The sequence below is a fragment of the Oncorhynchus clarkii genome, chromosome 16 (genome assembly GCF_045791955.1).
Source record: "Oncorhynchus clarkii lewisi isolate Uvic-CL-2024 chromosome 16, UVic_Ocla_1.0, whole genome shotgun sequence".
NCBI classification, from domain to species: domain Eukaryota; kingdom Metazoa; phylum Chordata; class Actinopteri; order Salmoniformes; family Salmonidae; genus Oncorhynchus; species Oncorhynchus clarkii.
The window spans coordinates 22,755,265-22,827,353 of record NC_092162.1 but is presented as its reverse complement, the minus strand read 5'-3'; the positions used below and the strand labels follow the sequence as shown (position 1 = coordinate 22,827,353).

Below are 72,089 nucleotides of genomic sequence, written 5' to 3'. Positions count from 1 at the left end.
GTGCGTGCGTGTGTGGTTGGCGTGTGTGTGAGACAAAGAGATCTTAGACCGTCTCAGTGCCGATGAGATTGGAAAGGGAAGCAGGTGTGATTTATTGCTTTAAATGCATTTATTGCACGTTTATTCAAATACTGTAACAGTAATTCATAAATTGCAACATTTACGAGCCTTTGAATTTTACTACCTAGCAACATACGTTTGTAATATGTCACATGCGTTCATATTAGCATTTTTTTTTAAAGCTTTAGAATGGCAGTGTACAAGCGTTCCACCTTTACTGGCGTCATACAACAGAAAACTTCAACTGGAACACTCTTAGTAACTAGTGCACAAAAAAACTATTTGCAAACTACGCCACCAAATTTGAATTAACCCCGACCGATACAAGTGAGTGGAACAGCATAAAATACTTTCCCCCATTGGGACGATGCTATTCTACCCGCACACGCATGGTCCAATGAGGGCCCCATAACCGTTGAACCAGCATGGACTAGCCCGTGTTTGGCTTGGTGTGGACTAGCCTGTGATGAGCTAGCTCATGTTGGGCTGGTGTGGGCTTGGTGTGGACTAGCCTGTGATGAGCTAGCTCATGTTGGGCTGGTGTGGGCTTGGTGTGGGCTAGCCTGTGATGAGCTAGCCCGTGTTGGGCTGGTGTGGGCTTGGTGTGGGCTAGCCTGTGATGAGCTAGCCCGTGTTGGGCTGGTGTGGGCTTGGTGTGGGCTAGCCTGTGATGAGCTAGCCCGTGTTGGGTTGGTGTGGGCTTGGTGTGGGCTAGCCTGTGATGAGCTAGCCCGTGTTGGGCTGGTGTGGGCTTGGTGTGGGCTAGCATGTGATGAGCTAGCCCGTGTTGGGCTGGTGTGGGCTTGGTGTGGACTAGCCTGTGATGAGCTAGCCCGTGTTGGGCTGGTGTGGGCTTGGTGTGGGCTAGCCTGTGATGAGCTAGCCCGTGTTGGGCTGGTGTTGGCTTGGTGTGGGCTTGGTGTGGGCTAGCCTGTGATGAGCTAGCCCGTGTTGAGCTGGTGTGGGCTTGGTATGGGCTAGCCTGTGATGAGCTAGCCCATTTTGGGCTGGTGTGGGCTTCCATGAGATCACAGTAATGATCGTTTTAACCATATTTTGAGGCTGTATATGTTATGTTTACAATCCTCTTCTTTGTAAACAATGAATAAAACCTTCTATTTTGGGTTATGATAAAGATAGACGGTTAAACTAAGCTCATGAGTTGAGTTACAGTATATCCTTCAAAATATAAATGGGCAAATATCAAGGATGATTGAACAGCTTCCCAAAACCCAGACCGTAGCTTTATTGTGATGTAGTTATTGGATGGGACTGGGATTGTGTTATGAGGGTTTGGACCTTTAAAACCAATTATCTTTTTGCAGGACCTTATCATCCCCTCTCTCATAATGACTGACCAAGCTCTACAGTGTGTAGAATAAAAGGAAGCCTTTACCGTAGCCTTGCTATCACCAAATACCAAATGCACCACATCATTTTATAGCCAAGGACACCGCCATATTTGACATAGATTACTTCAATGTAGATTTTTCACCATTGATATTTCAAAAACGTTGAACAAAATTAGCAGAATAATGTCAATGAAGCTGCAATGGTAGATTGTAAAATAAATACTACTGTTTTTTTTAACCTTTAAGAAAAAAGACTTTATTCATCCACTGTATTTTCCTTACAGTTCTTCTTTATCCTAACCCTTTCGAAATACTTACACACACACACACACACACAGACACAGGTATCCTGGAGGTTATAGTGTTTGGCTAGTAACTGAAAGGTTGCTGGATCGAATCCCCGAGCTGACAGGAAACAACTCTGTTGTTTTGCCCCTGAGCAAGGCAGTTAACCCACTGTTCCAACGGGCGCCGAAGACGTGGATGTCGATTATGGCAGCCTCCCGCACCTCTCTGATTCAGAGGAAAACCCATTTCTATCATGTATTTAGCCCTCATACCCCCAGAGGTAGTGTGTTTATTCAATTCTTACATTTTTTCATGACTTTTTCAATCGACTTGTTCTTAATTAAATCAAATCAAATCAAAATGTATTTGTCAAATGCACCAAATGATAAAAGTCAAAAGGATACACTTTGAAGCCTGTGGAAATGTGAAATTGATGTAGGAGAATATAACACATTAGATCTGGTAAAAGATAATACCATCATCTTTGAAATGCAAGAGAAAGGACATAATGCATTTTTACAGCCCAGGCGCAATTTAGTTTTTGGCCACTAGATGGCAGCAGTGTATGTGCAAAGTTTTAGACTGATCCAATGAACCATTGCATATCTGTTCAAAATGTTGTATCAAGACTGCCCAAATGTGCCTAATTGGTTTATTAATACATTTTGAAGTTCATAATTGTGCACTCTCCTCAAACAATAGAATGGCATTATTTCACTGTAATAACTACTGTAAATTGGACAGTGCAGTTAGATTAACACGAATTTAAGCTTTCTGCCCATATCAAATATGTATTTGTTTTGTTACTTACAACCTCATGCTAATCACATTAGCCTGCGTTAGCTCAACCATGCCATGGGGGGTGGGTGGGGGGGGACACCGATCCCGTAGAGGTTAAAGTGACTATGCATAGATTATAAACAGAGAATAGCAGCAGGGTAAAAGGGGGGTGGGGGGCAATGCAAACAGTCTGGGTAGCCATTTGATTAGCTGTTCAGGAGTCCTATGGCTTGGGGGTAGAAGCTGTTGAGAAGCCCTTTGGACCTAGACTTGGTGCTCAGGTATCGCTTGCGGATGCGGTAGCAGAGAGAACAGTCTATGACTAGGGTGGCTGGAGTCTTTGACAATTTTTAGGGCCTTCCTCTGACACCGCTTGGTATAGAGGTCCTGGATGGCAGGAAGCTTGGCCCCAGTGATGTACTGGGCCATACGCACCACCCTTTGTAGTGCCTTGCGGTCGGAGGCCAAACAGTTGCCATAACAGGCAGTGATGCAAACAATCACCTTTGGGGTAATTTTGCGCCTAGCACTTAATTTCTCCCAACATGTAATTGAGCCCATAATGATTTGATAGAAAGGTGCAGTTCTCTATTCCTTCCAAGACCAGGTAGACAGATAATCTGCAGAGATATAACAAGTGGTAGAAAAATGACTCAATATCATACTTGAGTGACAGTAAAGATACCTTAAAAGAAAATGACTCAAGTAAAATGAAAGTCACCCAGTAAAATACTACTTGAGTAAAAGTCAAATAGTATTTGGTTTTAAATATATTTAAGTATCAAAAGTAAACATAATTGCTCAAATATACTTAAGTATCAAAAGTAAAAGTATAAATCATTTCAAATTCCTCATATAAGTAAACCAGACAGCACGATTTTCTTGTTATTTTTAGTTTTTACGGATAGCCAGCAGCACACTCCAACACTTAGACAATAATTTACCAACGAAGCATGTGTGTTGAGTGAGCCCGCCAGATCAGAGGCAGTAGGAATGATCAGGGATGTTCTCTTGATAAGTGCGTGAATTGGACCATTTTCCTGTCCAGCTAAGCATTCAAAATATAACAAGTACTTTTAGATGTCAGGGAAAATGTATGGTGTAAAAAAAATATATATATATTTTTAGGACTGTAGTGGAGTAAAAGTAAAAGTTGCAAAAAATAGATAAATAGTAAAGTAAATTACAGATTCCCCCAAAAAGACAACTTAAGTAGCACTTTCTAAAGTATTTTACTTAAATACTGTCCACCACTGGATATAGCTCCCCATGTACTCACCTACGATTGTACTTTTTCTATAGCACATATCACATGACAGTGTACAAAACCAAAACTACATCATTTTTTGGCATATACAAATTTGCCAATGGTATACAAACTCTGCAAAGGGTATAATTACTAGATAGAACTGCAATACAGAACTCAGATGCACTGCAAATCTACAGTGCTGTGAAAAAGTATTTCTCCCTTTTTCAAATTTTCCCTGTTTTTGCATATTTTTGATACTGAATATTGTCAGATCTTCAACCAAAACCTAATATTAGACAAAGGGAACATGAGAGATGCTTTGCTGACTCAGGATCTGGACGACTTGCCTTAGTAGGAATCATGAATTCTGCTCTGTTTTAGAGAATTTCTACAGGAGAATGTCAGGCAACCCATCTGTGAGCTGAAGCTGAAGCACAGCTGGGTCATGCAGCAAGACAACGATCCAAAAAAAACTATCAAGTCTACATGAAAAAAGGTTAAAAAGCAACACATTTGAAGTTTTGGAATGGCCTTGTCAAAGTCCAGACCTCAATTTATTTTTTATTTTTATTTTTTATTTTTATCTTTATTTAACTAGGCAAGTCCCAATTGAGATGTTATGGACAGACTTGAAACAAGCAGTTCATGATTGAAAACCCACATCTGTTGCTTATTAAAGCAGTTCTGCATGCAAGAGTGAGCCAAAATTCCTCCACAGCGATGTGAGATTCATCAACAACTACAGGAAGCATTATACCAGCTACCCTGGTATATGCACACATAGTGCTGTGTTGGTGTTTATTCTCCTATAATATCCTTAAAAATTCTATATATGCGTATTTTTATGGTATTTGGGTTGCTATACCATTTGGTTTGAAGTGTTTTTTGAGGATAGGTCCCGCCCTACCATTCCCATTGTTTCACTAGCAGCGATGCTAATGCTGGCTGTGGGGTAAGTAAATAAACAAAACAAAGACATATTTTTGGTCATTGTCTCTCAGGATCAACAGATGAATTACTTTTTGTCAGTAAAATGATGTATATTTCAAAATTTGATGTACCTCCCCTTTATATGGCAGTCGTTTTTAATACAGAAATATTAAATATTGAAAATGTACTTGATACTGCATACTACTGATAATGATACTACAACAAATTATGGTAAATCAGCTTTTTAGTACTAATGTGGACTGTACTTTGAAAAAAGCTGCACATTATTTAAGGGAAACATTTATAACTTTGTTTTATGGAATATGCAAATCTTTTGGGGTATTTGTTTTTATTTCAGATTACATTAATTACATGAATATTTATGTTTTGATAAGAATTAAGTTAATATTTTGCTATGATTGTTGCTTTTTCTAATAGTTTCTTCTTGGTAATCAATGTCTGTAAAATATGTTGGTAGGATGAGGGTTAAATGGACACAACATTTCTCTACACATTTTTCATTTGAGTTGTCGAAGTCTTAAGTGACATTTCTTACCTCATCCATACAACAATCCTTGCCTTCCACTTCAATATCTCTCCAAACAGCCCAACTTTCCTCTCGGTCTCCCCCTGTACAGCAAAACAAAATGGCCATCTGACTGATAATTCACAGTGATTAAACCTCTATGTTTGTTTTTTGCCTGAGAGCTCTTTTTTACGATGGGGGAGATAAGAGAGTCTATAAGAGCAGGGATTGCTGGCCTTGAAGTGCTTGTGTGGGCAGCCATTAGTGGATTTCCTTGGGGAGAAAGCCCTCTGTATGATGGTATCAGTACCCCGTGCTAGGAGAAGTGGAATAGTGGATGGCCCAAAGGTATCAGGTGGTCACACCGTCCGAGAAAGAGGCAGAGGGGATCGCTATCTCGTCTGATAAGAAAGAAAGAGATAGAGAGAGAGAGAGAGAGACTACCCCAAAGCATAGGAACACAGTCAGACATAGACAAAGCACACGCACAGACTGACCACACACACACAACACGACACACACAGGTATTAATACTGGGGGAGACAGAGACCGTTTTCCACCCACCTTCCCTGACCCACTGATAGAAAGGCAGAAAAGGGAGAACAGGAAAGGAGTGGCACGAGTGGGAAAGAGGGGTTCTGATAGAGAGAAAAAGGCATGGACAGGGAGGCAAAAAATGAAAAAGAAGAGAACGACAGAGAGAGAGAGAAGGGGGTGGCGGCGATGGTAGCTTGTTACCAAGGCTTTGATCCAGCAGCCTATCTACAGTATAACTACATGCCACCGCGGGCGGACTTTGACCGGCAAGACAGCATCGTACCCTGGAAACTAGGATGTCTGCACAGAGCTTTTACCGAGGGTGAGTGAGAGTGTGTGTGTCTAACGGGATCAGTGTGCTGATAACAGCTTTTTTATTTGAGTTTATTTCACCTTTATTTAACCAGGTGTCCTAGTTGAGAACAAGTTCTCATTTGCAAATGCGACCTGGCCAAGAGAAGCAAAGCAGTTCGACACATACAACAGCACACAGAGTTACACATGGAATAAACAAACATGCGGTCAATAACACAGTAGAAAAAGTCTATAATCAGCGTGTGCAAATGAGGTAGGATAAGGAGGTAAGGCAATAAATAGGCCGTGGTGGCGAAGTGATTACAATCTAGCAGTTAAACACTGGAATGGTAGATATGCAGAAGATGAATGTGCAAGTAGAGATACTGGGGTGCAAAGGAGCAAGATAAATAAATAAATACAGTATGGGGATGAGGTAGTTGGATGGGCTATTTACAGATGGGCTATGTACAGGTGCAGTGATCTGTGAGCTGCTCTGACAGCTGGTGCTTAAAGTTAGTGAGGGAGATATGAGTCTCCAGCTTCAGTGATTTTTGCAGTTCTTTCCAGCCATTGGCAGCAGAGAACTGGAAGGAAAGGCAGGCAAAGTAAGAATTGGCTTTGGGGTTGACCAGTGAGATATACCTGCTGGAGCGCGTGCTACGGGTGGGTGCTGCTATGGTGACCAGTGAGCTGAGATAAGGCGGGGCTTTGCCTAGCAGAGACTTGTAGATGACCTGGAGCCAGTGGGTAAGCTTAGCTTACTCTACTGTCTGACTGCCCCATACTGGGCTCGAATCAGTGATCCTCTTCTTCACAAACACACTTGGCCGCCCTCCTTGTCAACGTTCCAAAGGCTTGAGCCACAGAAAAAGAATCTATCTCGATAGCTCGATCCGCGACATTTCAAGCTTGATGTGGTACGTTCTTAACTCCGTTACACTCACCCCTTCTTAACTCGCCACACAGTGAGCTACTCCAGCCGTTGAATTGAGCCCAACTGCCAAGCCATGCCACGGTACCACTGTCTGTACCAGGGTTCAGTCAGCATGTTGCTAACAGCTTCCTACATGTTCCAACTGCCCCATACTGGGCTCAAACCAGTGAGCCTCTGCTTCACAAACACACGTGACCGCTCTCCTTGACAACGTGGCAACGGTTTGAGCTGTCGGAAAAAATATCTAATTGGATAGCTCCTCGACATTTTAAGCTTACACGTGCTTGTTTGCGTCATTGTGTGTGTGGAAGAAAACTGTTTCAGTCAGTTTTATTCCATTTGGTGCCGATACAATTTGAGGTGTTAAACTCAACTCCCGTGTGTGTGTGTGTGTGTGTGTGTGTGTGTGTGTGTGTGTGTGTGTGTGTGTGTGTGTGTGTGTGTGTGTGTGTGTGTGTGTGTGCATGTGCTTGCGTTTGTGTGCATCAGTCTGTCTGTCTATGAGCGACTGTATGAATAACATTTTTCAGGGTGGGTGTGATATTTGAAATACGTACAATATCTGTGTTTTTGTGTATGTACAGTAGATTTGTAAATGGGAAGGGTGAGTATGTTTAATGTTTTATCACTTCTCTCTCTACTCCTCTGTCTGTCGACTCCTTCGGTCATCTCCCTCTCTCCCCCCATTACTTCCCTGTCCTCTCCCTCTCTCTCCCACCCTTACTCTCTCTATTTCCTCCCCTACTCTCCTTTCCCTCTCTCTCCCACCCTCTTATCTCTACCCTCCTCTACCCCCCTTCCCTGCCTCTCCCTCCCTTTCTATCTCCCCCTCCTCTACCTCCCTTTCTCCGCCTCCTTCTCTCTACCCCCCCTTCCCTCAATCCTCAATCTCTTTTCCTCTTCCCCCTCACTTCCCCGCCCTCTCTGTCAGGTGACGTGGGAGGTGACGTGTTGGTGGACGTGGGTTCAGGGCCCACTCTATACCAGGTGTTGAGCGGCTGTGAGGTGTTCGACACTGTGTTTCTCACAGACTTCCTGGAGGTGAACAGGCAGGAGCTGAGGCGTTGGCTGCAGGGTGAGGGCTACAGCAGCCTGGACTGGACCCCCTACCTGCAGCATGTCTGCAAGCTGGAGGGCCGACGGTGGGTGCTAATGTTAGTGTTAGACCAGGGTCGTACTCATTAGTGCGTACCGTCGCAAAACGTTTTGCAACGGAAAACAAAGACAAGCGTTTCATATTGGACAAGTTAAACAGGTTGAACAGGTTGCCCCTTCCTGTTTCAGTCAGTTTTCTTCCATTTGGTGCCTAATGAATATGATTTGAGGAGTTAAACTCAACTCCTTGAGGGGCGCATCCACAGAGTCTGCTGCTTTTCACTCTTGCCTATAAACTTTCTAACAGATTTAGACCTGGGGAACCAGGTGCGGGGACTGACTTCCTAGCATATATTGATTGGTCAAGTAAGTGCTGGCTTTTGAGGACAGAGATTAAATAATGTATGTTAATTGTTTTTAATTGTTTGTATTGTTTGTTGTTTTATTGTCCTGATCAGCCCTTCAGCGTGGACCGAGAAAGCCGCGCGCCTGCGTTCTGTTGTCTCTGACATTCTCCCCATCGACGTGCATCTCCCCCGCCCCCTGCACCCTGACTCCCAGCTCCCCACTGCCGGCGCCGACTGCCTGGTGTCCTGCTTCTGCCTGGAAAGCGTCAGTCCTGACCTGGCCTCCTTCACCCGGGCCCTGGGCCACATCAGGGGCCTTCTCCGGCCCGGGGGCCACCTGCTCCTCATCGGGGCCCTGGGTGAGAGCTATTACATGGGGGGGCCCGGTGTGCGCATCCCTGTGGTGCCCCTGGATGAGGCCCAGGTGTGTGCCAGCGTGAGGGCCAGTGGGTACACGTTGGTGAGGCTGGAGGTGTACACGCTGCCCCAGGGCATGATGGTGGGGGTGGACGACGTGACGGGCGTGTTCTTTGTGAAGGCCAGGAAGCCATAGAGGAGAAGGAGGAGGAAAGGAGAGGAGGAGGAAGGTGGGTGAAGGTGGGAGGGGAGGGAGAGTAGTGGAAGTAGGAGGAGGAGGAGGATGTGAGAGGTTGGAAGAGACTAGGATGAGTAGAAGTCTAAAAGAGATGAGGTCAGAAAGTAAACAATAGATGATGAGGAAGATACGGAGTTCAAAAAGAGAGAGAGAGGTAGAGGATGTTGGAATAGTGAGCAGGCAAACTGTATTTAAAAAGAGGAGAAGGAGAGAGGGGAAAGATTGGATCAGAACAGTGAGGAAGTAAACAATAATATGAGATTAAAAACACATAAAGAAGTGAAAGGGAGAAAGAGTAGGAGAGGAAGATTGCTAACAATTCCCACAATAAATTACATTTATGGCCCTTCACTGACATTTGACTTAAAGAATAAAAGGTCTACTTCTGCCCCCTACTGTTGAAATGAACTCACTGACGCGTCATGATCTTAGTCTTGATCCCACTGGTTGCATTTACATAGGCAGTCCAATTCTGATCTTTTGCCCAATTATTCGCAAAAGAGCTGATCTTATTGGTCAAAAGAATTGGACTGCCTGTGTAAATGCAGCCACTGAGTATTTGGGTGTGCGCCCAACGCATTCAAAGGCAATTACTTCATAGAGCCTGAATTGGACTAGCTTGGTAGAAGACCCAAGTATGTTTTCATACTTGAACTTCGACCCGAGAAGTCATGTAAATCTAACAGTGAAGTTATTTTCTATCAGGATTATGGTTAGCCTTTTAGGGTTACTCAGTGATTGGCCATGTTGTTAGCTGTTTAAAAAAAAAAGTTAGTTTGTCACGGAAAGGACTAAATAGGCTTTTAATCATAAATTGAGTTAGATTTTATTTTATTTTTTACATCAAAGTTCTATGCTCTCAAAACCATTAACAAATCCTTTTGTATGTTTAAAATATATTTTTATTGTTGTCTCTTATTGTGTTATGTGTTATTTTCTCTGGCTACTTTTGGCTTGTTGGTCAATGTTAACTTGGCTTGTGGCTTCACTGACTTTGCCTGAAGTGAAATAAAAACGTTGAACTGTTTGTTACCTGTTTCTGACTGTCCCATTTCATTCCAGTCTGTTCTCAACTACTGCAAAGAACTTGTATATTCCACTTAATTTATACTCCAGAGCAGTGGTTCCAAAACTGTGGGTTCGGGGCCACACGTGGGTAGCAGCAGAGGTCCAGGTAGATACAGGGGATGAAATGTGTTGTGGGTTGTAACAAAAAATGTGCTCAAAACACTCAAATCTACATTCAGTTGGATGTTTTGAATAAGAGGGTTCATTATTTGTATGATTTTTTTGGTCTTCGTTTGTGTTTTCACCGCTCAACCCTTACGGTGGGTCACGACTACATAGAGACCTAAATTGGTTGGGTCACGAAGCAAAACAGTTTAGGAAACCCTGCACTAGAGAGCGCCGCTATATGTTGGGTCATGGGTCACTGGTCACATAAAGGCACACAAGTGACAAAGAAGTGAAAATGCACAGGTATGGAGAGCATAATTAACTAAACGAATACTACACAATAACAAAAAAGAGTTGTTGGGATTCCTTATTTTATTGGAGAACTACAGGTGTTTCTGTAGATTAGAGGAACTGCTGAATACTGTTGGCTTTGACGTTTCTGGATACAATACTGCCTCCTAGTAGTACTGCCTCTTATTGGAGCTGTCGCCGATTCCGAGGCAGAGGTCATCTTTTGAACGACAGGTGGTCTAGCGGTCGGTCTGACATTGGTCTATAGCAGTCACCGCCGAAGCCCACAGCACATCTATGTCTGTTTTGGCGTGCTCTCGAATCCCAGCACCATCGCTCACCCGCGCTGTCCAGCTCCTCCTGCCTGCCTGTCTGTCCTGTCTGTCTGCTCAATCAAAAAGAGTGGTAATTTCCAGACAGACCCAGGTCCCTTGGTGCATCACACCACAGATCGCTTCACGTAGCCAGCCAGTACAGTGCCTTTGAGCCGGTGCTTGGTGGAGTCATAGACCCCCCGTCTAGAGCAATTGGAGGAGAGCTTGGCACAGATCTCGCTGTGTTTCTCCAGGCGACTAGGATCAAAGCACCGGCCACAGTGCTCACACTGCTTCAGCTTGGAGTTGGCTGCACTCATCCTCAGTCTAGGTTTTGTGTCCACCTGAATGAAGGAATTCATTTGTTTATATATGTGGCAAATTGAAAAATTTAGTTGCTTCAGCCATTGTGAATACAACACTACTCAAATGAAAATTCTCAAGGACAAAAAACACAAAGTCAAAAGACATTTCTGTTGTGGTACTCCTCGTTATCAGATGGACACATGATTGCACAGCTCATGCCAGATGGTATATTGGGCACTCTAAAGGCACTTTACATACAATTAAATTGGAAAAATACATACAATATACAGTATGTAATACAAATAAGCCTAAAACATGATCACAACACTGAACTAGATCAGCAGTGCACTAATTTACCTCTCCGTCCTTCATTGTCTCATCCTCCTCTTTCACACTCTTCTCGACTTGGACCCTGTCCTTGCTCACGTGTCTCCTGGCTGCTTCGGCTTACTTGCTATGCTGCCCTCTTCCCCTCCATTTTCCATCACCTCTTTCTTCCTCTCTTCCTCCTCTTCGTTATCTCTTATCATCTCCCATAGGTCAGAATCCACCTTCATCAGGCAGTTCTCCTGGATGAACTTCTTCACCTTGAACTGCTCCTTTGCTTTCCTCTCCTCCAAAGCCTGAGCATCCATCTTGGCCCCACCTTTGATCAGGTTTAATTCCTGGGTGACACAGATATTCCATCACCTGCTCAGCCTCCAAGTTGAAGACAACCCATACCATCTTATCAGGGCATGGCGATAGATCCTGTACAGTTAGGGTCTGAGTCTTGAACTGGACGTGTTTCTTCACAACCTGCCTTCTGAACTTTGAAGCAGGACGAGGGCTTCCCTCTGGTCTGACAGTCCGTAATGACTCCTTCTTGGCATCATTGTTTGGCACAGTGACTCTGACTCTAATGGGAGGCAATGGCATCTTGGTGACCATATTGGCTCCATGGACTGCCTTCAATGGCTTGGCACTATGGAGGTAGATGTCTTTCACCACGCAGGTTTGATCCCTCTTGGTCCGGATGGGTTGCAGTGGCTTCCGGATGGGAGGAACAGTAGCCTTCCCTGGCTTCTGAGATGTTGGAGCTACATGCAGTCCTTGACTCTTCCATTGCAGATGGCCCTCTCCTTCTGCAGTACTGGGATTCTGGAGGGAGGATGGGGCCTATTTTCCTCAGTCTCAACCTTTTCCACAGGCTCCAAACTGGATGGGCCATATCATAAAGTAGCTTCATAATCAACACCTTATCATACTGACTCAATGTGACCATGTCAGCAGAATTAACTGATGACTGTGTTCACTATGGGATATTGTTCTGACTGTAAACTTGTTTAACTAGATAGCGCTCTGTTATACTAGGATGATTTGTAGCAACACTGTCTGTAATAACTTTACAATATTAGTTGACTTGAGTAAACCAAAGAAAATTCACATTTTAGAGTCATACAGTCAGTCAGTGACTCACACCATCTCCAACTTCAAAGCCAACCATTTAAAACCTAGCTAACTTAGTATCAAGTTACTCCATATGTTTCATACATGTATTGTAATCGTATTTAATAACTTTATTTAATATAACAAGACATAATAATAGCTATTATTTTATTATAGCTATGATATAGGACTAATACAAATATTCAACATATTCAATACAAAAACTTTTTTTAAAGCTTAAACATGAAAACATAGTGTTCTAAAACGTGCTTAAACAACTGTATATTGACTGATAGGCCTACATTCGGATTAATATTATTTTACGATAAGAAAAGGGCATGAAACGCTTGTGATTTTTTTTTGCTCTAAAGACCCCCTCCCCCTTATAAACGCCACACCTCGTTGTAGGCTATGACTTTCCGTACAGAGGAAAACAGTGCTTTTGAGTTTACTCTATTTGGAGTTGTGTCAGATCGCAGACTGAGCGAAGGCGGAAGGGAGGGGGGGTATTTAAACTAGTCACAAAGAAATGTCTTGCCAAACGTCTGCGCCGTGCGTCCTGACAAAGTACCCACGCCAAGATGGGTAGGCCTACTCACATAACGCAAAGGATTCAACTTTGGATAGGTTCTTTCGTTTTATTTGCAGTTACTGATGTTTTGGGTAAGTTTGAACTATATGATGTAAATGTGCTACTTCTAGCGGTGTGCGGTTGCTGCATCTTGATCGGTGTAATAATTAATAATTGTTGAGAGAGAGAGGGCGCAAAACGCAGTTCAGACAGGGAAATAGACTACAGCTAGAAATACACGTTAGACACTGTAGTTTCTTTAATGGTCGCATGAAATGGTAATATCGCTACAAATAAGGGCATTTAATAGATGCAGTATCATCAGTTTGGCTATTATTATAGAAAATCATTGTAGTTTTTATTAAACTAAATTAATCATAACTGGATAAATGGATAAAAAATGTTAACTCCAAACTCGTTTTGTTGTAACTTCTCTAAATCTGTCCACATCGCTCCCCGTGCTCTCCCCAGACTGTTTGAGATTGGCCTCTAGTTTCCATCTTTCCCCTTATGACTCCTTATCACCTGATGAGATGACAAAGGGGAATTATAGGCTTAGCATTCTGCTAGTAAGAGGACCATGTTCATTGTGTGTGTGTGTGTGTGTGTGTGTGTGTGTGTGTGTGTGTGTGTGTGTGTTTGTGTGTCATGCGAGCGCGTGTGCAGGTGTGTCCCATTACTTGAGGTTCAATAAGCATGTCAAAAGTGATTCGTTTGATTGACAAGAATAATCACTATTTATTAAAAAGGTGACTTAAGTCATAAACACACATATACACACCAAATTACTGTAGACTATCTACACCCTTACAAAAAAAGCCTTACAGGAACCCTGCATGAAGAATCCTACAGGATTCCTGCAGGATATATATTCTGCAGGATTCTGTAGAAATCATGCAGGAAGTCCTTCAAGTAAACAATCCTGCAAGAATCCTGCAGATAGTCATTTTCCTGAAGGACAACCAGCAGGAATTGCCCTACAGCAAAATGGCCCCAAAATCATTTTGATATCCTGTAGATAAGATTCCTGAAGGTAATTCTAAAATATTTTCAGGGCCATTTTCCTGTAGGACAGACAACCTGTGGGATCTCTTCCTCATCCTTTAAAATAATGGACATAAAGCATAAGATATCTGATTGCATAGGAATGTTATTATTCAATGCAGCAACAGCGGGCGTGTTTGATTGTCCGGACAATCAAACACGCCCGCTGTTGCTGCATTGAATAATAACATTCCTATGCAATCAGATATCTTATATCATAAAAAAATTATGTCCATTATTTTAAAGGATGAGGAAGAGATTCCACAGGTTGTCTGTCCTACAGCACTGCATTAAAAACATGATTCCTAGGAGAAAGAAAATGAGATTCTGAATAAATATGGCAGAAGCATAGGTAAAAGAGTGAGAGTAATGGTGACGTCACATGAACAGCTTATGTGTATTGGTGTAAAGGGAAACAAATGTCTGCAATGGTAAACCTGGTGATAGTTGCTTTTAATATGGCTGGTACCAACAACATCTGTGAGTACTGCTATGCGTGTGTGTTAGGCTCCATTTTAAAGGGAGAAATGAGAGGCTGAAACTATGTGTGGTGGTACCTTTGCCTGCAGGACTGTCGAGTGCTGCTTTCTGTGGTAGTCAGTCTCACTTGTTTATAGGCTCTGTCTTAACTGGGGAGGGGAGGAGAGAGATGAGAGCGAGAGAGTTCCGAATATAACTGCAGAACTCTGTGTGTGTGTGTGTGTGTGTGTGTGTGTGTGTGTGTGTGTGTGTGTGTGTGTGTGTGTGTGTGTGTGTGTGTGTGTTACATGAAAAACAGCAACAAAATAGTGCAAATTATATACTGTAGTAGTAAAGGAAACCGTATCACCTTTAAATAGAAGACTACTGGACTAATGGAGCTGCAAATGAGACAAAGATTCAGAAACAGAAACATGATTTTATTATAGCTATTATTGTTATGATATAGGCCTAATACACATATTCAACATACTCAATACAAAAACTATTTTAAAAGCTTAAACATGAAAACATAGTGTTCTAAAATGTGTTTAACAACTGTATATTGACTGGTAGAACTACATTCGGATGAATATTATTTAAGGATAAGAAAAGGGCATAAAATGCTTGTGCTTTTTTGTTGCTCTAAAGCCCTTATAAACGCCACACCTCGTTGTACAGTAGGCTATGACTTTCCGGACAGAGGAAAACAGAGTTTACTGTATTTGGAGTTGTGTCAGATCGCAGACTGAGCGAAGGCGGAAGGGGGGGTATTTAAACTAGTCACAAAGAAATGTCTTGCCAAACGTCTGCGCCGTGCATCCTGACAAAGTACCCACGCCAAGATGGGTAGGCCTACTCACATAACGCAAAGGATTAAACTTTGGATAGGTTATTTCGTTTTATTTGCAGTTACTGATGTTTTGGGTAAGTTTGAACTATATGATGTAAATGTGCTACTTCTAGCGGTGTGCGGTTGCTGCATCTTGAACATCGGTGAACTAATTAATAATTGTTGAGAGAGGGCGCAAAACGCAGTTCAGACAGGGAAATAGACTACAGCTAGAAATACACGTTAGACACTGTAGTTTCTTTAATGGTCGCATGAAATGGTAATATCGCTACAAATAAGGACATTTAATACATGCAGTAATATCATTTTGGTTTTTATTATAGAAAAGTATTATATTTTTAATTAAACTAAATTCAACATAACTGGATAAAAAATGTTAACTCCAAACGCGTAACTTCTCTAAATCTGTCCACATCGCTCCCCGTGCTCTCCCCAGACTGTTTGAGATTTCCATCTTTCCCCTTATGACTCCTTACCACCTGATGAGATGACAAAGGGGAATTATAGGCTTAGCATTCTGCTAGTAAGAGGACCATAAGTCATAAGTAGCTGTACCGTGTGTGTGTGTGTGTATGTGTGTGTGTGTGTGTGTGTGTGTGTGTGTGTGTGTGTGTGTGCACATGCGAGACTGTGTGCAGGTGTGTCCCATTACTTGAGGTTCAATAAGCATGCCAAAAGTTATTCGATTGATCGCCAAGAATAACTATTTATTAAAAAGGTCATACACACACCAAATTACTGTAGGCTATCTACACCCTAACAAAAAAGTCTTACAGGAATCCTGCATGTAAAATCCTACAGGAATCCTGCAGGATATATATTCTGCAGGATTCCTGTACGATTTTGGGGCCAGTTTCCTGTAGGACAATTCCTGAATGAATGCTGTAGGATCCTGTAGGAATCATGCAGGTAGTCTTTCAAGAAAACTTTTCCTGAAGAACTATCAGAAGGAATTGTCCTAGAGCAAAATGGCCCCAAAATCCTTTTGATATCCTGTAGATATGATTCCTGAAAGTACTAAAATATTTTCAGGCCATTTTCCTGTAGGACAACCTGCGGGATCGCTTCCTCATCCTTTAAAATAATGGACATAAAGCATAAGATATCTGATTGCATAGGAATGTTATTATTCAATGCAGCAACAGCGGGTGTTTTTGATTGTCCATTTCACCATCACTGCATACAATATGAATAAATATGGTAAAAGCATAGGTAAAAGAGTGAGTCAGTCATTGGCATCGATGACGTCCCCCCCACAGTGACCGTATGTACATACCCCAACCTGAAGCCATGAATTACAGGCAACATCCACGCTGAGCTTAAGGCTTGGGCTGCTGCTTTCAATGTGTGGGACTCAGGCAAAGCATCAATACAGGACTAAGATCGAATCGTACTACACAGGTTCTGATGCTCGCCGGATGTGGCAGGGCTTGCAAACCATTACAGACTACAAAGGGAAGCACATCCGAGAGCTGCCCAGTGACAAAAGCCTATCAGACGAGCTTAACTACTTCTATGCTTGCTTCGAGGCAAATAACACTGAAACATGCATGAGAGTACCAGCTGTTCCGGAAGACTGTGTGATCACGCTCTCTGCAGCCGATGTGAGTAAGACCTTTAAACAGGTCAACATTCACAAGGCCGCAGGGACTGTAACGGTTTTCTATATGAGAAGGAGAGTCGGACCAAAATGCAGCGTGTCTATTGCAATCCATGTTTAATGAAGAAACACACTAAACACAAACACTACCAAAATAATGAACGTAACGAAAACCTAAACAGCCCTATCTGGTGAAAACACATAGACAGGAACAATCACCCACAAACACACAGTGAAACCCAGGCTACCTAAATATGGTTCCCAATCAGAGACAATGACGAACACCTGCCTCTGATTGAGAACCATATCAGGCCGAACATAGAACTAGACAAACTAGACATGTAACATAGAATGCCCACTCAGATCACACCCTGACCAACCAAAACATAGAAATATACAAAGTAAACTATGGTCAGGGTGTGACAGTACCCCCCCCCCCCCCCCCTCCCCAAGGTGCGGACTCCGGCCGCAAAACCTGAACCTATAGGGGAGGGTCTGGGTGGGCATCTGTCCGCGGTGGCGGCTCTGGCGCTGGACGTGGACCCCACTCCATAATAGTTTTAGTCCACCTCCTTAGCGTCCCTAGATAGGTTACCCTCCTAAATGACAGCTCGGGACAGAGGGGCAGCTCGGAACAGAAGGACAGCTCGGGACAGAGGTAGCTCGGGACTGATGGGTAGCTCAGCACTGAGAGGAAGCTCAGGCAGGTAGTTGGATCCGGCAGATCCTGGCTAGCTGGCGGTTCTGGCAGATCCTGGCTGACTGGCGGTTCTGGCAGATCCTGGCTGACTGGCGGATCTGGAAGATCCTGGCTGACTGGCAGATCCGGAAGAGTCTGGCTGACTGGCAGATCCGGAAGAGTCTGGCTGACTGGCAGATCCGGAAGAGTCTGGCTGACTGGCGGATCCGGAAGAGTCTGGTCGACTGGCGGATCTGGAAGAGTCTGGTCGACTGGCGGATCAGGAAGAGTCTGGTCGACTGGCAGATCTGGAAGAGTCTGGTCGACTGGCGGATCTGGAAGAGTCTGGTCGACTGGCGGATCTGGAAGAGTCTGGTCGACTGGCAGATCTGGAAGAGTCTGGTCGACTGGCGGATCTGGAAGAGTCTGGTCGACTGGCAGATCTGGAAGAGTCTGGTCGACTGGCAGATCTGGAAGAGTCTGGTCGACTGGCAGATCTGGAAGAGTCTGGTCGACTGGCAGATCTGGAAGAGTCCGGTCGACTGGCAGATCTGGAAGAGTCCGGTCGACTGGCAGCTCTGGCTGCTCCATGCTGACTGGCTGCTCCATGCTGACTGGCAGCTCTGGCTGCTCCATGCTGACTGGCTGCTCTGGCTGCTCCATGCTGACTGGCTGCTCCATGCTGACTGGCTGCTCTGGCTGCTCCATGCTGACTGGCGGCCCTGGCTGCTCCATGCTGACTGGCGGCCCTGGCTGCTCCATGCTGACTGGCGGCCCTGGCTGCTCCATGCTGACTGGCGGCCCTGGCTGCTCCATGCTAACTGGCAGCTCTGGCGGCTCCTTGCAGACTGGCAGCTCTGGCGGCTCCCTGCAGACTGGCAGCTTTGGCGGCATCCTGCAGACAGGCAGCTCTGGCGGCTCCTTGCAGACTGGCAGCTCCTTGCAGACTGGCAGCTCTATGCAGACTGGCAGCTCTATGCAGACTGGCAGCTCCTTGCAGACTGGCAGCTCCTTGCAGACTGGCAGCTCCTTGCAGACTGGCAGCTCCTTGCAGACTGGCAGCTCTATGCAGACTGGCAGCTCCTTGCAAACTGGCAGCTCTATGCTGACTGGCAGCTCTATGCAGACTGGCAGTTCTGAACAGGCGGGAGACTCCGGCAGCGCTGAAGAGAAGGAAGGCTCTAACAGCGCTAGACAGGCGGGAGACTCCGACAGCGCTGGAGAGGAGGAAAGCTCCGGCAGCGCTGGACAGGCGAGGCGCACTGTAGGCCTGATGCGTGGTGCTGGCACTGGTGGTACTGGGCCGAGGACACGCACAGGAAGCCTGTTGCGGGGAGCTGCTACCGGAGGGCTGGGGTGTGGAGGTGGTACTGGAAAGACCGGACCGTGCAGGCGCACTGGAGCTCTTGAGCACCGAGCCTGCCCAACCTTACCTGGTTGAATGCTCACGGTCGCCCTGCCAGTGCGGCGAGGTGGAATAGCCCGCACTGGGCTATGCAGGCGAACCGGAGCGCAAGGCTGGTGCCATGTAAGCCGGCCCAAGGAGACGCACTGGAGACCAGCTGCGTAGAGCCGGCTTCATGGCATTAGGCTCGACGCTCAATCTAGCCCGGCCGACACGCGGAGCTGGAATATACCGCACCGGGCTATGCACCCGCACTGGAGACACCGTGCGCACCACTGCATGACACGGTGCCTGTCCGGTCTCTCTAGCCCCCCGGTAAGCACAGGGAGTCTGCCCAGGTCTCCTACCTGGCGTAGCCATACTCCCTGTTAGCCCCCCCCCCAATAAATTTTTGGGGCTGCCTCTCGGGCTTCCATCCGCGTCGCCGTGCTGCCTTCTCATACCAGCGCCTCTCTGCTTTCACCGCCTCCATTCTACGATAACCTTCCTCGCACTGCTCCAGCGAATCCCAGGCGGGCTCCGGCACTCTCCCTGGGTCGGCCGCCCACCTGTCGATCTCCTCCCAAGTAGTATAGTCCATACTCCTGCTGTCCATAACGTCCTCCCATGTCCATTCCTCTTTACGCTGCTGTTGCTGCCTGTTGACACGCTGCTTGGTCCGTTGGTGGTGGGTGATTCTGTAACAGTTTTCTATATGAGAAGGAGAGTCGGACCAAAACGCAGCGTGTCTATTGCAATCCATGTTTAATGAAGAAACACACTAAACACAAACACTACCAAAATAATGAACGTAACGAAAACCTAAACAGCCCTATCTGGTGAAAACACATAGACAGGAACAATCACCCACAAACACACAGTGAAACCCAGGCTACCTAAATATGGTTCCCAATCAGAGACAATGACGAACACCTGCCTCTGATTGAGAACCATATCAGGCCGAACATAGAACTAGACAAACTAGACATGTAACATAGAATGCCCACTCAGATCACACCCTGACCAACCAAAACATAGAAATATACAAAGTAAACTATGGTCAGGGTGTGACAGGGACAGACGGATTACCAGGACGTGTACTGCAAGACTGCACTGACCAACTGGCAAGTGTCTTCACTGACATTTTCCACCTTTCCCTGTCCGAGTCTGTAATACCAACATATTTTAAGCAGACCACCATAGTGACTGTGCCCAAGAACACTAAGGTAACCTGCCTAAATGACTACTGACCCGTAGCACTCACGTCTGTAGCCATGAAGTGCTTTGAAAGGCTGGTCATGGCTCACATCAACACCATTATCCCAGAAACCCTAGACCCACTCCAATTTGCATACCGCCCCAACAGATCCACACATGATCCACAGATTACTTAGTCTTGCAGGAATTGTCATGGTCCTGCAGGAATTTCAACATTTCTCTAGGACGTCATGCTCCTGCAGGAGTCCTGCAGGAGCATTGGAGATTTTGTCAATCCTACAGGATTCCTGCAGGACACCTTCACAGAGGGTAGAATTCCTGCATGATTCCTGTAGGACTTTTTGTTCGTGTGCGCCCTTGCACATTTAAATATGTACGATTGCTGTATGTATACTATGCATATGTGGGTGCACGTGTGCGCATGTGTGTCTACATGCTATGTTTACATAGAGTTTGGTGAGTGACTCTACTGTCATTTCAGGTTCCAACATCTGTACATCCCGAGGGGCCAGCACATGTAAGCAGTGTCTGGCTGTACATCCTACCTGTGCGTGGTGTTCCCAAGAGGTGTGTCTAAATTCTCCCTGATATCTCCTTCAATTCTCCTTTCCTGAGGGATCACTGATCCGTGTAACAGAGGTGGTTTGCCTATGACCTAAATATGCGCGCTAGCTCCCCTGAGCTAATGCCTAGGCTTAGATCAGAAGGCTAACACAGTCTTGTGGCACGCAGACGACTCCTGTTTGGACATGTTGTAATCAATCTGATGATTGACATCAAGGAAATTGGGCCACAGAATAGTGTTGTAATTGTAGTTAATGGCAATGGATGGGGACTGCACTTTGGCAATTCCCTGGCATGTGTTACTCCCTTCCTCCCCGAAATGTTTATTAATTTCCTCCACGTAGTCATCCATATGATTATATTTCTGGGTTGCTCCACCAATTCTGTGTTTTTTGAGAAGTGTAACTTGGTCAAAAAGACTTGAATTGACCTAATTTTTTACATTGTGTCAGAAAGAGAACATGTTCAACCTCATAAAAAACACCTTTTCACATCTCAAGATGTTAAATCGAAAAATGACTATAGTAAGTGCCTATTAAGTGCCAAATAAAGTAACAGGGTTGTCCGTAACAGGGTTAACGATTTCTTCTTAAATCAACCATGAATCCACTTGTGACAGGGGGAATTTAAGCTTGTTGTGTGCATCAGGTAGTGGCAATTGAATCCAAGCTAAAAGAGAATACATGTGAAATTGTTAAAACAATTTTAGCCTGTCTATTTCTAGGTAACAGGGTGGATGTGCTATGCTCGGCCCACTCAGTTTTCCACCACAAACAATCAGAAATGGCCAAAAAGAGTTCACTTTTACTCTATGATTTTGATTATTAGATGTTCATATTTCAAAATATTTCAAAAGGAATCGTTTCACTGTATCAAAGAGATAGTTCAGGATTTTGGCAATGAAGCCCTTTATCTACTTCCCCAGAGTCAGATGAACTCCTGGATAATGTTTTTTATTTCTCTGTTTGAAGGAAGTTGCTAACTAGCGTTAGCGCAATTGATAACTAGCGTGAGCACAATGACTGGAAGTCTATGGTAACTGCTAGCATGCTAATTAGTTTTGACTCACAAAACTACCTCTAACTTCCTTCATACCAGATGCAGAAACATAAAACATGTATTCATGAGTTTCTGGCTCTGGGGAACTAGATAAATAACTTCATTGCCAAAATCCCGAAGTATCCCTTTAAAACGAGAGTTCAGTTCATGTAAGAGGGTTGACCTTAAAATGAGGAACAGAAGTAAATGATTCACTAATCACATGAAATAAATAGTCATCTTCGACGAAATGACTTTGTCAAAGCAACAAAATAAATAGGGCCTTACAAAGATGGTGACATTTTGAGACACTTTGGGATTAAGTGGGTTAAAATCTTCCTAGAAGTGATACAAGTTGATGTAGGGACATGTCAAAATGAAGAATTTTGGCACTTTAGCAAGCATTTATTCATATAAAAAATATGATTTTTGGAATTCTCCATATGGTCTATATTAAGTAGCAAGTCATTTACTATAACAGGCTTTTAAATTCAATATTGGTCCACAATTTCTAATCCAAATATTAAAGTGGAACGACCCTTCTATGGCATGGGGCATGTCAGGACTTGCCCTTTCACCTCCATGGCCTGGCCAAAAACAAGATGGCCTACCCCAAACAACACATAGGCTGTGTTAGAACTGCTACTTCTAGCGTTTTTGAAGGGAATGGTAGAGATTATTAACAGTTCCTGTTTCTCTCACTAACTTCCTGAATTGTTCCATCAGGACTTTGGGCAGGGTGTGGCAGGCTCGTCTCGTTGTGACCTGAAGCGTAACCTATTGGTGGCGGGCTGTGCTCCTCCGACCGCCCTTGAGTTCCCCACCAGCAAGCTGCAGGTGAAGGAGGACCGGCCCCTCAGCAACAAGGCAGCCGGAGACACGGCCGACGCCACGCAGATCCAACCTCAGAGACTCCACATCACCCTCAGACCAGGTGAGATTATTAGGCTGAGACCAGGTAAAATTATTAGACCAACACCAGGTGAGATTATTACACATAGATCAAAAGAGATTATGCCTATTACATTTAGGCCAAGTGGGATTAACACAATGAAACCAGGTGGGATTATTACACTCAGACCAGGTGATATTATTATACCCTCAGACCAGGTGAGATTATTACACGGACAACAAGTGAGATTATTACACTGGTGGGATTATTGCACTCAAAACAGGTGAGATTATTACACAAGTGAGACTTCATGTCACCCTCAGACCAGGTGATATTATTACATGAGACCCGATGAGGTTATTACATGCAGACAGCTCATGCCAAATTTCCACCTCTCCCCCTGTCAGATGACTCCAAGCGGTTCACAGTGAAGGTGCGCCAGGTGGAGGACTACCCGGTGGACCTGTATTACCTCATGGACCTGTCCTTCTCCATGAACGATGACCTGTTCCGCCTCCGCACCCTGGGGAAAGGCCTGGCCAAGGAAATGGGACGCACCACCAGCAACCTGCGCATGGGCTTCGGAGCCTTCGTGGACAAGCCACTGTCACCTTACATGTACATCTCCCCCAAGGAGGCCCTGCTCAACCCCTGTCACGGGTAAGCCAGGGTTATTAAACCAGGGATAACTTTGTTTTCATTTTTGTTTATCCTTAATTTAAACAGGTTCATGACATTAAAATGGGGAATATACCTGTATATCCACATTGACACCAAATTTGCACCCTTCTCTCAATAAAACACCAAGAACTATCAGTCCTTGTATGACTTCCTCTTTAAACTTGAGAGTGGTCACGTTTCCCCAGCCCCGTCCTTCTTCTCACCAAACAGTGGCAAGGTCAGGCTATTGAAATTGTAGGTTGTGCCTTTAAACTGTCATGTATAAAAGCTAGCTGTTGGTGTTGAGTCATTCTGAGACTCTGTGGGTGATGATGCTTAGTCAGCGTGTAGGAGTCAGACACAAGTAATCCAGAGATCTCGACGGGGGTTTAAGGAGCGATTACAAGATTGGCTGTCTCCACCCTGGTTTAGCTGAACTTTTCACTGGTTTGAGGTTTTGCTCCCTCACACTCCTGTTATCTTCTTCTCTGTCTCACACACTCTCTCTCTCTCTCTCCCTCCCTCACGTCATCTCTCTCTCTCCCTCACTCACACACACACGTCATCTCGCTCTCTCTCTCTCTCTCTCTCTCTCCCTCACTCACACAAGTCATCTCTCTCTCCCTCACTCACACAAGTCATCTCTCTCTCCCTCACTCACACAAGTCATCTCTCTCTCTCCCTCACTCACACAAGTCATCTCTCTCTCTCTCTCCCTCACTCACACAAGTCATCTCTCTCTCTCTCCCTCACTCACACAAGTCATCTCTCTCTCTCTCCCTCACTCACACAAGTCATCTCTATCTCTCTCCCTCACTCACACACACCATCTCTCTCTCTCCCCCTCACTCACTCACACACACCATCTCTCTCTATCTCCCTCACACACACCATCTCTCTCTCTATCTCCCTCACACACACCATCTCTCTCTCTATCTCCCTCACTCACACGTCATCTCTCTCTTTCTCCCTCACTCACACTCATCATCTCTCTCTCTCTCCCTCGCGTACACTCATCATCTCTCTCTCTCTCCCTCGCGTACACTCATCATCTCTCTCTATCTCCCTCACACACACCATCTCTCTCTCTATCTCCCTCACACACACCATCTCTCTCTCTATCTCCCTCACTCACACAAGTCATCTCTCTCTCTCTCCCTCACTCACACACACCATCTCTCTCTCTTTCGCTCTCCCTCGCTCACACACGTCATCCCCCTCTCTCTCTCTCTCTCTCTCTCTCTCTCTCTCTCACACAAGTCATCTCTCTCACACAAGTCATCTCTCTCACACAAGTCATCTCTCTCTCACACACAAGTCATCTCTCACTCACTCACACAAGTCATCTCTCACTCACTCACACAAGTCATCTCTCACTCACTCACACAAGTCATCTCTCTCTCTCACCCACTCACACACGCCATCTCTCTCTCTCTCCCTCACTCACACACGCCATCTCTCTCTCTATCTCCCTCACTCACACACACCATCTCTCTCTCTATCTCCCTCACTCACACGTCATCTCTCTCTCTCTTTCTCCTTCACTCACACTCATCATCTCTCTCTCCCTCGTGTCATCTCTCTCTCTCTCTCCCTCACTCACACACGTCATCTCTCTCTCTCTTTCTCTCTCACTCACACACATCATCTCTCTCTCTCTCTCCCTCGTGTCATTTCTCTCCCTCTCTCACACACATCAGGTTTTTAGAATTTTTTGCAAATGTATTCAAAATAAAAAACACGACCCTTTGCTATGAGACTCGAAATTGAGCTCAGGGTCATCCTGCATCCATTGATCATCCTGGAGATGTTTCTACAACTTGATTGGAGTCCACCTGTGGTAAATTCAATTGATTGGACATGATAAGGTCCCACAGTTGACAGTGCGTGTCAGAGCAAAAACCAAGCCACGAGGTCGAAAGAATTGTCCGTAGAGCTCCGAGTCAGGATTGTGTTGAGGCAGAGATCTGGGGAAGGATACCAAACATTTCTGCACCATTGAAGGACAACGACTCTAAGCACACAGCCAAGACAATGCCGAAGTGGCTTCGGGACAAGTCTCTGAATGTCCTTGAGTGGCACAGCCAGAGCACGGACCTGAAACTCCCCAAATACAGGTCTCCCATGCTTGTAGCACCATACCCAAGAAGACTCGAGGCACACTTACAAAGGTGCTTCAACAAAGTACTGAGTAAATGGTCTGAATACTTAAGGAAATGTGATATTTAAGTTTTGTATGTTTAATAAATTTGCTAAAATGCCTAAAAACCTGTTTTTGCTTTGTCGATATGGACTATTGTGTGTTGGTTGGATGAGGGTAAAAAACTATTTAATCAATTTTAGAATAAGGCATAACAAAATGTGGAAAAGGTCAAGGGGTCTGAATACATTTCGAATGCACTGTAAATCAATTTATTTTTATTTACCTTTATTTAGACTGTAAATCAATGAGATGATAGAGGACACCATTTTTTTATGAGCATGGCCTTATTTCTATTGTAGCATATTGGATGACTGTCATTCATATTCCATTCACATTGCTAGGTTTATGATACTAAAATTTTCCCTATACCCATCATGAGGTCGTTACAATCTAGCATATCATTTACAACGTAGGTGCACAGGTTGTGAGAAAAAAATGTGAGTAATTAAGGTGACAGAGAGTGACACGTTTAATACCGCCTTGCACACTCTTGCCTGCATCAACAGAATTGGCGGAATGAATACACCTCTTATCACACGGAAACACAGTTCACTTTCATAGCAGCCACATAGTTACAGCATGAACATTTTGCTCGTTGCATAATTCCTTCTCGCATCTACACACTCTCCTCCTCTCACCTTCTCCCTTTGCTTGTGGACTTCAATACACAACAAATCAGCTGTCCGTGACCAGACTAAAAAAACCTCTCAAGACAAACCTTCATATCATAACTGCTAACTGCTACGCATAGCCTACATCGTTGTCACCATATTAGCTAATAACGTCATAGTTAACATACGACAGGATTCACCCACCTTGGCATTTTTCCTATTTTGCAACCTGGAATTAAAATTGCTTTTTTGGGGGGTTTGTATAATTTAATTTACACAACATGCCTACCACTTTGAAGATGCAAAATATTTTTTATTGTGAAACAAACAAGAAATAAGACCAAAAAAAACTTGAGCGTGCATAACTATTCACCCCCCCCCCCCCCCCCAAAGTCAATACTTTGTAGAGCCACCTTTTGTAGCAATTACAACTGCAAGTCTCTTGGGGTATGTCTCTATAAGCTAGGCAGATCTAGCCACTGGGATTTTTGCCCATTCTTCAAGGCAAAACTGCTCCAGCTCCTTCAAGTTGGATGGGTTTCACTGGTGTACAGCAATCTTTAAGTCATACCACAGATTATCAATTGGATTGAGGTCTGGGCTTTGACTAGGCCATTCCAAGACATTTAAATGTTTCCCCTTAAACCACTTGAGTGTTGCTTTAGCAGTATGCTTAGGGTCATTGTCCTGCTGGAAGATGAACATCTGTCCCAGTCTCAAATCTCTGGAAGACTGAAACAGGTTTCCCTCAAGAATTTCCCTGTATTTAGCACCATCCATCATTCCTTCAATTCTGACCAGTTTCCCAGTCCCTGCCAATGTAAACATCCCCACAGCATGATGCTACCACCAGCATGCTTCCCTGTGGGAATAGTGTTCTTGGGGTGATAAGAGGTGTTGGGTTTGTACCAGACATAGCGTTTTCCTTGATGGCCAAAAAGCTCAATATTTGTCTCATCTGACCAGAGTACCTTCTTCCATATGTTTGGGGAGTCTCCCACATGCCTTTTGGTGAACACCAAATGTGTTTATTTTTTTCTTTAAGCAATGTTTTTTTTCTGGACACTCTTCCGTAAAGCGTAGCTCTGTGGAGTGTACTACTTGAAGTGGTCCTATGGACAGATACTCCAATCTCCGCTGTGGAGCTCCTTCAGGGTTATCTTTGGTCTCTTTGTTGCCTCTCTGATTAATGCCCTCCTTGCCTGGTCTGTGAGTTTTGGTGGGCGGCCCTCTCTTGGGAGGTTTGTTGTGGTTCCATATTCTTTCCATTTTTTAATAATGCTCTGTGGGATGTTCAAAGTTTGGGATATTTTTATAACCCAACCCTGATATGTACTTCTCTACAACTTTGTTGCTGACCTGTTTGGAGAGATCCTTGGACCTCATGGTGCCACTTGCTTGGTGGTACCCCTTTCTTAGTGGTGTTGCAGACTCTGGGGCTTTTCAGAACAGGTGTATATATACTGAGATCATGTGACACTTAGATTGCACACAGGTGGACTTTATTTAACTAATTATGTGACTTCTGAAGGTAATGGGTTGCACCAGATTTTCTTTAGGGGCTTCATAGCAAAGGGGGTGAATACATATGCACGCACCACTTTCATTTTTAATTTTTTTTATTAGAACTCTTTGAAACAAGTTATTTTTTCTCATATCACCAATTTGGACTATTGTGTGTATGTCCAGTTTTTAAAAATCTGTTATTTTACCAGGTAAGTTGACTGAGAACACATTCCCATTTACAGCAACGACCTGGGGAATAGTTACAGGGGAGAGGAGGGGGATGAACGAGCCAATTGTAAACTGGGGATTATTAGGTGACCATGATGGTTTGAGTGCCAGATTGGGAATTTGGCCAGGACACCGGGGTTAACACCCCTACTCTTACAACAACTGCCATGGGATCTTTAATGACCTCAGAGAGTCAGGACAACCGTTTAACATCCCATTCGAAAGACAGCACCCTACACAGGGTAGTGTCCCCAATCACTACCCTGGGGTATTGGGATATTTTTTAAACCAGAGGAAAGAGTGCCTCCTACTGGCCCTCCAACACCACTTCCAGCAGCACCTGGTCTCCCATCCAGGACCAACCCTGCTTAGCTTCAGAAGCAAGCCAGCAGTGGTATGCAGGGTGGTATGCTGCTGGCAAAATTACATGAAATTGAAATTAACATTAATAAAAATTACAGGTTGTAATGCAACAAAATAGGAAAAACACAATGGGGGATGAATACTTTTTCAAGGCACTGTAGCTGCTAGCTAGGAAACCCGCTACAATAATGTAGTACAGTGTGCAGTCAGCAAGCAGTTTAGCTTACCTTGATTTGGAAGATTTCCAGTATTGGAAAGCCATAGCCAGCTAGCTAACATAGCATCCCTCTCTATTTGAGCCGGGTGTTTGAGTTGGATTCACTAGCTAAGTGAAAGTGATAAAAATACAACAAAATATAGCTAGCTCTGTCTCTCTCTATCTCTCTCTCTTGCTTCTCCTTCATTTTTAAAGAAATGTATTTGTTCAAAACTGTGTCAATATTGTCTTTCTCTTTGAGTTAACTACTCACCACATTTGCACAGCAGGGCCAGTGTCACGTGTGCTTCCTCTCAGGCCTCTAAGTCATCAGGCTGCTAGTTATGGCGCACACCTGTCACCATCGCTATGTGAAACTCCGCTTCATTAGACTTACCTGGACTCCATCACTTCCCTGATTACCTTCCCTATACAGTTGATGTCAGAAGTTTACATACACCTTAGCCAAATACATTTAAACTCAGTTTTTCACAATTCCTGACATTTAATCCTAGAAAAGATTCCCTGTCTTAGGTCAGTTAGGGTCACAACTTTATTTTAAGAATGTGAAATGTCAGAATAATGGTAGAGAGAATGATTTATTTCAGCTTTTATTTCTTTCATCACATTCCCAGTGGGTCAGAAGTTTACATACACTCAATTAGTATTTGGTAGCATTGCCTTTAATTTGTTTAACTTGGGTCAAACATTTCGGGTAGCCTTCCACAAGCTTCCCACAATAAGTTGGGTGAATTGTGGCCCATTCCTCCTGACAGAGCTGATGTAACTGAGTCAGGTTTGTAGGGCTCCTTGCTCGCACACAGTTTTTCAGTTCTACCCTCAAGTTTCTATAGGGTTTTGTGATGGCCACTCCAATACCTTGACTTTGTTGTCCTTAAGCCATTTTGCCACAACTTTGGAAGTATGCTTGGGGTCATTGTCCATTTGGAAGACCCATTTGCGACCAAGCTGTAACAAGACTGATGTCTTGTCTTGAGATGTTGCTTAAATATGTCCACATAATTTTCTTTCCTTATGATGCTATCTATTTTGTGAAGTGCACCAGTCCCTCCTGCAGCAAAGCACCCCCACAATATGATGCTGCCGCCCCATGCATCATGGTTGGGATGGTGTTCTTTGGCTTGCAAGCCTCCCCCTTTTTCCTCCAAACATAACGATGATCATTATGGCCAAACAGTTTTATTTTTGTTTCATCAGACCAGAGAACATTTCTCCAAAAAGTACGATATTTGTCCCCATGTGCAGTTGCAAATCATAGTCTGGCTTTTTTAATGTTGGTTTTGGAGCAGTGGCTTCTTCCTTGCTGAGCAGCCTTTCAGGTTATGTCGATATAGGACTCGTTTTACTGTGGATATAGATACTTTTGTACCTGTTTCCTACAGCATCTTCACAAGGTCCTTTGCTGTTGTTCTGGGATTGATTTGCACTTTTCGCACCAAAGTACATTAATCTCTAGGGGACAGAACTGTTCACGTCTCCTTCCTGAGCGGTATGACGGCTGTGTGGTCCCATGGTGTTTATACTTGCGTACTATTGTTTGTACAGATGAACGTGGTACCTTCAGGCATTTGGAAATTGCTCGTAAGGATGAACCAGACTTGTGGAGATCTACAATTTTTTCTGAGGTCTTTGCTGATTTCTTTCGATTTTCCCATGATGTCAAGCAAAGAGGCACTGAGTTTGAAGGTTGGCCTTGAAATACATAAACAGGTACACCTCCAATTCACTCAAATTATGTAAATTAGCCTATCAGAAGCTTCTAAAGCCATGACATAATTTTCTGGAATTTTCCAAGCTGTTTAAAGGCACAGTCAACTTCTGACACACTGGAATTGTGATTATAGTGAATTATAAGTGAAATAATCTGTCTGTAAACAATTGTTGGAAAATGCACTTGTGTCATGCACAAAGTAGATGTCCTAACCGACTTGCCAAAATTAGAGTTTGTTAACAAGAAATTTGTGGAATGGTTGAAAAACAAGTTTTAATGACTCCAACCTAAGTGTATGTAAACTTCCGACTTTAACTGTATATGTCACTCCCTTTGGTTCCTTCCCCAGGCGTTGTTGCCTCTCTCATCCTCACTCAATGCCTAGGTTTACCTCCACTGTACTCGCACCCTACCATGCCCTTGTCTGTGCATTATGCCCTGAATCTATCCTACCACGCCCAGAAGTCTGCTCCTTTTACTCTCTGTTCCGAACGCACTAGACGACCAGTTCTTATAGCCTTTAGCCGTACTCTTATCCTACTCCTCTGTTCCTGTGGTGATGTTAAGCTTAACCCAGGCCCTGTGTGTCCCCAGGTGCTCTCATGTGTTAACTTCTGTAACCGGAAAAGCCTTGGGTTCATACATGTTAACATCAGAAGCCTCCTCCCTAAGTTTGATTTATTCACTGCTTTAGCACACTCCGCCAACCCTGATGTCCTCGCTGTGTCTGAATCCTGGGTTAGGAATGCCTCCAAAAAATCCGAAATTTCCATCCCCAATTACAACATTTACCGACAAGATAGAACTTCTAAAGGGGGAAGAGTTGCAATCTACTGCAGATATAGCCTGCAGAGTTCTGTCCTACTATCCAGGTCTATGCCCAAACAGTTTGAGCTACTACTTTTAAAAATCCATCTCTCCAGAAATAAGTCTCTCACTGTTTCCACGTGTTATTGACCCCCTTGACCCCCTGGACACCATATGTGAATTGATTGCCCCCCCCCCCCCATCTATTGTCAGAGTTCGCACTGTTAGGTGACCTAAACTGGGATATGCTTAACACCCCGGCCGTCCTACAATCTAAGATAAATGCCCTCAATCTCACACAAATTATCAAGAAACCTACCAGGTACAACCCCAAATCCGTAAACATGGGCACCCTCATAGATATCATCCTGACCAACTTGCCCTCTAAATACACCTCTGCTGTTTTCATCCAGTATCTCAGCGATCACTGCCTCATTGCCTGCATCCGTTATGTGTCCGCGGTCAAACGACCACACCTCATCACTGTCAAACGCTCCCTAAACACTTCTGCGAGCAGGCCTTTCTAATCGACCTGGCCCGGGTATCCTGGAAGGATATTGACCTCATCCTGTCGGTAGAGGATGCCTGGTTGTTCTTCAAAAGTGCCTTACTCACCATCTTAAATAAGCATGCCCCTTTCAAAGAATGTAGAACTAAGGACCGATATAGCCCTTGGTATACTCCAAACTTGACTGCCCTTGACCAGCACAAAAACATCCTGTGGCGCACTGCACCACACTGCACTGAGGCTAGGAAACACTGTCACCACCAATAAATCCACGATAATCGAGAATTTCAATAAGCATTTCTCCACGGCTGGCCATGCTTTCCACCTGGCCACCCCAACCCCGGGCAACAGCTCTGCACCCCCGGCAGCTACTGGCCCAAGTCCCCCCCCCCCCCCCCCCCCCCCGCTTCTCCTTCACCCAAATCCAGACAGTTGATGTCCTGAAGGAGCTGAAAAATCTAGATCCCTACAAATCAGCTGGGCAAGACAATCTGGACCCTCTCTTCCTAAAATGATCCGCCGCCATTGTCGCAACCCCTATTACTAGTCTGTTCAACCTCTCTTTCGTATCGTCTGAGATTCCTAAAGATTGGAAAGTGGCCGCGGTCATTCCCCTCTTCAAAGGGGGAGACACTCTAGACCCAAACTGTTACAGACCTATACCCATCCTGCCCTGCCTTTCTAAAGTATTCAAAAGCCAAGTGAACAAACAGATCACCGGCCATCTTGAATTCCACCGTAGCTTCTCCGCTATGCAATCCGGTTACCGAGCTGGTCACAGGTGCATCTCAGCCACGCTCAAGGTCCTAAACGATATCATAACAGCCATCGATAAAAAACAGCACTGTGGAGCCGTCTTCATTGACATGGCCAAGGCTTTCGACTCTGTCAATCACCGTATTCTTATCGGCAGACTCGACAGCCTTGGTTTCTCTAATAACTGCCTTGCCTGGTTCACTAACTACTTCTCAGATAGAGTTTAGTGTGTCAAATTGGAGGGCCTGTTGTCCGGACCTCTGGCAGTCTCTATGGGGGTACCACAGGGTTAAATTCTCGGGCAGACTCTTTTCTCTGTGTATATCAATGATGTCTCTCTTGCTGTTGGTGATTCTTTGATCCACCTCTACGCAGACGACACCATTCTGTATACATCTGGCCCTTCTTTGGACACAGTGTTTACAAACCTCCAAACGAGCTTCAATGCCATACAACACTCCTTCCGTGGCCTCCAACTGCTCTTAATTGCCAGAAAAACTAAATGCATGCTCTTCAAATGATCACTGCCAGCACCCGCCCGCCTGCCTAGCATCATTACGCTGGACGGTTCTGACTTAGAATATGTGGACAACTACAAATACCTAGGTGTATGGCTAGACTGTAAACTCTCCTTCCAGACTCACATTAAGCATCTCCAATCCAAAGTTAAATCGATAATCGGCTTCCTATTTTGCAACAAAGCCTCCTTGCCTCCTTCACCCATGCTGCCAAACATACCCTCATAAAACTGACTATCCTGCCAGTCCTTGACTTCAGCGATGTCATTTACAAAATATCCTCCAACACTACTCAGCAAATTGGATGCAGTCTATCACAATGCCATCCGTTTTGTCACCAAAGCCCCATATACTACCCATCATTGTGACCTGTATGCTCTCGTTGGCTGGTCCTCACCACATATTAGTCGCCAAACCCACTGGCTCCAGGTCATCTATAAGTCTTTGCTAGGTAAAGCCCCGCCTTATCTCAGCTCACTAGTCACCATAGCAACACCCACCAGTAGCACACGCTCCAGTAGGTATATTTCACTGGTCATCCCCAAAGCCAACACTTCCTTTGGCCGCCTTTCCTTCCATTTCTCTGCTGCCAATGACTGGAACGAATTGCAAAAACTGAAGTTGGAGACTTATATCTCCCTCACTAACTTCAAGCATTGGCTGTCAGAGCAGCTTACCGATCGCTGCAGCTGTACACAGCCCATCTGTAAATAGCCCATCCTACCACCTACCTACATCATCCCCATATTTGTTTTTGGTTTTTCTCTGCTCTTTTGCAAACCAGTATTTCTACTTACACATCCTCATCTGCACATCTATCACTCCAGTGTTAATTGCTAAATTGTAATTACTTTGCCACTATGACTTATTTATTGCCTTACCTCCTTACTTCATTTGCACACACTGTATACAGATTTTCTGTTGTGTCATTGACTGTATGTTTGTTTTTGTCGCACTGTTTTGCTTTATCTTGGCCAGGTCACAGTTGTAAATGAGAACTTGTTCTCAACTGGTCCTACCTGGTTAAATAAAGGTGAAATACATTTTTTTTAAATGAATTGTTTCTGTTCCTGTATCATGTCTGTGCATTGTTTGTCTTTCTTATTTTGTATTATGTTGTGTTTATTTATTAAAACACTCACTCCCTGAACTTGCTTCCAGACTATCAGCGCACATCATTACAGAATAACGCCTCACCTAAGGGAAGCATCAGGGAGTTTTTTCGGTGGGAATGACGTCGGGTCTGGGAGCTGCTACAGGCTCTCATGCCTCAGACAGATCGCCAGGCTCCCCTGCCTCCGCCGGTTCGTCAGACTCTCATGCCTCAGCCGGATCGACAGACTCCCCTGCCTCAGCTGGCTCGTCGGGCTTCCATACCTTCACCGGATCGCCAGGCTCCCCTGCTTCCACCGGCTCGTCAGGCTCTCATGTCTCAGCCGGATCACCAGGCTCTCCTGCCTCAGCCGGTTTGTCAGGTTCCCGCACTCCAGCCAGCGACAGGTTCCCACGCATCAGCAGGGGTGACTGGTCTGCTCCTGATCTCCGAGATCGTCCATTTGGTTGGCGTCCTGCAGCTGGAGCCGAACGGGCCGGGGAGGGGGTTCCGTCACGTATGCTCTCTATCCGGCGCTCTAGGTTGCCATACTCCTGCGTCTCAGACGGACTCACAGGTTTCCCGCGCCTCAGAAGAGGTGACCGTTCCGCTCCTGATCCTGGGATCGTCATTTTGGTCGGCGTCCTGCGGCAGTAGCCACGCGTCGGTGAAGGGGTACTGTCACGTGTGCTCCCTCTCAGGCCTCTATATCACTAGGCTGCTTGTTATGGCGCACACCTGTCACCATCATTATACGCACCTGCACTTCATCAGACTCACCTGGACTCCCTCACATCCCTGATTACCTTCCCTATATATGTCACTCCCTTTGGTTCCTTCCCCAGGCGTTATTGTTTCTGTTCCTGTGTCATGTCTGTGCGTTGTTCGTGTTTCTTATTTTGTATTATGTTGTGTTTATTTATTAAAACATTCACTCCCTAAACTTGCTTCCTACTCTCACTGCACATCGTTACAACTAGCTAGCTGTAGCTTATGCTCTCAGTACTAGATTCATTCTCTGATTCTTTGATTGGGTGGACAACATGTCAGTTCATGCTGCAAGAACTTTGATAGGTTGGAGGACGTCCTCCGGAAGTTGTCATAATTACTGTGTAAGTGTATGGAAGGGGGTGAGAACCATGAACCTCCTAGGTTTTGTACCCAGAGGAGGACTGAAGCTAGCTGTCCTCCGTCTACACCATGGTACTACCCTACAGAGTTCTGTTGAGGCTACTGTAGACCTTCATTGCAAAACAGTGTGTTTTACTCAATTATTTAGTGACATGAATATACTTAATATAGTTTTATCTAAAAAGGATAACTTTTTAATTTGTCACTATTATTTTGTTATGAATATCACTGAGGATGGTCGTCCCTTTCATCCTCTGAGGAGCCTCCACTGATGTAAATGTAAATAATTGTTCCCTCTTTATATAACTAGAACAGTGGGGTGAATGGATGGATAGATGGATTGATTAATTAATTGATTCACTGATGGATTATTTAATGAATTCATTGATTGGCAGGATCAACACCACCTGCCTGCCCCAGTTTGGCTACAAGCATGTGCTGTCTCTGACTGAGGAGGTGGGCCGCTTCACTGAGGAGGTGAAGAAACAAATTGTGTCCAGGAACAGAGATGCCCCCGAGGGAGGCTTCGACGCCATTATACAGGCTGCCGTGTGTAATGTGAGGCCAGTGTAACGTCACGCACACACACAGTGTCTTACTCTTTATCTTTCTACCATTTTTGTTCACTCACCCATCCTTTGTTGGTCAACCTCAGGAGAAGATCGGTTGGCGTCAGGGTGCCTCTCACCTCCTGATCTTCACCACCGATGCCAAGACCCACGTGGCGCTTGATGGGCGCCTGGCGGGTATCGTGCAGCCCAATGACGGGAAGTGCCACCTCAACTCAGAGAACATGTACAGCATGTCTACTATCATGGTCAGTCGGGTGGGCGGATCATGTGTCGTGTGTGTCGTGTGTGTGTGTGTGTGTGTGCTCATGTGTTTGAAACTCCTCACTCTGCTCTTCCTCTTCCAGGACTACCCGTCACTGGCTTTGATCACAGAGAAGATGTCAGAGAACAACATCAACCTCATCTTTGCCGTCACCAGTCCTGTGGTGCCCCTCTACCAGGTCAGTAACAATTAATTGAGCCATCCAACCAACCAATCAATCAACCAATTACATTTGATTTACAGTGTCTTTGGAAAGTTTGCACCAATTTTCACGTTCACATGTTTTGACTTACAATGGAATTCAAATGTATTGAATGATTTCTTTGTTTGACAGAACTACAGTGAGCTGATTCCTGGGACCACTGTGGGCACCCTGTCCAATGACTCAGGCAATGTCATCCAGCTCATATTAAATGCCTATGCGGTGAGTGGACCTGCGTGTGTGTGTATGTGTCGATCTGTGTGTGTGTGTGTCTTTGTGTCTGTGTGTGTGTCTGTGTGTGGGTAGGTGCCATGAGTCCGTGTGTCTTTATATCTATAGTGCCTTCAGAAAGTATTCACACTCCTTGACTTTTTCCACATTTTATTGTGTTACAGCCTGAAATTCGATTTTATTTTTCTGTCACTGGCCTACACACAATACCCCATAATGTGAAATGGAATTATGTTCTTAGACATTTTTACAAATGAATAAAAAATGAAAAGCTGAAATGTCTTGAGTCAATAAGGATTCAACTCCTTTGTTATGGCCAGCCTAAAGAAGTTCAGTAAACATGTGCTTAACGAGTCACATCACAAGTTGCATGGACTCACTCTGTGCGCAATAATAGTGTTTAACATGATTTTGTAATGACTACCTCATCTCTGTACCCCACACATACAATTATCTGTAAGGTCCCTCAGTCAAACACAAATTCAATCACAAAGACCAGCCTCGCAAAGAAGGGCACCTATTGGTAGATGGTTAAAAAAAGCAGGCATTAAATATCCCGTTGAGCATGGTGAAGTTATTAATTACACTTTGGATGGTGTAGCAATACACCAAATCACAGATACAGTCGTCCTTCCTAACTCAGTTGCTGGAGATTAAGGAAACCGCTCAGGGATTTCGCCATGAGGCCAATGGTGACTTTAACACAGTTATAGAGTTTAATGGCTGTGATGGGAGAAAACTGAGAATGAATCAGTAACCTTGTAGTTAATAATACTAACCTAATTGACAGAGTGAAAAGAAGGACGCCTGTACAGAAAACAAATGTTCCAAAACATGCATTCTGTTTGCAGCAAGGCACTAAAGTAATACTGCAAAAAAACGTGGCAAAGCAATTCACTTTTTGTCCTGAATACAAAATGTTATGTTTTGGGGAAAATCTAATACAACACATTATTGAGTACCACTCTCCATATTTTCAAGCATAGTGATGGCTGCATCACGCTATCAAATCAAAATCAAATCAAATCAAAAATGATTTATCACATGCGCTGAACTGGTATAGACTTTACAGTGAAATGCTTGCTTACGAAACTTTCCCAATGATGCAGAGTTGAAAAAAAAATCGTTAAGGACTGGATAGTTTTTCAGGAGAAAAATGTAAATGGTACGGAGCTAAGCAGAGGCAACATTCTAGAAGAAAACCTGGTTCAGGTTGCTTTCCATCAGACACTGGGAGATGAATTCACCTTTCAGCAGGACAATAACCTAAAACACAAGGTCAAATCTACACTGGAGTCACTTACCAAGAAGACAGTGAATGTTCCCGGCTGGCCACGTTACAGTGTTGACTTAAATCTGCTTGAAAATCTATGGCAAGACATGACAATGGTTGTCTAGCAATGATCAACAACCAATTTGACAGAGCTTGAAGAATTTTGAAAAGAATAATGGGCAAATGTTACACAATCCAGGTGTGGAAAGCTCTTAGAGTCTTACCCAGAAAGACTCACAGCTGTAATAGCTGCAAAGGTGATTCTAACATGTATTGGCTCAGGGGGTTGAATTCTTATCCAATGAAGATACATTAGTGTTTTATCTTTCATGTGTGTGTTTTATGGTTGTTTCATCTGTGTGTAATTATGTGGACAGAAAATCCGCTCAGTGATTGACATGGAGACACAGGGGGTTCCTGAGGAGCTGTCTCTCACCTTCAACGCCACCTGTCTCAATGGAGAGGTCATCCCTGGCATAAAATCCTGCTCTGGACTCAAAATAGGAGACACGGTAAGAGGGCCTTTTCTCAGATCATTTCATCTTTCCTTATTTTTCTACTTTTCCTGAGAGGTCATCCCTAGCCTATACGCTCCTGCTCTAGACTTCAAACAGGAGACACAGTATTTTGCCGGGGCCCTTATCAAATTATGTTTTTTTTTTTAAGCCATCCTCAATCCCCACTTTACTGATGACCTCATATGGGAGAACTATCTGTCTGTCTGTCTGTCTGTCTGTCTGTCTGTCTGTCTGTCTGTCTGTCTGTCTCTCTCTCTCTCTCTCTCTCTCTCTCACGCTTGCTTCTTTGTTCTGCCCAGGGCTACCCTGTTTGAATACTTTTAAAAAATGCACTTCCTTCCTTGAACTATTCACTGATCTAACCCAAATTGATAGACTAGGAAGGGTTCCATTAAAACACTTTCACCTATCTAGTAATGTCAGATCAACGATTACTTCAAGGAAGGGACGAAGGAAGGGTGTATTTTATAAGTATTCAAATAGGGTCAAGGACCCCTATACTATATCACTCCGTCCTTCTTATTATTATTATTATTTCACTTTCTTGGGAGGTTATTTCGGATCTGCATGCGCTCCTCCAGGGAGCTTGCTTCCTTCCCACTTCTATTCTCTCTACATGTTTTATTTGTTTATTCCCATTATGAGGGAGGGGGTATGTTGCTCTCTTTCGCCTTTTCTTTTGATGGGTGTGTTAATAACTGGTGTGTGTGTGTGTCTGTGTGTGTCTGTGTTTGGGCCTGGCACCAGCCCGTTTCCTGTACACTTCCCCAGTGCTCTGATTCACTCGTGCCAGCCTCATGATCCATGTCCAACTGTCTAGCTTGGAACAGTCACACACGCACACTCGCATGTGGAGGGGGTCAGTCATATGCACACAGAAAACATCTGAAAAGAGAAATGTGTGCGTACACACTGCTCATATACTCATAGACACCCTCAGTCCCACACCCAAGACCAGGGTTGGGGAGTAACAGATTACATGTAATCCGTAACATGTAAGGGATTACAAAAAATCTGTAAACAGATTACATACTTTTGAAAAACTAGATTACTTCGAGGATTACTTTTAAATTCAGAAAGGAGGTTTGACACTTCTCTGTTTTCTCAATGACATTCAAATCAGCATTGAAAAAAGGTGCAAGTTTAAGTTTGTTCCACCTGAGCGAGTCTGACCACAAGTCAGAGACCACTATAGTGACACACCAAATGGGTTTGATCGATCGCGGGAAAAGAGCAGGAATAGGTTTTTGTAAGCTACAGTCCAAGCTATGTCTTCCAATGGTGCGACTGCTGTCAGCATCCAAAGATTATCCAATTTGAATAAACGCTTGGAGGTAAGGATGACAGCAGTGGTGTAGTCTACGGAGATACGGATATCACTTATTATTGTTATCTACATTGCAAATTGATGTGAATCACATTGCTGCTCTCTCATTTAGCTATCTGCCCCTTACGGATTGTGGTTGTTCTGGATGGCTGTTCACAAATCTAAATGTGTATTTGAACCCAATAGTGGTTGATAAGTTTACATGTAAGTTTACATATACCTTAGCCAAATACATTTAAACTCAGTTTTTCACAATTACTGACATTTTTTTTTTATAAAGTAAAAACTCCCTGTTTTAGGTCAGGTAGGATCACCACTTTTATTTTAAGAAATGTCAGAATAATAGTAGAGAGAATTATTTATTTCAGCTTTTATTTCTTTCATCACATTCCCAGTGGGTCAGAAGTTTACATACACTCAATTGGTATTTGGTAGCATTGCCTTTAAATTGTTTAACTTGGGTCAAACGTTTCGGGTAGCCTTCCACAAGCTTCCACAATAAGTTGGGTGAATTTTAGCTCATTCCTCCTGACAGAGCTGGTGCAACTGAGTCAGGTTTGTAGGCCTCCTTGCTCGCACATGCTTTTTCTGCCCACAAATGTTCTATAGGATTGAGGTCAGGGTTTTGTGATGGCCACTCCAATACCTTGACTTTGTTGTCCTTAAGCCATTTTGCCACAACTTTGGAAGTATGCTTGGGGTCATTGTCCATTTGGAAGACCCATTTGCGACCAAGCTTTAACTTCCTGACTGATGTCTTGAGACGTTGCTTCAATATATCCACATAATTTTCCTGCCTCATGACGCCATCTATTTTGTGACGTGCACCAGTCCCTCCTGCAGCAAAGCACCCCCACAACAGGATGCTGCCACCGCCGTGCTTCACGGTTGGGATGGTGTTCTTCAGCTTGCAAGCCTCACCCTTTTTCCTCCAAACATAACGATGGTCATTATGGCCAAACAGTTCTATTTTTGTTTCATCAGACCAGAGGACATTTCTCCAAAAAGTATGATCTTTGTCCCCATGTGCAGGTGCACACCGTAGTCTGGATATTTTATGGCGGTTTTGGAACAGTGGCTTCTTCCTTGCTGAGCGGCCTTTCAGGTTATGTCGATATAGGACTTGTTTTACTGTGGATACAGATACTTTTGTAAATGTTTCCTCCAACATCTTCACCAGGTCCTTTACTGTTGTTCTGGGATTGATTTGCACTTTTCGCACCAAAGTACGCTCATCTCTAGGAGACAGAACGCGTCTCCTTCCTGAGCGGTATGGTGGCTGCGTGGTCCCATGGTGTTTATAATTGCGTACTATTTTTGTACAGATGAACGTGGTACCTTCAGGCATTTGGAAATTGCTCCCAAGGATGAACCAGGCTTGTGGAGGTCTACAATTTTTTTTCTGAGGTCTTGGAGGATATCTTTTGATTTTCACAGGATGTCAAGCAAAGAGGCACCGAGTTTGAAGGTAGGCCTTGACATACATCCACAGGTACACTTCCAATTGCCTCAAATGATGTCAATTAGCCTATCAGAAGCTTCTAAAGTCATGACATAATTTTCTGGAATTTTCCAAGCGGTTTAAAGGCACAGTCAACTTAGTTTATGGAATCTTCTGACCCACTGGAATTGTGATACACTGAATTATAAGTGAAATAATCTGTCTGTAAACAGTTGTTGGAAAAATTACTTGTGTCATGCACAAAGTAGATGTCCTAACCGACTTGCCAAAACTATAGTTTGTTAACAAGACATTTGTGGAGTGGTTGAAAAACGAGTTATAATGACTCCAATCTAAGTGTATGTAAACTTCTGACTTCAACTGTGTGTAACAATATATATATATATATTGATTCTTGATTCTTGAAGAATAAAACTTAGAAATGCCTCATGATTGCCTCCCGGGTGGCGCAGTGGTTAAGGGTGCTGTACTTCAGCGCCAGCTGTGCCATCAGAGTCCCTGGGTTCACGCCCAGGCTCTGTCGTAACCGGCTGTGACTGGGAGGTCCGTGGGGCGACGCACAATTGGCCTAGCGTCGCCCAGGTTAGGGAGGGCTTGGTCGGTAGGGTTGGTCTCATCGCGCACCAGTGACTCCTGTGGTGGGCAGGGTTCAGTGTGCGCTAACCAAGGTGGCCTCCGACGCATTGGTGCGGCTGGCTTCCGGGTTGGATGTGCGCTGTGTTAAGAAGCAGTGCGGCTTGGTTGGGTTGTGTATCGGAGGACGCATGACTTTCAACCTTCGTCTCTCCCGAGCCCGTACGGGAGTTGTAGCGATGAGACAAGATAGTAGCTACTACAACAATTGGATACCATGAAATTGGGGAGAAAAAGGGGTAAAACATTTTTTTTAAATGCCTCATGATTTTAGTTGAACAAAGTAAGAAAGAAGAACCCAAAATTTAAGCTTGTTTTTCTCCAATGTTTGTAAACATTGTAAATGTAAACAAACACTGTATAGCCCCATAACATGGTTAAAACAATCCTTTTAATATCATGGATGGTCAGTCCTTAAATCCATAGCTCTGTCTATTAATCTGAGAGTGGTTACATTTCTCCAGGCCCATGCCTCAGCATTTATCAAAACAGAGGAGAGGGTGTCCTTTTGTTTCATCTGTGGATTGCCCTTTAAACAGCTGCATATTATCAAGATATCAAAGTGTCATCAACAAAAAGGTAAACATGCCTATTGCAAATGTAGCATATGGCATTCATTTTTCACATGTAAATAGCACTTTCAGTAGTGCTCAAAGCATGCCATTCCATGAGCACAGCATTTATTTTTCAACTCGAATCAATGAGCCCAATCTGTCCTCCATGACAACAAAATCATAAACAACAGAGTAGGGCTGAATAAAAAAATCCTTAGTTTTGGGGTTATGCTCAGGTTAAACAATTTGGCTAATCTATACTTCCATATTTCCAAATTTAGCATCCATATATGGCCAGCTATGTAAACTTAAAAATGGATTTATCCTGCAATAGATGTGGTTCAATTGATAACATACATTTTTTACTTCTTCTAATGCCTCTTAAGGGGAAAGTAATCTAAAAGTACCTGGGGCCGCAGTGTAATCAGATTACATTACTGCATTTGGGTAATCCAAAAGTTATGTTACTGATTACAATTTTGGACAGATAACTAGTAACTGTAACAGATTACATTTAGAAAGTAACCTACCAAAACCCTGCCCAAGACACACACTTTACTGACCTACATCCCCTTCTCTAGAACCACATATTCACATTACACATTCCTCCTGTGTGCTACCCATCTATTCACTGCACTAACCTCTTCTACCTCCACACCTCCACCCTTCTACTCCTCCACCCAGGTCTCCTTCAGCGTGGAGGCGCGGGCGCGCGGCTGCCCCAAGGACAAGCGCAAGACGTTCGTCATCAAGCCTGTGGGCTTCAAGGACTCTCTGACCGTCACTGTCACCTTCGAGTGCGAGTGCAAGTGCCAGGCCCGCGCCGAGCCACTCAGCCCTGTCTGTAACAATGGCAACGGCACCTATGAGTGTGGCATCTGCCTGTGTCACCCGGGGCGACTGGGGCCGCGGTGCGAGTGTGCCGAGGGTGACTACAGCACCACGGAACAGGACCGGTGTAGTGTACCCTCCACCGTGGGCATTGGGGGTGCAGGGGGTCCTGGGGCAGCGGTGTGCACTGGGAGGGGCGACTGCGTGTGCGGGCAATGCGTGTGCCACAGCAGCGACTTTGGCAAGGTGTGGGGCAAGTTGTGCGAGTGCGATGACTTCAACTGCCTGCGCTACAAGGGCGAGCTGTGCTCAGGTGAGAGGAGAGGGAAGGAGGGAGGGGTTTCAAAGTGATTAGTGCCTATAACTACAGCCCAGACTTGTTGCTGGTCTGGTCTGGCCACATGTTTACATTTCAGTTAGCTGGAAAATTATTTCTGGCAAGTTCTATAAATGTATAGGTTTTTCAGTGTTTGTGGCCTACAATCTTTCATCACAATCTGACCTTTAATAATTACATTTAGACAACTTAAAGCACTTTTTATCCAAAGATTAACTTAGACATTCTCAAAACAAATTCAGTTGTTTCTGTCAGAGTTTCTGGGGAAAAATCTGTGAGCTTTTTCCAGGCCAGTACTAGCCATCCTCAATCCTCACCTTACTGAAGACCTCATATGGGAGGAATTACCAACCATAACAGCCAGCCAGACTCTCTCTCACTCTCTCGCTCTCTCTCTGTCTGCCTCTGTTCTGCCCAGGGCTAAGGGCTAGCTCCATTCACAACAAACATGTGGCTCTGTGCTGTGAGCTGCGGCTGTGTGGGCTAAGACATGCGTTCGACTGGTGTGTTTGTGTTTGAGCTGAGCTACTGAGGTAATGATAGAACAAGTGCCTACCAAGCTCCGACTTTGCATATGTCACGTAGAAAGAACAAGTAGTTAAAGGTTTATTGTTTGCGTGTACGTAGTTAGTGTGGGTTGGGTTTTAGCTAATAAGGCTAATCAGGCGGTCTTACATGCTTATGTATACATTATAACTGCACCACAAGTTGAAGTAAGCTTTAAAAAATGTGTTAACAGTAGTTCTTACAATAAGTAGTTAGTGTGGTGTGAATTTGAGCTCAAGTTTGGGTGGTTCGGCGAAAGCAAATGTCTAGTGTATGACCATCCTTAGAGTTTAGCTCTAATGCTAGAGGTCATTCACTGTAAGCGATGCCAGAGTGGGCGCCTTGTGAGGTAAGGCAACAAGGCTGCTGAACACAGGGAACACATGGAAAGCCTGCATTATCTGTGCCCCTGTCAAATAGTGGATTAAGGCCTTCTGTAATGCTGGATTTTGGGTACTGTAAATCTATTCACTTAGTGCTCTGATAACGCTTCATTCAAAGCGTTGCATTCACTGAAATCCACTCACAAGCACTATGTCACTAGCTTGTATCCCATATTCCTGTATCCCCTCATAACCAACATCATCACTGCAAGACATGGACCCTGCCTGCTTCGTGGTACATTTGCCCTCTCCAATTCTATCCTCACAACCTTATTTGCTCTATTCCCCAAAGTGCAATGATGATTGAGGAAAATACCTCACTGCTTTGTCATTGGCTGATGCTGTCATAGAGCTAAAAATAAACCTGGTCTGGTAAAATGGGCCTGAGGTAACGAGCTGGAAATGCAGTTGATGTGTATGTGTGTGTGTGTTATGTATTGTTCAGGGTGGGAAACAATGCCCACATAACACAGTTTTAGAGAGAAGCAGTTAGAGAATGGCATAATGACAGGAGAGTGGTGGTTGGAAGGCTTGTGGCTTCCTTCATGTTTGTTTTTGACAAGTCATTTTGTTATCCAGGCGGTTCACTCACTTGCTCCCATTGTTTTCCTGTCCGATTGTTTATCTGGAGTCTGGTCTGTGGTGATAAACCAACAACAGCAGATGTATGTTCTGCACTGTAACTGTCTTACTGGCAAGGGGTCCACAAAAAACACACACATATACATGCACGCGCGCACACACACGCACAGGCTAAAAAAACACCCAGACACCGCTGACACACCATATTTTATGTTCTAGAGAAACAACAATGGAATTAGTTCCACTTCCAGCGCTCCAACTATTACAGAAACAGGACTTGCTACTTCCCCGTATTTGGCTTAAAATTCCTGGAATTCCTCACCATTCCAATACCTGTTTTTTTTTCCAGATGGATTTAGGGTGGATTAGCTATGTTTGATAACACCCAAGTATGCTTTATAGGGTTCAATGCACTTCGTACAAAATGGTACCCTATTCCCTATTGAGTGCACTACTTTTGACCAGTGCCCACTTTTGACCGGGACCCATAGGGCTCTGATGAAAAGTTGTGCACTATATAGGGAATAGGCTGCCATTTGGAAAAAAGACAATGTGTGTGGAATGTATGGCAAATCTCCTTATGTAACCAATGATTTATCAAATATGTTATCAAGAGATTGGAAATGCAAATAGATTGTTGATGAAATGACTGTATTCAACATGGTTCAGAAATAGTGTTCATTCGTACCATTCTCTAATGTCACATTCACTGGGATTCATCAAAAAGTGCACCGAAATATTATGAACTTCTGTAAATATATTATAGGAAGAACACATTTGAGACTATAGTCACCTGAACGACTACCCATGTTTTGACTTTCTCCGCCCCCTCTCAACTTTCCACCCTTCCTTCTCCCTCAACCCTACTCACCTTACTCCCCTCTCCTCGTCTCCCTCTCCTCTCTCACCTTCCTGTCTTTGCTATACCCTCTTCTTCTTCTCCTCTTCCCTCTATTCTTCCCTCACCCCATCACCCATATTTCTGCATCCTCTCTATCCTCCTCCCCCTTCCTTCCTTCCTTCCTTCCTTCCCTCTCGCTCTCTCCTCCCCCAGGCCACGGCACCTGTGACTGTGGGTTCTGCCAGTGTGACTCGGACTGGCAGGGGGAGAACTGTAACTGCTCCCGCCGTACTGACACCTGTATGTCCAGCCTTGGCTTGCTGTGTAGTGGCCGGGGCCAGTGTGTGTGCGGGGCCTGCGAGTGCATCCAGCCGGGGGCCTATGGGGCCACCTGCGACAAGTGCCCCACCTGCCCCGATGCCTGCACCATGAAGAAGTGAGTGTGGTATCCACACACACTCACAGACAGACAGACACACACACACACACACACACACACTCACACAGAGAAAAGGTCTACAGTGTTGTACCTAAGAAAAAGTACTGTACAGTTCAACTCAGACTAGACTGACTCACAGACAGTTGAGTCATTTAATAATTGTAATAATGTAATTGCCTCATGTTGAGAAGAACGTGAGTAAAAGATGCTGACGTGTGTGTGTGCGTGTGTGTGTGCGTGCGTCTGAGTGTGTGTGCGCGTGCGTGTGTGTGTGTGTGTGTGTGTGTGTGTGTGTGTGTGTGTGTGTGTGTGTGTGTGTGTGTGTGCGCGTGTGTGTGTGCGCGTGTGCCTGGACTGGTACAGAGAGTGTGTGGAATGTAAGCATTTCAAGCGAGGGAAGCTGTTTGATGACAACACCTGCACCCGCATCTGCAGAGACGAGATTCAGCTAGTGGACGACCTTGGTAAGACAAATCCATTTCAAATCCCATTTGATTTAAGTATCGCTTTTTACAGCTACATTCACAAAGTACTTTACAGTAACCCAACCTTGACCCCCAAAGCAAGCAGCAGCACAGTAGTAAGGCAAAACTCCCTAGAAGGAAGAAACCATGAGTGGAACCAGACTCGGAGGTGGGGCCCATCCTCTTCTGACTGTGCCAGGTCGAAGTTTGGAGTACAAATGACCGGCTAGTCCACACAGTGACCAACAAAGCCAAATGGTTGTCCATTTAGGCAAATAAGACGCCAAATATTTGACTGAAAAACACGCTTCAAACCACCTCTGTTTAATATCCAACATGAATACCCAAATGAACATCATGACGCTGTCTTGAGATTGTCATTAGCATGACACTATTTACAGTCAAGATGGCTGACATTGTATCAAATGATAGGACTATTTTGTGTGAAGATAAGAGAAAGATGATTCCCTACTCCTTCTCTCTGCCTCCCAGAGTTCCATGATAAAAATGCTGTGAACTGCACCTATAAGGATGAGGATGACTGTGTGGAGCGCTTCCAGTATTATGAGGACGCCAGTGGCAAGTCCATCCTATTTGTGGTCAAAGAGCCTGGTAAGAATCATACAAACACACGCACACAAATACACACACACCTTTTTGAGGACATTTTTTGTGTCCGCAAAATGCTAAATGGTATTTTCCAAAATGCTAAACTTCAGATTTCAGTAGGAGTGTGTTTGAACACTAATGGCTGTTGTTATTTTATTTACCAAATGTAAAAGTCACCACAAGACACTACAACCACAAACCAACACATCCAGGCCCACTCTCTTTGGAGCCTCATGTTCAATCAGTGCTCCCTTTTGATCCCACCTACCCCCATCCATCGCCATCCGTCCCCATCCATCCATCTGCTTGTTAAGCGGCCATGTTGAAAGAGTCGTCGGTTGCAAAAAGCTGTTAACAGCCAGCGCCCGCAGAGAAAGCCTGTCCCTGGGCCTGCTTTTAGTGGACCCACGTGTGGACCCTTACCTTGTAAAAAGACGCTCGTAAACAAGCACCCGGCTCCCGAGGAACCCGCTGACGCTTCACAATCCTCTGGGGAGGAAGGAGGGATGAGGGAGAGAGAAGTGGGGGGGTAGTGGTGGGGGAGAGGGAGAGAGAACACTAAACAGAAACAGCCATGTTGAACCTGCCTCAAATAGTCGCCAAAAGTATTTTATGTTGTATTAGGTTTAGTTGATGTGTAGGGCCTGCCAGAACTGGAATTCCTGAAGTCCAACTCACATAAGCAGAGGTAGAATAAACAAACCTTTGGTTAGCACAACATTACTATATCCTTCACTTTCTATGTGTACACTCAAAAAGGTGCTATCTAGAACCTAAAAGGGTTCTATAGCTGTCCCCATAGGAGAACCCTTTGAAGAACCCTTTTTGGTTACCGGTAGAACCCTTTTGGTTCCAGATAGAACCCTATTGGGTTCAATGTAGAACCCTTTCCCTAGAGGGTTCTACATGGAAGTCAAAAGAGTTCGACCTGTAACCATAAAGGGTTCTCCTATGGGGACAGCTGAAGAACCCTTTTGGAACCCTTTTTTTCTAAGATTGTATACTCATATTGCCATAAACAAGGCGTGTTTACAATTTGAAACATCATCCCATACACAATCGGTACAGACTCATACGTTTCATCAACAGACACTAATGAAACCCACTAATGAGCCTGGTCGCAAATCTGCTTGTGCTGTGTAGCAACGCCTATGTCAATAGCGTAGGAGTTGGCTAGACAGCACAGACAGATCTGAGACCAGGCTAAATAAAACCAACTTGTGGAATCAAAATGTATTCTGATGAGGAGACGGGGATCATATCACCCATTCAAAGCCATACAAAGACACTTGAAATGCTAGAATGGGGTAACTTATTTCTTTAAGTCGTGAAGCGGCACAAAAAAAAACAACTTTTAACTCATATTTTCCAGCCATGAAGATGGGAGGATGGATAGAGCAGTGAGATGAGAAGTGAGTAGGAGAGGTAGAGCGACAGGAAATTGAGTTAGAGCGAGGGAGGTATAGAATGAGAAGAATGATGCATAAGAGGGGAGGGAAATCGGAAAGGTGGGAGAAAATAAGTTGCTTTGATGTAGCTGTAAAAGTACACCCCTGCCTGCTTCCTCGGGAATGTTGCGCAACAAACGCACGCACGCACACACACACACCCACAAACAAACGCACAGACACACACACGGATGGACCCAAACGAGGGACCAGAATGAGGGAGAGTAGGTATAACTCATCTGGTATAGGTCATCCCTTCCTCATGTTCATCACTAGCCGTTTCGCTATGTAAGGGATAATCAAGGAGGGGCGTTCTATGGAATATAATGCACGATGTGGAAGGTGTGTTCCACAAGGCGCTAGCGTAGTGGCACTAACCTTCCACAGAGTTGCATTATTTTCCAGAGAACGCATAGAGCCACGAGTTGATTATCCCCGGGTATAATTTAACACATTTGCTGCTAGAAATGTGTTCAGTTTCCGGTAGAAATGTGTTCAACATTCACTGAAGTAGCTAACCAGCAAGTTTACTAGAGCGCTACAATAGTTGCCTTGGTAACCAAACAAACAGACTTGCTAGTTTAGCTAACTAAACCATAAATCCTAGCTCAAACAAAGAACATGTAAGAATGAACTTCATAGCCATTGAATTAGACCCTGCATTATTTAAGTGATAATGCCTGAGAAGCTGGTGTTTGGAGGATATACAGTGCATTCGGAAAGTATTCAGACCCCTTGACTTTTCCAAATTTTGTTACTTTACAGCCTTATTCTAAAATTGATTAAATAGTTGTTTTCATCAATCTACACACAATACCCAATAATGAAAAGCAAAAACAGGTTTTTAGAAATGTTTGCACATTTATAAAAAATAAAAAAAATGTAAAAAATGGAAATATCACATTTACAGAAATATTTACTTTGTTGAAGAACCTTTAGCAGCAAATACAGCCTCGGGTCTTCTTGGGTATGATGCTATAAATTTGGCACACTTGTAGTTGGGGGGTTTCTCCCATTCAACTCTGCAGATCCTCTCAAGCTCTGTCAGGTTGGATTGCTAGCGTCACAGTTATTTTCAGGTCTCCCCAGAGATGTTCGATCGGGTTGAAGTCCGGGCTCTGGCTGGGCCACTCAAGGACATTCAGAGACTTGTCACGAAGACACTCCTGCATTGTCTTAGCTGTGTGCTTAGAGTTGTTGTCCTGTTGTAAGATGAACCTTCACCCCAGTCTGAGGTCCTGAGTGCTCTGGAGCAGGTTTTCATCAAGGATCTTTCTGTACTTTGCTCCATTCATCTTTCCCCCGATCCTCACTAGTCTCCCAGTCCCTGCTGCTGAAAAACATCCCCAAGGCATGATGCTGGCACCACCATGCTTCACCATAGGGATGGTGGCAGGATTCCTCCAGGCATGACGCTTGGAATTCAGGCCAAAGAGTTCAGTATTCGTTTCATCAGACCAGAGAATCTTGTTTCTCATGGTCAGAGTCCTTTAGGTGCCTTTTGGCAAACTCTAAGCGGGCTGTCATGTGCCTTTTACTGAAGAATGGCTTCTCTACCATAATGGCCTGATTGGTGGAGTGCTGCAGAGATGGTTGTCCTTCTGGAAGGTTCTCCCATCTCCACAAAGGAACCCTGGAGCTCTGTCAGAGTGACCATCGGATTCTTGGTAACCTCCCTGACCAAGGCCCTTCTCCCCCGATGGCTCAGTTTAGTAAGGTGGACAGCTCTAGGAATAGTTTTGGTGGTTCCAAACTTCTTCCATTTAAGAATGATGGAGGCCACTGTGTTCTTGGGGACCTTAAATACTGCAGGAATTTTTTTGGTATCTTTCCCCATATCTGTGCCTCGACACAATCCTGTCTCAGAGTTCTACGGACAATTCCTTCGACCTCGTGGCTTGCTTTTTGCTCTAGCATGCACTGTCAACTGTTGGACCTTGATATAGACAGGTGTGTGCCTTTCCAAATCATATCCAATCAATTGAATTTACCACAGGTTGACTACAATCAAGTTGTAGAAAGAGCTCAGGGATGATCTATGGAAACAGGTTGCACCTGAACTCAATGTCGAGTCTCATAGCAAAGTGTTTGAATACTTATGTATATAAGGTTTTTATTTATTTTTTATTTATAAAATTGCAAACATTTCTAAACCTGTTTTTGCTTTGTCATTACGGGGTATGTTAGAGTTGCGTAAATTCGAATCTGGTATCAGGATAAATATGACAATGAGTCACAATCCACTGATTGTATACTATGTATTTTTTATTAACTAAGCAATAAATGGCAAATGCAACTTTCGTATATACGGGCTCACTGTAATACCACGCAGGGCAGAACAGGGAACTGACAGGATGTACGTAAACAGTGTTCTTATACTGTGATAGACATAGTTCCAACCCATCTGTTGGCCTATCACAGTAAAGGCTGAGCGTGGTTTAGACTTGCTCAGCCTATCGCAGGCCATCAGGCTGGTCCCCGCCTCTTGGCGCTTCTTGGAGTCCTCGCTCCGTCAATGTATAGATTCTCACTGTTCTGGGAGCACACCCTAGTTATAACAGTTGCTCAGTTCCTGCTATTGTGTTGTTCAGTATTTCTCCATCTCAGTTAGACCTCGTGATGACCACCCCTCTCTATACCTGATTAACCACAACTTTGTAAGATACAGCAAGTCACACCATGTGCTCAATATTGTTACATACAAACACAAGGACAAAGCATCTGCTGGGCTGTTATCTACAGTTTTGCAACATGCATGTCACACCATGTTACTCAGTTCTTGTCACACACAAACAGGCAAGTAGATGTAGCAAGCAGTTGTTTAATCTCATGATGATGCTCAAGTGCACAAAATGCAGATACTTCACATAGCCAACATCAGATAATATTTAATCATATACAGTGCCTTGCGAAAGTATTCGGCCCCCTTCAACTTTGCGACCTTTTGCCACATTTCAGGCTTCAAACATAAAGATATAAAACTGTATTTTTTTGTGAAGAATCAACAACAAGTGGGACACAATCATGAAGTGGAACGACATTTATTGGATATTTCAAACTTTTTTAACAAATCAAAAACTGAAAAGTTGGGTGTGCAAAATTATTCAGCCCCTTTACTTTCAGTGCAGCAAACTCTCTCCAGAAGTTCAGTGAGGATCTCTGAATGATCCAATGTTGACCTAAATGACTAATGATGATAAATACAATCCACCTGTGTGTAATCAAGTCTCCGTATAAATGCACCTGCACTGTGATAGTCTCAGAGGTCCGTCAAAAGCGCAGAGAGCATCATGATGAACAAGGAACACACCAGGCAGGTCCGAGATACTGTTGTGAAGAAGTTTAAAGCCGGATTTGGATACAAAAAGATTTCCCAAGCTTTAAACATCCCAAGGAGCACTGTGCAAGCGATAATATTGAAATGGAAGGAGTATCAGACCACTGCAAATCTACCAAGACCTGGCCGTCCCTCTAAACTTTCAGCTCATACAAGGAGAAGACTGATCAGAGATGCAGCCAAGAGGCCCATGATCACTCTGGATGAACTGCAGAGATCTACAGCTGAGGTGGGAGACTCTGTCTATAGGACAACAATCAGTTGTATATTGCACAAATCTGGCCTTTATGGAAGAGTGGCAAGAAGAAAGCCATTTCTTAAAGATATCCATAAAAAGTGTTGTTTAAAGTTTGCCACAAGCCACCTGGGAGACACAAACATGTGGAAGAAGGTGCTCTGGTCAGATGAAACCAAAATTGAACTTTTTGGCAACAATGCAAAACGTTATGTTTGGCGTAAAAGCAACACAGCTGAACACACCATCCCCACTGTCAAACATGGTGGTGGCAGCATCATGGTTTGGGCCTGCTTTTCTTCAGCAGGGACAGGGAAGATGGTTAAAATTGATGGGAAGATGGATGGAGCCAAATACAGGACCATTCTGGAAGAAAACCTGATGGAGTCTGCAAAAGACCTGAGACTGGGACGGAGATTTGTCTTCCAACAAGACAATGATCCAAAACATAAAGCAAAATCTACAATGGAATGGTTCAAAAATAAACATATCCAGGTGTTAGAATGGCCAAGTCAAAGTCCAGACCTGAATCCAATCGAGAATCTGTGGAAAGAACTGAAAACTGCTGTTCACAAATGCTCTCCGTCCAACCTCACTGAGCTCGAGCTGTTTTGCAAGGAGAAATGGGAAAAAATGTCAGTCTTTCGATGTGCAAAACTGATAGAGACATACCCCAAGCGACTTACAGCTGTAATCGCAGCAAAAGGTGGCGCTACAAAGTATTAACTTAAGGGGGCTGAATAATTTTGCACGCCCAATTTTTCAGTTTTTGATTTGTTAAAAAAGTTTGAAATATCCAATAAATGTCGTTCCACTTCATGATTGTGTCCCACTTGTTGTTGATTCTTCACAAAAAAATACAGTTTTATATCTTTATGTTTGAAGCCTGAAATGTGGCAAAAGGTCGCAAAGTTCAAGGGGGCCGAATACTTTCGCAAGGCACTGTATATGGTAATGGCTGTAATGTAAAACACAGAATCCCACAGGTATTGTGTGTAGATTGATGAGGGAAAAAAAAGATTGAATGAATATTAGAATAAGGCTGTAATGTAACAAAATGTGGAAAAAGAGAAAGTGTCTCAATACTTTCCGAATGCACTGTGGAACTGTGTGCACTGGGAAACCGTGCCAATATATCCACCTAACACCGGCTTCGAGAGCATTATCACTTTTATACGACGAGTTACCAACGTATTCAAATTATGATTTACATAGTTTCATTCAAAACTTTATTTTGATTCATTTATTCATACTATTTCATCCTTCCACAAGATATAGTCCCGACACAAACCTAGGGGTGCTACCCAAGTCTGCCGGTTGTTCTATTGATTCAGTTGCCAGAGACGCGACCCAGTCGTTCATTCTTTTTGTTCTGTATCTATGGACGCGACCCAGTCGTTCGTTCTAAATGTTCCATTGCCAAACTGGCTGGCAACTATCTTATCCCTTGCATGTTAGCTAGCCAACTATGGCTAACTTACAGTCACGTCAAACAGTGCAGCCAGAATAACAACAGTAGCTGCGTATGCATTTGTTTAAGCTGTTTTCTAGTGACATTTATTTGGATACACCCATAACAATGAGCTAATGAGGATGTACTTGAGCTCAATTTCAAATCTCATAGCAAAGGGTCTGAATACTTATGTAAATAAGGTATTTCTGTTTTTTTCCCCTAAAAACCTGTTTTCGCTTTGTCATTATGTGGTATTGTGTGTACATTGATGAGGAAAAAAAGTAGTTTAATCAATTTTATAATAAGGCTGTTATGTAACAAAATGTGGAAAAAGCCAAGGGGTAGTCCGGGTAGCTATTTGATAGTCCGGGTAGCTATTTGATAGTCCGGGTAGCTATTTGATAGTCCGGGTAGCTATTCGATAGTCCGGGTAGCTATTTGATAGTCCGGGTAGCTATTTGATAGTCCGGGTAGCTATTTGATAGTCCGGGTAGCTATTTGGTTAACCATTTAACAAACTATTTAGCAGTTACTTCAGTATCATAAACGAGTATTCAACAAAGCCACGGTATAAAATACCTTACAGTTCCTCCTGTTGTTCCTTATAATGCCTTAATAATGCCTTTATAATGTAAACATATTTAGACCAGATACACTAACAGAATCATTATTACCAGCTCTCACACTCAAACAGAGTTATTGGAGACATTTGGTACTGTTTTCAGCCTGATCTAAGAACAGCTTCTCCCAACCAAATCCCAATCCTAACCATATGCGCAAAGCGTAAAACTTACTTGCGAACAGTGCTTAGGGACAATAGGCTTTGTGAAGGGCTCAAATGTTAAAAGCTTGTCTTTCTGTGCTTCTGGCAACTGATGTTTGATGTCTTGCCCTCATGTGTTGCTGTATTGTGTTATGTGGAAGTTTGCTGACATTTTATTATTGTAGACAGGGCTATCTCACAAAGGAGATTCCTATCTCAATTCGATTTCACCTGAATAAAGGATAAATAAAATAAACATCCCTTGGTTGCCCCTCTTCCCCCAGACTGCCCTAAGGGTCCAGACATCCTGGTGGTGCTGCTGTCTGTAGCCGGGGCCATCTTGGTTCTGGGTCTGGCCGGCCTGCTCATCTGGAAGCTGCTGGTCACCATTCATGACCGCCGCGAGTTCGCCAAGTTTGAGGAGGAGCGTGCTCGCGCCAAGTGGGATACGGTAAGAGGCTGCATCACATCCGACCGTGAGTCCCATAGGGCGGCGCACAATTGGCCCAGCGTCGTCCGGGTTTGGCCGGGGTAGGCCGTCATTGTAAATAAGAATTTGTTCTTAACTGACTTGCTTAGTTAAATAAAGGTTCTATTCAAAGAAAAAAGAAGAAGAGGGCACTTGGCACACACACATTTGTGCACACACACATTCTTGGCTTGCTAGGCTGAAACCAACCCGTAGTCCATGGGTGGCCAACAACGCCAGTCCTGGGGAGCTACAACCATTCAACTGGACACAATCTTCCATTTAGAACACAAGTAGATTAATCGGATGTGGGATTCAATTAATCAGACAGCTTTCTATGCTTAATTTTGAATTTGAGGGTGTCACAGTGCAAGGCTATGAACCAGGTATACCATGGTGCCTACTGCTCCCCTACCATACAAAGCAATGTATTAAAGAAGGCAAAAAAGATCATAAATATTTGTTAATTTGTGTTGTTGAAACATCTATTGTTTGGTTGGAAGCAGAGGTCGGGTCTCTCACTCTCTCTCTCTCTCATTATGCTTTTTATGATTTTTTTTCGCTGCAATGTTCCTCCCTATACAGAAAAAAAAGCAGCCTCCACTCCCCAGGGGTGGCTTGGTTGGCACTGAAATTAGCTAACGCTAATTAGCTTTTACAGGCAGTGGCAGGGGCTGCCTCACACACACACTCTTCCCATCAGACATCCCGTCCTGAGCTCATCTGGAGTCCCTAATCCTGCGCATGGGATGCCAGAACTCCCATCATCCTCCTTGCTTAAATGTGCTCAATTTGTTGTAACTCGAGTGCCGGGCGGCATGTGAGCCACAGGAGTGATAGGTGTACCGTGTGTCTGAAGTAAGGCTACTGTTCATAACTCGTCATAGAGCTCCTGAATTCCCACGTTCAACTCACAACCCACATTCAGGTCAATTCAGGAATGGGTGGATCTTGAAATCTAATGCACGCTAATAAATTCCTGACATGAATTTCAGTTCATCAACTGAATTGACTTGAGCTGAATTGTAGTTGACGCCATAACATTCATTCTGAAACTCTCTGTTTTGAATTGTAGGTCCATAACCCCCTGTACAAAGGAGCCACCTCAACCTTCACAAACATCACATACAGAGGCAACAAGGAGTGATGGCAACCAGGATCACTGAAATGACTGCATCATTTGAAGGATCATTAAAATAACTGCATCCCATTGGATTCTTTCAATTTCCTCTGGAATGTTACGATTTCATGTGCTGGCTCTACTGTCACAAGACGAAGATGTAATATTTGTGTAGTGGTTTGTTGTACATATGTATTTAAACGGTACCAAATATGTTTTTCCGGAGGCATTTCAACATTAACTACCAACAAGTTCATTCAAAATCCATAATTGTAACTTAGGCTGTCCATTAATGAAAGTAGAGTCGGATACATTGAGAGATAAATGTACGACAGTAGACGTGACTCGAGTTAGGCACATTACTTTCTTTAGTGACAGAGGAGAAGCGAAGGACAAATAGAAGGGGACGGCCACCCCTCAGAGTCTGGTTCCTCTCTTGGTTTCTTCCTAGGTTCTTGCCTTTCTAGGGAGTTTTTCCTAGCCACTGTGCTTCTACACCTGCGTTGCTTGCTGTTTGGGGTTTTAGGCTGGGTTTCTGTACAGCACTTTGTGACATCGGCTGATGTTAAAAAGGGCTTTATAAATACATTTGATTGATTGACTGATAATGATACTCATAGCATACGCATGACATCACTTACTCATCAGCGTGTTGTAATTTCCTGTTTGTAAGAGTCTGGCATGATAAGCACATTGTCCAAATGAGACATGTGGTTTAGCGATCTGTCACTTTGCTAAAACAAAAAAATGCCTTTGGGTTCTCCCGCGTTCTCATTTCACAGATAAACAGTTTCCTTCAGCTGTTGGCATTGACTTGCAACATATCTCTCAGATATGCAAAAAAAAAAAATGGTGCTTAAATGTTTTTACGCCAGCCGTGTTGTATATTATGATTCTATGTACCGCACATTGCCCCATATCCATAGCGTATTAGAGTAGGAGTGCTGCTCTAGGATCAGATCATAATGAATAAGATTGCATGGATATGGGGAACCTGATCCTAGATCAGGACTCCAACTCTGAAACGACCTATTGGTAAAGAGGTGTGGCGTCTTTGTTTGTATGTGAAACCAGCACTCTCTTCTTACATTCCCAGTTATTGTCAATATAATGTTCATGTATACCATCAACACCACAAATCATCTCTCAATCACATGAATACATTTACTCCTTTAGTGGAAGCATCATAGTCGGTGTCTTGTATTCATAAACGTGACGTGTTATTAAGATATTTGCTCACTGTATATATTGTTGCACTTGTTTCCTTTAAATCAACTGCCCTTGTGGATTATGGGCCAGTTAAGCTGTCAATCATTTGTAAGACTAAACTTTAACTGGACCTCCAGCCAAGATGTCACTGATGACAGGTTTCACTGACTCCGGACACCGTTTTTATTTGCTCAAAACATCCCCATTACCAGAAAAGGACGGAAACACAGAGTACGCTCTTACTCTTACTATGATGACATCATTCCATATCCAATTCACAGGGTCTGCATTGTAAAAAAAACGTTTGTAATGCTTTTACATTGTTTTTCATATCCACTTTTGCAAGGGACACATTTAAATAAATACATAAATAATGGGTTTAAATGGATACTGACTTTGTCTGATATGTATTTCTTATTATAAACTGGGCCGTTCGTGCCCTCGAATGCTGATTAGCTGAAAGCTGTGGTATATTAGACCGTATACCACGGGTGTGACAAACCATTTATTTTTACTGTTCTAATTACATTTATAACTAGTTTATAATAGCAATAAGGCTCCTCGGGGGTTTGTGGTATATGGCTAAGGGCTGTAGCCAGGCACTCTGCGTTGCATCATGTGGTAGAACCGCCCTTAGCTGTAGTATATTGGCCATATACCACACCCCCTCGGTCATTATTGCTTAAGTAAGTAATTGTTGTAAAGTTAAATATAGCAGAACACTGCATGCAAAATGATTGGCTACTGGGTTTTAAAGTTAACAACAACTTTCATATTGCGCTGTGAGAGTGCATGATTGGAATACTCAACAAAATAGTGTTTACAGAGTAAAACTAAATGAATATATTAGAAATATATTAGGTTGACTATGGTTTCTTGCAGTGTGTGAAGACTGTTGTCTAGTTTACCCCTGAAAGCGGGTTAGCAGTTTTGGTGAAATAAACCCCTCAATATTTTGACTTGTGAGAGGGGCCTGTCAAAGAGCCTTTCCTCCTCTTTGGGCTTCTGTTTCAGGGGCCAAAGCGAGGAGGCCAAGGGCCAGTTTGTTTAGCATAATATTCATATTGTGTAGAACAATGCTTCCCTCTTCTGGCCTGTATGCAAATTGCAGGCCTTTTGGTAGACATGTCATGCACGACAGATAATTGCAATGACTGATGACCACCCCAAACCCTGGAATTAGTGACGTATTCAGTCCCAACCCCTGGAATCGATGTAATTAGTTAGTGACCACATTTACATGCACGCCAATATCCCGTTATTACTCGGAATAGGCCTACTCAAGTATTCTGTTTTTGAGTTTACACATAAACATAATATCCCGTTTACAATAAAAGGCTTGTATCCCGGTTATCAGAAACCGGGATAAAATGCCTGAGATATGCAGATTTTTCTACGGGATACTGTGGCATGTAAACATCTTATCCCGTTTCCTTTTGTTTTTCGCGGTCTGCGCGGAATCGGTTTCGCATATCGTGGGTGTTGTGTGGTGATATTTTCATCTGATTGTCAATAGAATCACTTAAAAAACATTTGGTAGGACATTTGTTTTTCAACTAAAGTTAGATACATGGGGCTTCCCTTCTGTCATAACTTGTTGCCTCAGAAGACTAAATAAAGTAGTGCTCACCAGAATAATGTCTTACATTGATGTTCACCCGACCTAGAATACCTCACAATCAAATGCCGATCGTACTATCTCCCATTAGAATTCTCTTTGATTATTGTCACAGCCGCATATATTCCCTGCATATATTGTGTTCAAATCACCAATGAACTATCATGGTCCAAACACACCAAGACAGCCATGAAGAGCGCACAACAAAAAACCTTTTCCCTCTCAGGAGACTGAAAAGATTTGGCATGGGTCCCCAGATCCTCAAAGTTATACAGCTGCACCATTGAGAGCATCCTGACCGGTTGCATCACCACCTGGTATGGCAACTGCTCGGCATCTGACCGTAAGGGTCAGGGTGTAGTGCGTACGGCCCAGTACATCACTGGGTCCAAGCTTCCTGCCATCCAGGACCTATATAATAGGCGGTGTCAGAGGAAAGCCCATAAAATTGTCAGAGACTCCAGTCACCCAAGTCATAGCCTGTTTTCTCTGCTACCACATGGCCAGCGGTACCAGAGCGGCAAGTCTAGGACCAAAAGGCTCCTTAACAGCTTCTATCCTCAAGCCATAAGAATGCTGAACATTAATCAAATTGCCACCAGACTATTACATCATTTATTTTGTACACTGCTGCTACTCGCTGTTTATTATCTATGCATAGTCACTTCATCCCTACCTACATGTACAAATTACCTCAACTAACCTGTACCACCGCACACTGACTCGGTACCGGTACCCCCTGTAAATAGCCTCGTTATTGTGTTACTTGTTTTACTTTTGTTTATTTGGTAAATATTTTCTTAACCCTTCTTGAACTACACTGTTGGTTAAGGGCTTGTAAGTAAGCATTTCACTGTAAGGTCTACACTTATTGTATTCGGCGCATGAGACAAATAAAGTTTGATTTGATTTAACCATGGCAAGGTGACTGGGAATATGGCAGAATACAAACAGAGTAGTTATTCCCTCCGCAAGGCAATCAAACAGGTAAAACGTCAGTATAGAGGCAAAGTTGAGTCGGAATTCAACGGCTCAGACACGAGACGTATGTGGCAGGGTCTACAGACAATCATGGACTACAAAAGGAAAACCAGCCACGTCGCGGACACCGACGTCTTGCTTCCGGACAAGCTAAACACGTTCTTAGCCCACTTTGAGGATAATACAGTGCCACCGACGCGGCCAGCTACCAAGGACTGTGGGCTCTCCTTCTCTGTGGCCGACGAAAGACATTTAAACGCTGGTGTGTTTACAGACCTCTTCAATCTCTCCCTTTCCCAGTCTGCTGTCCCCACATGCTTCAAGATGGCCACCATTGTTCCTGTTCCCAAGAATGCTAAGGTAACTATACTAAATGACTTTCGCCCCGTAGCACTCACTTCTGTCATCATGAAGCGCTTTGAGAGACTAGTCAAGGATCATATCATCTCCACTTTACATGTCACACTAGATCCACTTCAATTTGCTTACCGCCCCAATAGGTCCACAGACGATGCAATCGCCATCACACTGCACACTGCCCTATCCCATCTGGACAAAATGAATACCTATGTAAGAATGCTGTTCATTGACTATAGCTCAGCATTCAACACCATAGTACCCTTCAAACTCATCATTAAGCTCAAAGCCCTGGATCTGAACCCCGCCTTGTGCAATTGGGTCCTGGACTTCCTAACGGGCCGCCCCCATGTGGTGAAGGTAGGAAGCAACATCTCCTATCTCCTGCTCAGCCCCCTCCTGTGCTCCTTGTTCACCCATGACTGTGTGGCCACGCACGCCTCCAACTCAATCATCAAGTTTGCAGACAACACAACAGTAGTAGGCTTGATTACCAACAACGACAAGACAGCGTACAGGGAGGAGGTGAGGGCTCTGGGAGTGTGGTGTCAGGAAAATCTCTCATTCAACGTCAACAAAACAAAGGAGATGATCATGGACTTCAGGAAACAGCAGAGGGAGCACCCCCCTATCCACATCGACAGGACAGCAGTGGCGAAGGTGGGAAGTTTTAAGTTCCTCAGCGTACATATCACTGACAAACTGAAATGGTCCACCCACACAGACAGTGTGGTGAAGAAGGCTCAACAGCACCTCTTCAACCTCAGGAAGGTGAAGAAATTTGGCTTGTCACCTAAAACCCTCACAAACTTTTACAGATGCACAATTGAGAGCATCTTGTCGGGCTGTATTACCGCCTGGTATGGCAACTGCACGGCTCTCCAGGGGGTGGTGTGGTCTGCACAACGCATCACCGGGGGCAAACTACCTGCCCTCCAGGACACCTACAGCATCCGATGTCACAGGAAAGCCAAAAACATAATCAAGGACAACAACCACCCCCCGAGCCACTGCCTGTTCACCCCACTATCATCCAGAAGGTGAGGTCAGTACAGGTGCATCAAAGATGGGACCGAGAGACTGAAAAACAGCTTCTATCTTAAGGTCGTCAGACTGTTAAATAGCCATCACCAGCACAGAGAGGCTGCTGCCTACACACTTGAAACCACTGGCCACTTTAATAAATGGAACACTAGTCACTTTAATAATGTTTACATATCTTGCATTACTCATCTCATATGTACGTATATACTGTATTCTATACCATGTACTGTATCTTAGTCTATGCCGCTCTGACATTGCTCATCCATATATTTATATATTTTAAATTCCATTCCTTTACTTAGATTTGTGTGTATTAGGTATTTGTTGTGAAATTGTTAGATATTGCTGCACTGTCGGAACTAGAAGCACAAGCATTTCGCTACACCCACAATAATATCTGCTAAACACATGTATGAGATCAATAAAATTGTATTTTATTATTTAATTATGTGGTCTATGTGATATTTAAACAGCCCCAGACTCGACATCACCTGAATGAAATCAATCAAATGCTTATTTTATGTGATGTTACTGCAGGCCATAACTGGACGAGGACCAGTCAACCCAGACTGACCTGAAGTTGAACACTGAAGTTGCTACCTGACCTTGACCACAGCACAACGGCTGCAGAGGGTCTGACCACAGAGAATTGTCAGGCGTTGACAGTCATGGCCATTATAAACTTCTCTTGAACATGCACAGCCGTTATCTCTCACGGTGGTCTCGGTCTGTTACTAGTCCCTCACAAAGACAACCAAGACACCTAACAACCAGTGGTACAAAGTACTTAAGTAAAAAATACTTTAAAGTACTACTTAAGTAGTATTTGGGGGTATCTATACTTTACTATTTATATTTTTGACAATTATTTTTGAGAAAATAATGTACTTTTTACTCCATACATTTTCCCTGACACCCAAAAGCACTCGTTACATTTTTAATGCTAACAGGACAGGAAAATGGTCCAATTCACGCACTTATCAAGACAACACATGTTTATCCCTTCTGCCTCTGATCTGGTGGACTCACTAAACACAAATGCATCTTTTGTAAATGAGTGTTGGAGTGTGTCCCTGGCTATCCATACATTTTTAAAACAAGAAAATGGTGCCGCCTGCTTTGTTTATAGAAGGAATTTGAAATTATTTATACTTTTACTTTTGATACTTAAGTATATTTAGAACCAAATACCTTATAGACTTTTACTCAAATGTATTTTACTGTGTGACTTTTACTTCTACTTGAGTAACTTTCTATTAAGGTATCTATACTTTTACTCAAGTATGAGCACATCAGCACATCAGCACATCATAACACCATGGAATGTCTAGGGGTGTTATGATGTGCTAGCTGTCATTCAGATGCGAGGGGCTGAAGCTCATTGGCTAGAAATCAAATTGCTATGGGGCTGGCTGGCCTATGTAGGGAGAAATGTAGAGAAAATGGCGTGGCACAGCTTCAAGAAACCATTCCACTGAATCTACTCCAGCCATTACTACTAACCCATCCTCCCCAATTAATGAGCCACGAATTTACTATGAAATTGACGGATTTTGATGGAGATTTTTTTATTATGTTACTTAGATTGAGGCACCAGTGCGTAAATCAACTCTAGGGGTTAGCGGGATATGAGCTACTATCTGGAATTCCTTGCACATGTAGACATGGTCACTGTGAGGTGTTACGTTAACCTTGCACATAGAAATGTAACAAATAGAGCTGACACAATTCCCTATTCTGCAAGACAGACAAGCATAGCTGTTCTATGTAATAATATATTGTAAAGTTCCGTAACGTTGCACTGTCCTGAACGAGACCCTGCTCCAGTAGCCTACAGACCTGCACACCTGTATTTACATTATGCACTTAACTGTGAGCACTGAAAATCAAATCAAATCAAATTGTATTGGTCACATACATATATTTAGCAGATGTTATTGCAGTGTAGCGAAATGCTTGTGTTCCTAGCTCCAACAGTGCAGCAATTTACAACAATACATACAAATCAATGTCAGAGTGGCATTGACTAAAATACAGTAGAATAGAATACAGTATATACATATGGGTAATATGTATATGGGAAATGGGTAAAGCAGTATGTAAACATTATTAAAGTGACTAGTGTTCCATTATTAAATTATTACATGTCTATGTACAGTTGAAGTCAGAAGCTTACATATACTTAGGTTGGAGTCATTAAAACTCATTTTTCAACCACTCCACAAATTTCTTGTTAACAAACTACAGTTTTGGCAAGTCGGTTCGGACATCTACTTTGTGCATGACACAAGTCATTTTTCCAACAATTGATTACAGACAGAGGATTTCACTTATAATTCACTGTATCACAATTCCAGTGGGTCAGAAGTTTACATTCACTAAGTTGACTGTGCCTTTAAACAGCTTGGAAAATTCCAGAAAATTATGCCATGGCTTTAAACAGCTTCTGATAGGCTAATTGACATCATTTGAGTCAATTGGAGGTGTACCTATGGATGTATTTCAAGGCCAACCTTCAAACTCAGTGCCTCTTTGCTTGACATCATGGGAAAATCTAAAGAAATCAGCTAAGACCTCAGAAAAAAATGTAGACCTCCACAAGTCTGGTTCATCCTTACGAGCAATTTCCAAATGCCTGAAGGTACCACGTTCATCTGTACAAACAATAGTACGCAAGTATAAACACCATGGGACCACGCAGCCGTCATACCGCTCAGGAAGGAGACGTGTTCTGTCTCCTAGAGATGAACACACTTTGGTGCTAAAAAGTGCAAATCAATCCCAGAACAACAGCAAAGGACCCTGTGAAGATGCTGGAGGAAACAGGTACAAAAGTATCTATATCCACGGTAAAACGAGTCCTATATCGACATAACCTGAAAGGCTACTGCCACTGCTTTTTGGAGAAATGTCCTCTGGTCTGATTAAACAAGAATAGAACTGTTTGGCCATAATGACCATCGTAATGTTTAGAGGAAAAAGGGGGCGGCTTGCAAGCCGAAGAACACCATCCCAACCGTGAAGCACGGGTGTGGCAGTATCATGTTGTGGGGGTGCTTTGCTGCAGGAGGGACTGGTGCACATCACAAAATAGATGGCATCATGAAGACGGAAAATGATGTGGATATATTGAAGCAACGTCTCAAGACATCAGTCAGGAAGTTAAAACTTGGTTGAAAATGGGTCTTCCAAATGGACAATGACCCCAAGCATACTTCCAAAGTTGTGGCAAATGGCTTAAGGACAAAAAAGTCAAGGTATTGGAGTGGCCATCACAAAGCCCTGACCTCAATCCCATAGAACATTTGTGGGCAGAACTTAAAAAGTAAGCAAGGGGGCATACAAACCTGATTCAGTTACACCAGCTCTGTCAGGAGGAATGGGCCAAAATTCACCCAACTTATTGTGGGAAGCTTGTGGAAGACTACCCGAAACATTTGACCGAAGTTAAACAATTTAAAGGCAATGCTACCAAATACTATCTGTATGTAAACTTCTGACCCACTGGGAATGTGATGAAATAAATAAAACTGAAATAAATAATTATCTTTACTATTATTCTGACATTACACATTCTTAAATGTGGGGAGAAAATGTGTAATTTTTTAAACATAACTATTCAAGGGCCTCCCGGGTGGCGCAATGGTTAAGGGCGCTGTACTGCAGCGCCAGCTGTGCCACCAGAGACCCTGGTAGGGATATCCTTGTTTCATTGCGCACCAGCGACTCCTGTGGTGGGCCAGGCGCAGTGCACGCCAACCAAGGTTGCCAGGTGCACGGCTGGGGCTGGCATCCGGTTTGGATGCGCGCTGTGTTAAGAAGCAGTGCGGTTTGGTTGGGTTGTGTATCGGAGGACGCATGACTTTCAACCTTTGTCTCTCCCGAGCCCGTACGGGAGTTGTAGCGATGAGACAAGATAGTAGCTACTAAAAACAATTGGATACCACGAAATTGGGGAGAAAAAGGGGTAAAATTAAAACATAAATGATTTAATAAAAACGGATATTACATAAGAAAAGTTTACGTGATTCAAATTGAAGACAGATGAAGCTACAATAATTGATAATACTATCAAAAAGTAATAGAACAAACGTGACATGGTAACCTTCCTACAGAGGAAGTATCAACGTCATGCAACCGTTTCGAAAAAACACGGCAGTGACCCAAACCACAAGGACAATTCGAAATGCATGTTTGCCGTTCTCCCTCTTTATATGTTAGATACTCAGTTGTAGTTATGATCCGAACCTGTCAAATGTACCATTAATTTCCTCTCATTTTAATAATTGCGAGCTTTACTAGCAAACGTCGCTGTTACCAAAAATACAGGACCTGTTCAGCAGGGCACAACGTTACAGAACGGTCATGTAGAAATGTAGAGGCAATCGTGTCTGTGGTACAATCAAACTATAACAATAATTCAAAATTGACAAGAAACATACCGATGAAGTATGACTTATTGCCAGCTAATGAATGTAGGCCCTATGCATATTTTAGCAGTTTAGAGACCTAAGAATATTCTTGGGATTTAATCAAATTTCAATATAAGTACATTTTACTATGCCTAACCCTGATTGTAGACTAATTTTGATACTAGGCCAATACTTTGGTAATATATTGGTAAACTAATATTAATATGGTAGATTTCAACAATTGCAGTGTAATGGAGGGACACCTTGTCCTCCCTGGTCCCATTGCATATTGACAGGCTACATGTCTGACATCTACCATTGTGTCCTCCTGGCTCTGCTGACTGCCATATCTGCTGCTTTCCTGATTCATTGTACAACTTGTAGATCTGTCATACTGCATGTACATGTTTATGCCATTAATATAGGATTCTGATTCTTCACAATGTCTTCATAAAAGCACAGACCAATGAAGAGGATTTATTATATGGAGATAAGCGGGGGGCTCCTTCACAAATGGGAGAGATCCTTCACAGGTGTAGCGACAGGAGGGGGTTTTAGGTGATAGTGAGTAGGTGGACCCAGGTGCTCCGCCATTTTCTGCCACTGCAATGAAACCAACAACAACAACAAAATGAACAAACCACATCAAGATAGGTCAAATGGAAGAATTCAATAAATAACCTTTATGTTAGAATACATAACTTACATACTCCTCTGTTTTGGGACACTTGTGCATATGACAGAGGCGCGAGTGAATGCACAAATGGAGGGGTGAGGGAAGAGACATTTTATTTCAGTCATCCTTCATTTTATTCTTAAACCTGATAGAATGGTAATGTATTTTACTAATTGCCTCAAACATAGCAATACATGCTGTTGAAAACTTAAGTCGACTTTCACGGTCATTGCTGGTACGATAACAAACAACTAAGATAATGTGCTATACTATAGAGATGACAGCCTACACTCGCATTGTGGACAGTGGAGACAAAGAAAATAGATACGTCCATGTACCTTTGCACTTCTTCAGTTCGGTCTTTTCTGGCACTCTGCAGTGCCAGTGTTCTCCACCATGGTCACAATGGACCCCTGCATCTTTTCCAATGTGAACTTCAACCTCAATGAACACACACAGACATGATTGGTATTGAAACTCTTAGGTGGCACATACACATCATTTGCTGGTCCAAATTCACTCCCTACCCCTCCTCCTTGGCCCTGAGCTAACCTTTAGATTTTTCTGAAGGGTCTGGGTAGGTATAATCAGGAATGTGGTGGAGCTGACACCATATTGCTTACACCTTACACATATACAAACATTTAAGTGTTAGGGCCAAGGGAAAGAGTTAGTGAATCAGCTAATCCCAGTTCACTCCCTATGGGTAAAGCCCAAATCACACGGGAAGCCTTTTTTTTATAGTGTGTGAATGAGCATGCTTACGCTGGGAACAGAATACATGTGAGTAAATTAGAGAAAAACAGACAGGCTGTCAACGGCATCAGAAGTATACAGTGCATTCAGAAAGTATTCAGACCCTTTGACTTTTTCCACATTTTGTTACGTTACCGCCTTATTCTAAAAATGGATTAATACATTTCTTTCCTCATCAATCTACACACAATACCCCATAATGACAAAGCGAAAGCAGGTTTAGAATTTTTTGCAAATTTATAAAAAATAAAAAACAGAAATACCTTATTTACTTAAGTATTCACACCCTTTGCTATGAGACTCAAAATTGAGCTCAGGTGTATGCTGTTTCCATCATCATCACACCTGTCTATATAAAGGTCCCACAGTTGACAGTGCATGACAGACCAAAAACCAAGCCATGAAGTCAAAAGAATTGTCTGTAGAGCCCCGAGACAGGATTGTGTAGAGGCACAGATCTGGGGAAGGGTACCAAAACATTTCCAGCAGCTTTGAAGGTCCCCAAGAACACATTGGCCTCCTTCATTCTTAAATGGAAGAAGTTTGGAACCACCAAGACTCTTCCTAGAGCTGGCCCGGCCAAACTGAGCAATCAGAGGAGAAGGGCCTTGGTCAGGGAGGTGACCAATAACCCGGTGGTCACTCTGACAGACCTCCAGAGTTCCTCTGTGGAGATGGGAGAACTTCCAGAAGGACAACCATCTCTGCAGCCCTCCACCAATCAGGCCTTTATGGTAGAGTGGCCAGACAGAAGCCACTCCTCAGTAAAAGGCACATAACAGCGCGCTTGGAGTTTGCCAAAAGGCACCTAAAGGACTCAGACCATGATAAACAAGATTCTCTGGTCTGATGAAACTAAGATTGAACTCTTTGGCCTGAATGCCAAGTGTCACGTCTGAAGGAAACCTGGCACCATCCCTACGAAGCATGGTGGTGGCAGAGTCATGCTGTGGGAAAGTTTTTCAGCGGCTGGGACTGTGAGACTTGGCAGGATCGAGTTAAAGATGAACGGAGCAAAGTACAGAGAGATCCTTGATGAAAACCTGCTCCAGAGCACTCAGGACCTCAGATTGGGGCAAAGGTCCACCTTCCTAAGCACACAGCCAAGACAATGCAGGAGTGGCAGAAAAATACTTCACTCATGCTCTGCTTATTCGGAAGTAAATAATATTTATGTTAATCTGCATCCATCCCTTATGGGACTTTATTTGACTCCCTTATAGAGAGTCATATGATGTTGTTTGTAAAATGCAATGTTCTCATTGCAATATGACACTAAGTTGCATATAAAACATCGAGAACACCTTCCTAATATTGAGTTGCACTTGCACTAGCTCCCCACCCCTCCCTCCTTTGCCCTCAAAACAGACTCAATTTGTCGGGACGTGGATTCTACAAGGTGTCGAAAGAGTTCCACTGGGATGCTGGTCCATGTTGTCACCAATGCTTCTCACAGTTGTGTCAAGTTGGCTAGATGTCGTTTAGGTGGTGGACCATTCTTGATACACACAGGAGTGTGAAAAACCCAGCAGCGTTGCAGTTCTTGACACACTCAAACCGGTGCTCCTGTCACCCACTACCATATCCCATTCAAAGGCACTTACATATTTTGTCTTGCCCATTCACCCTTAAATGGCACACATTCATACACAATCCATGTCTCAATTGTCTCAAGGCTTAATAATCCTTCTTTTTTAACAAGTGACATACAAACACACTATACACACGTACACCTGGATTGTGCTGTAGTAGAGTAGCGGCCGGAGGGCTGACAGTTAATGTATTGTGCAGTTTGTTGTAAAATTGATTTTAATGTTAAAATTTCTAGTTATATTGTTCATTACTACCTTCATTATTTTGGTGGACACCAGGAAGAGTAGCTGCTGCCCTTGGAAGGAAATAATGGAGTTCCATAATGAATACAATTACATCAATAAGGGATCATAGCTTTCACCTGGTCAGTCTATGACATGGAACGAGCAGGTGTTCATAATGTTTTGTACATTCAGAATATATCAATCAAGTATGAGTACAGTAGAGTAACAGTAGAGTAACTTTTCAAACACAAATCTAAAGGCAGCGTGATCCACCGTCTCCTCCTCTGACAGGTTCCTAGAGGGGGAGAGAACCTGGGCTTTAACCCCCCCCACGTCTTCTTTTTCCCCGAGAAGCAGGATGGGGACATACCCTGCTGCCTTTAGACTAACAAGCTGAAACCACAAAGTAAGTAATGGTCGTTATTTCTGTACAATTTCAAAGGAAAGTCACAAGTCTCCTTGCTTGTTGATGTAAAAAGTTTTTACAGTCTGCCTCAACAAAGAAAATATCACCCGCTATGCTTGTGACGACAATATTTTCCCTCATATGGAGGTACGCATTATCCACAGTCTGACAAATTTAGAGTCAGTCCTGGGCACCTTGTTAGATTTCCCCCCCCCCCCCCTATTTTTTCAAACCTCAAGCTGTGGGGCCCCACAGAACTTACTTTGTTTTGCCCTCACCCCAAGGGTTTGGGCAGTTTGGACACGTTTCTTTTTGTTGATCTCGCCATTTCTGAAATTGTAGATAATGTGCATCTTTATAATATGTCAATATGAACACAAAAGCCTAGGCTAATTGTTTAATATCATACTCATACCATCATGTCATATTATGTGAATCATAATTCCAGACTGAGGTAGTAAGGGTTATTTTGGATATTACATTAAGAAGGCTGATTCAGTTATTGGAGTTAGTTATTGGCCTCACTCCACTCTCTGGAGGTCATGACTGAATAGAGAACCAGACAGAAACTGGATATCTGTATAGTACTTCCAATGACCCTAGGAGTACTTGTAGCAACTGGCTTGTAATGCCAAAGTGCTCAACATAAATATTTAGGAGGTCCATTATACCTAAAGCAACAGTTTTTTAAATATTGTCCTATGACCCGTACTTGAGGGGTAGCCTACTTAGACTGGGTTAGACAGTGAGCTGTGGGACAATGAATAATCTACACTCTCAAAAATAAAGAGTTTTATCTAATCTTAAAGGATTTTTTTATTTTATTTCATTTTTTTATAAAGAGGGTTGCCCTACAGGTACAAGTGGTGCCCCAAAGCAACTCTTTTCTGAGTGTAGTGTGAATAACATCTCAATATACTGTCAACAATGTTTCACTGAGCAACTACTACAGCACAAAGGATTTTCTCATTTTTTTTCTCTCTGATCATTTTAATGGTTGTGCAGACAAGACATACCAGTAATTTGTCTATTGAACACATACAGGCCAACTAAAAATAATTAACTACACTATCACAGATCTAATTCAAATGAAAAATACAATTGTTCTTGGGGAAGCTCTAAAAAGCTTCCTCATGCTTTCACCCAGTCTTCCCCTTTAGGCCCCAGGTCCCAAGAGGTGTTCCCAAGTCATGTCATTTTCACTTTGCTCCCCATCTACTCTATTTCAACTGATAAGCACATCACCGGATATGCAAGTGCGTATCCCTAATCCACGTTCCATCCTCTTGAGGTAACTCAGCACTGTATCTGCTTTCACATCAATGCCTTCAACATTCTGTTCACAGTACAATTATCCCTCTATCCTCCATCATTTGATGCATTAACCAATAAAGCAGCTAAACCCCAAACCAACTATGATGTTTATAGTAGCTCCCAGACCCAACCCATCTGTATGTCTTACAGTGGACTCTAGTATCTCTCTCGCTCCGCTTCCTCTGTCTTGGTGTCTTCGCTCACCCATTTAGCAGTTGGACCTCACTTCACGTGAAAACTATGCACCCCCCAAGGAGAGACATGACGATCTTTACCGCTGCAGGTACTGTACGGAGTAGTCTCTCTCAAACCAATGCTGTCCCAACACCCCCGCCTGGTGTCTCTTGATGTACACTCAATCTCCAGAATTCAGCCCGTGCCCTTGGTTATATCTCTGCTTCCACCTGAGGACATACACACTGCAACACATGGGTACTTTCCTGACAAAATAATTTGTGATATTTGAATAACCACATCCTCTGTCCTCCCATTGGTCCCCCAGTTACCAGTAACCAATCCATGTGACATGAGTCGTCATAAACTGATATCCCAACAATGCTACTAAAGTAACCATTGCTACTTCCAACATAGCCCATGACTATAGTCTAACAATACCCCTCATTTGCGCAGTAGTCCAATTCCATGCTATCAATATTGCATCCTTTGCTACTAGTACTGCACCTTCAGTTACTGTCCCTACAGCGCCTCTGCCGTGAGAATACCTCCTGCATGTAATCTGTCAAATGTTCGCCGGCTGTTAGAAATTGGAGAAAAACCAAATGAGTTGGGAATAATATCCAACCTAACAAAACTGAGTCACAGGTGTCCTGAAAGTTTACCATAGTGTCTGAAATGCCACCACTATCTCTTCTACTCTCACCATGATCTAGGTATGTGTAATGTTCAATTAAATCCCCATATTGTGTACAGTTAGCTCATAGAAGAGGGAGAGCAGCTATCTCCTGCAACAACACAGTCTCTAGGGAATGATACTCCTCTGTCATTACATCTAACCCATAACATACTATACTCCTAATGCATTTTCTACAGTTATAAACATACTAACACATTCTCAAATCAGTTAGTCAATATGCATCATTCCCTACTCTGGAACAATGAACACCCTCATGTTCCACCAAACCTAAAAACATATTGACTTGAATAGAAAAGAGAAACAAAGTACATGTATAATAACTTAGCACCACTCATTGATGCGATGTAACAAAAAAAAAAAAACTCTGAATACAGGGTAAAACAAAAACAACTTTCATGGTTGTCCCACGCTATCATCCAGTGATTCTCCCAAACAAACCACCTCCCCTCGGGATAACACTTAGAGATAAGAGTCTGGAGACTCTCGGCTACATAAATGTTAGCAGTGCCCCCACCCCTCATCGTGCTTTATCAATTCTCTCTCGCTGTATCCCAATCACAACTAAAACATTTTATAAATGATCCAACTCGAATTTAGAATCACTGACCTTAGTGC

The 72,089-nt window shown here is 43.6% G+C and overlaps 2 protein-coding genes across 3 annotated transcripts; both read left to right on the top strand.

The window, feature by feature from the left end:
* The first annotated feature begins 5,842 nt into the window (after positions 1-5,842).
* LOC139367523 (phenylethanolamine N-methyltransferase) lies at positions 5,843-8,948 on the top strand. Its single transcript, XM_071105768.1, has 3 exons — positions 5,843-6,044; positions 7,885-8,095; positions 8,507-8,948. Exons 1-3 carry the CDS (start codon positions 5,843-5,845, stop codon positions 8,946-8,948), a joined length of 855 nt encoding a protein of 284 aa, XP_070961869.1.
* Positions 8,949-13,041: 4,093 nt separating this feature from the next.
* Positions 13,042-57,607, top strand: LOC139368210 (integrin beta-3-like). 2 transcript variants are annotated; one of them, XM_071106857.1, is made up of 15 exons: positions 13,042-13,168; positions 20,795-20,880; positions 22,642-22,849; positions 23,215-23,467; positions 35,515-35,677; positions 35,775-35,936; positions 36,036-36,131; positions 36,288-36,377; positions 38,037-38,171; positions 42,838-43,297; positions 45,887-46,109; positions 46,476-46,576; positions 47,069-47,188; positions 54,706-54,872; positions 55,966-57,607. In XM_071106857.1, the coding sequence occupies exons 1-15, from the start codon at positions 13,087-13,089 to the stop codon at positions 56,035-56,037; spliced, it is 2,418 nt and encodes an 805-aa protein (XP_070962958.1). In that variant the 5' UTR covers positions 13,042-13,086; the 3' UTR covers positions 56,038-57,607. The 2 variants fall into 2 exon arrangements, with proteins under 2 accessions (XP_070962958.1, XP_070962959.1); XM_071106858.1 differs by lacking the exon at positions 13,042-13,168 and adding an exon at positions 15,417-15,506.
* The last annotated feature ends 14,482 nt before the right edge of the window (positions 57,608-72,089 follow it).

What these genes read in the sequence shown, in the direction of transcription:
- LOC139367523 (XM_071105768.1), top strand. Translation starts at nt 5,843, where the DNA reads ATGGACAGGGAGGCAAAAAATGAAAAAGAAGAGAACGACAGAGAGAGA. An exon ending in GCACAGAGCTTTTACCGAGG is followed by an intron (nt 6,045 to 7,884) that starts GTGAGTGAGAGT and finishes CCTCTCTGTCAG; the next exon opens with GTGACGTGGGAGGTGACGTG. An exon ending in TGCAAGCTGGAGGGCCGACG is followed by an intron (nt 8,096 to 8,506) that starts GTGGGTGCTAAT and finishes TGTCCTGATCAG; the next exon opens with CCCTTCAGCGTGGACCGAGA.
- LOC139368210 (XM_071106857.1), top strand. Translation starts at nt 13,087, where the DNA reads ATGGGTAGGCCTACTCACATAACGCAAAGGATTCAACTTTGGATAGGT. An exon ending in CCACATCACCCTCAGACCAG is followed by an intron (nt 22,850 to 23,214) that starts GTGAGATTATTA and finishes TCCCCCTGTCAG; the next exon opens with ATGACTCCAAGCGGTTCACA. An exon ending in GACTCAAAATAGGAGACACG is followed by an intron (nt 38,172 to 42,837) that starts GTAAGAGGGCCT and finishes TCCTCCACCCAG; the next exon opens with GTCTCCTTCAGCGTGGAGGC.